A 63,182-nucleotide genomic window follows, 5' to 3' on the forward strand; every position below is an offset into this window, starting at 1 on the left:
CCCAATCGTGGATTTCGTGTCGAACGAGAACGCCACGTAAGAACACGACGAACCATTCTCGCGGAATTTATCTATGGAAGTCACCGTCGGTAATCGGTGATTACAAATTTGCATCCACACTGGCGCGAGCTGCCTCGCGGTGGGCTGCAGCGAGCGAAATTTATGTGGCAAAAAAAGCGAACCTTTCCCGGCCATGATCGCGATCAGGCGATTGAGACTATCAGCACTCAGCTCCCTTCACTCTGTATGATAAGCGGACGCGCATGGCGACGCGAAAGGAGCCCACTGTCGGGGCCAGATGTGGGAGCGTCCGCTTGTTGGTGGGGCAGATGAACTGCCAGATGCGAGCGGTCGATCAATTGAAGGATTCCCGAACGGCAGATATCACATTTCGGTGTGCTGTCGCCTTGTTTTGGGCATCACGGGTCAACGCATAGGGCGAGGTACTTTCGGGTGCTAAAAATACACTCCAACATGTAAACCGAAAGGGTAAACCACCCTCAATCCCAGGGCCAAGAACCCGGGCTCGGGTGGGCGATGAAGCAATTAATGAGAGGCCAGCCCGGTGAAGGCGACTGGTGTGAAGATGCGCACGACCTGGTGTCCGAATTTTGCACGGCGACAATCAGGCCACATGCTGGCCCGATGGGGGATCCGCGAAAGGCAGATTTAATCGGGGCTTGCGAGTGAGCGATTGCCTGATTAACTGAAAGGCGATAGTACCGGTCGAGGCACGGTGCGTTGCATAATGCGCACCGAAATTGAATTAATGCTGCGGTGCATCTGAAATGGCGTTGCATCGACGGGAAAACCTGAGTGGGGAACAAACGGGGGCTTGAGTTTTAGACGAATAGACAATTCCTATCACCTCATTTGAATAGTTAGCGGTAGTGGAAAAGGCTAATTCAATGTAGATTGCGATTTTTGGCACCAAGGTTTGTTCTAATTAGCACCGGAATTTGCTATTTTCCAAATGAGAATTGTCGTTTTATAGAGACACTGATCGTCACCCTGAACAGAAGATGCATTTTTAACTGATTTGATATTGTAGATTATTTCGTAGAATGTTTTGAATGCTTAGATGCAGGGACATAGAATGAATTATAAAGGTCGCTAGTTTTGTTGTCAGCAATGGTTTTTATAAAACGGTATGGATGATGTTTAAGCTCAAACAATAAATTGAAAATTTTAATAAATAAAATAAATCTAACTTATAATGAAAAAAAATACTTTGAGATTTAATAGTTCAGGTTTCTATTAAGACAAAACAAAGTCGACATATGTCGACGCATCCCTCTCTAGCACAACACGCAGCTGTCTCTTGTCTTAAGCAGCTTGTATCTAAATGAGACCAAAATTAAACAACTACCATGGCGAAAAAAAAACAATAGACGCACGCTTTTATGAAATTGAATTTAAAATCATCCATTGGATCCCCCACCAGGCCAACGATTTTCCTCGCAAATTCGTACCATGACCGCGCGGCTGTTGAATTCACGTTCCCAAAAGCCAACCCCGTGCAATTCGTGCACGGCGAGAAATGTTCTCCCTTCGCTCGTGCACCGCGTCGTGGGTGCATGCCAAATGCGGATCAATCAAATGTCGACCTTTTTTCCAACCGCCCGTTCGCTGACAGCCGAAAACGGCATCAAAGCAGGCCCAGATCTCCCCTCCAAATGTCACATCATCCGTTTTGATGACGATGCGCACGGGGCCACCGAGATTTGGCGCAATTTGCTAAAATTAGCTCTACCCGCACCGTCTCTGGTTTCAGTTCCGGCTGGGAAGCGGGAACACGGTGGGAAAAACAACGGTGGCGTCTCCGTTTCTTTCGCTCCATTTGCATCTCGACAGAGCTGCGTGAAACATCGGCACCGCACTCCGAAGAAGCTCTGGCGCACTGGCAGGGCTCGCAAACCCTATAATCTCGCCAACCTTTGGTCTTTCCTTTTTGTTTTCAGAGCCAAGGTCATGCCACAACGAGTGACAGTAGTGCACCTGGAGATGCGGTCTCCTCGCGTAATAATACCCACCGCACACACATGCCAAAGCGGGTGCGCGCGCGCGCGCCTCCATCGTACGCCATCGCCAAGGTGATCTTATTAAAGCTCATCGGAGGGGACTTGAACGCGCAGCAAGCGACGAACGCGCACCATCGGGTGCACTTTGAAGACGCGTCCGTGTACCGATGCGAACTGCTAGCGTTCTCTGGTTCACCGACGGAAGACGCATCACAACCCGCCAAGGGTACGATCGTGGCCTGCCGTCACCTGTTGCACGCATGCCCATGCTTATGGTGCTCGAAATTTCCGTTCTAATACCGATTTGTGCGCGGTTCGCGCGATCGTGTTTAATTTATCGCTCAAAAGGGGACTCCTTCCCGGCTCAAGGTTCGGGTTGCTTCTTCGCCATGCTGGACTCGTTGTGCCTGATGGCGGTGAGAGGCGTCCGGCGTATCATACCCGTCACCGATCGATCGGTCCTTTCTCCACGCGTGCATCCTTGGTGGAAACATCCCGTTCGCTCGCCAACCCAGCCGAACACACGTGATACTGCACCGGAGATGCACCGAGCTGATCGTGATTAAGCACGAGCTAAACGACACCGGTCATCATCTCCGGCTGGGATCGTGTATAGTCGAATCTCGACAACCGTCATGCTTGTCGACGTCATGTTCTCGAAGCGATCGAGCTGCGGAGGCATCAATGCCACCGATGGACATGCAGCCCGCGGAATGTGCCTCTAATGGGACGTGGCCAATTGTTGCGGGCAGTTTCGGGTGGGCTTTAATTAGCAAATGAGTTTGATGAGTTGATGAAAGGATTGATTTGCTGGTGCACTGCGGTACTGGAGCTTTCTAAACTGCCACCGTGTGGACGCGGGGTTTTGGTCTTTCTTTCGCCAAGGTGCAGCTGGTTTCGATCCACCGACACCCGGATGTTGAACGGAGTCTGGTTTGGTTGCGGACGAAATATAGGGTCCGTGTGGTCGTCTTGGGTGCCCATTACCGAGTCGTGCCATCAATTTGGAACCCATACCGTCCTTGACCTAGTGTTTGAATTTTGTTCCGATGTTAACACCGTTAAATATTTGAGCCGCGTTTCCTACCGGCGGCGTGAGTGGTTTCGCATTTTCGACCGATGTTCGCTAAGTGGGGGTTTCAAGGGTGGTTAGGTACGTTTTTGGCGTTATTAGAAGGTGATTGTTTGATTACAACGCGCGTAATGTACGAATAATGCTTGCGGAGAGCAGGCAGAATGTTAAGTGAACAAATTATTGCATACATTCAGGCGTAAATGGATAATTAAATAATTACTAAATAGTATCATGTCGTGTTTTATAAATAAATGAGAAATAAAGAGAGCACAAACGTCTCAACCATTTTTGCACTACAGCTTGATGTACTTACTGGGCAAATGTAAGACAATATTAACAGTAATATCCGCATCAACTGCACTAACGACCCTACTCTGGTATGTCCTTGAGTCCTTCAATAAATCAAGTAATAATCTGACTTGTCGTTTCGTGCCAATTTAGATCAGCTTGCGTGCCCGAGTGCCTGCTCACACGCGATTCTCATACCCAATCACTTGTCCATCCTCCCACCCCGAGGGCTCATCCAGCAAGGATAATCGAACCGGATCGACCACTCGGGAAGTGACTTTTTTGTTTCACGAAACGCACCAACCTGTCGGAAGCAACCCTGGCGCGCTGCCACTCAACCCCTCGCCTCCAGGCACCGAACGCTCGATGAGCCCTTCGATGAGCCGCCAATTAAATCATTATCCCATCGCAATCCACCGCAACCACCAGAAGGTAATTATTGCATCAATCGGCAACCTTTCGCATCGTCGCGGGCGCGCGCGCTCTCGCACGCCGGGTGCAAATGTCAGAAACTCAGCAATGGGTCGCGATCGGTTCTTAATTCGCGCCCGCATAGCACCCCATACGAATGGGGCTTTGGAATGCCGCCAAAAATCTAGGTCATCATCGACACATATTCTCGTGCGCCAATCGATGATCACGTGCACGAATCGAAAATAGGGGGTGGCTCGATGACAATCGGCCGCATGATAACGATCGCTCGTTGCTGCCGGTGGCACCTGATACCGAGGACTCGGGCGATAAATCGATGCCCTCAGATGTTGGCGCAATCGCGTAGGGCTAAAGCACGGGCATCACGCTCGATCGAGCGCACTCTCCCTGCTCGATGCTCCATTTCACACTCAATTTGCTTCAACGTTGGCGGCATTGCAACAAGCTTGCTTGGCTCCTCAGAACCGATCTCGAGTGTGTTGCCGATTGGGCAATTGGGGGTGGTTTTTGCATGCATCGCACCCGCTCTAGATGACGCAAAAGTGTGCCGGCAGATGCACTTGCTCGATGGCCCATTCGGGTCGATATCTGACTGTGCAACATCGCATATCGACAGGAAATCGACCGTTTTGGTTGAGGTGGGCGATTGTTCGATGCTCTTGCTTCGAATCGGCGCCACAGATCGTTCTGATTTCGAGTTAGGAAAGCTTTCGTGGATTTTTTGGGGGATAAATTTCATCCCTAGTAAGCCATCGATCATGCACAAATACAATTAGTACAGCTCTAGTGGTGGCTTCCGTTCGATTCCCAGGCCGTTTACCGGATGCCTTTCCCTTTCGGCGAGCGTACCCTTTCCGTGCACTCGCAGACTGCAGTCTTATCGCCGGCGAAGGATCGAAATGTCCCCGAGAGTGAATTGTTGCCCGGGTAAGCCGATGCGCGATAGTGTGCCCACCACAATGCTTGCTCGGTTGGCTCATTTCCATAGAAAACCGATTCGGATCCGCGCGCATCCCTGCCCTTTTGGTGGCGGGTCCCCGAAAAGGGAATTATGATTAGATCCCTGACTTCTCGAGAGGGGAGGGCAAAATTCTTGAACTTCAATTGATGCTGCCACACGCAACCTTGCCGGCCGGGCTTCATCAATCCGGTAGAACTGATGGCTTTTCGGAGATTGGAGCGGCATTGAGCGGCGGGAAGGAACACGGGCGAGTCGTAAATTTGTAAACGTTTGTCTTGTTAATGGGACTCGCTTTTAGATCGATCGAAACGCGCGAAATCAGCCAACTCGTGGCGGTACATTGTGTGCTGAGATTCGTTGTCCTGGCTCGTGGCGCGCGTCGCGATGTTGGACGTAACAGATCGTTAACGGAAAAGCAATTTGCAGTTTACCTGTTGCAGCGCTATTTTGCTCTGATTGATGCTTGTTGTCGTTGGCGCCTGCTGTGGGTGGGTTCTTATCGCAGTACTAATTTGTGCTAGAATTATAGGACACAAAATGGAGACCTGAATGATAACAAATAAATGCTTGTTATTTGTGGATTGATTACTAGAACCAGTTTCTGTTTATAAAAAACATTGCTATTTTGTGTTTGTGCAAAAAATTGTAGTAATAAACGATTTTTATAAAAAAAACATATTTTTATCGAAATCCAAATCATACAACATTTCATATTTCGCTACATCTGACCTATCAACGCTCGATCAAAACGACGAATCTCAAATAGATCAAATTTCCCTGCTGCAGGATGTCGAATGTACCCTTACGCTCTGTCCCGTCACCCTCGATGGCGATCACCTCTTTCCACCCCGCTGATCCCTTCTTCGCCCTTTCTGATCATCGCTCTATTTCCATTTTTGCGCCAGAGAAGCGAACAAACGATGCCACTCGCCTCGGTATCATGTCGGTCTTTTTGGGCAAAGCGAGACACGCGGCATTCTCCCCGGTGGCCCACCATCTCCACTGGCATCTTCGGTCTCATCGCCAGAATCCGCAATGCTAGAGATGTGCGCTAGAGCAAGAGCACCCCTTGCGAACGCCTTGGCGCGCATGCTCTCGGGTGCGAGGCGCGGAAACAATCGCCCGCCAAGTCGAGCGGCTGTTGCAGTCGAAGAGGATCATATATAAAGCAGAGCCTGTCGCTCGAACAACACATTCGGTATTGTGCCCTCTTCCCAAGCTGCGGAGTGTCATCCCAACGCAAGGAGCGTGTTAGTGTACTGCGAGTGTTTCGCGTCCAGTTCGCGCGTTTCGGTGTTTCGAGGGTTAAGTTCGATCGGTGGTGCATAGGCGAGCCAAGTGCGCACGTTGCAACTGCATCTGTGATACGGTCCGGAGTGATTTAGCCCATTTTCTCATCATGAAAGCTGTAAGTGCGAAGGGTTTCTTTAGAGGCTGGTGTGATTTGAGCTGTTGGTGCGGGTTTTTAACCTTTTTTTTGAGTGCTAGTCATTGCTGACGTGTTTCCAATTTACTTTTATGATTTTGAAATGCGTTATAAAGCGTTTTCCATTTTGCGAATTTTGAAAGTCCTTTTCAATTTTAATTCCTTTTTTTATGTCAATTACTTCGATTTTTTACTAGATATAAGAAGAAAGATTTAACAGCACAACACTTCTTCAGTCGTTTTAAAATCATTTCAATATTTTTATAAAATTCTTTTTAAATCCTTTAAACTTGTTTTATTTCTTGACTGTGATACATTCATTTGTTTGTGCAAAAATTTGTTTGTTCCTTTGAACATAATTACAATAGCTCAAAAATGCTTCAAAAATAGTCGTTGATGAAATATCTTGTACGTAATTATTGAATTACATTCATATGAACTTTTCTTTAATAAATTTTCCACAAAATTTTTAAATGCCTCTGAAAAATCTATGCAAGAATGAACTAGGAAGTTGAAGATGTATTACGGCTGATGTTTTTTCCCCACTGTCAAATGTTCACTCCTTGACATTTCTATGTGAATTAACATACTGATTAACAAGCAGCATATTGCTGTTATTTTCCCATAAAATAATGATTCATTTTCACACCCAGAACACACCGGAACGGTGGCCTGGAATCGCGGCGTCATCATTACTCTAATATTCTCTCGGCAAACACCCGACGCGAGGATTCGCCCCGAGGGCTCGCACGATAAAATTAACAAATTATGTTCCACCGATCCGATCCGTCGGTAAACAACGGTGATCGTGAAGCCAAGCTCCCGGTGTCGCCTTGACAGTTTGGCAAGCAGATTCCTAGTTCCTTCGCCACCACCAGCACGGTGCCAATTATGCGCGGCGGCACCTACTCATCATGTCATTTTCCGCTAATCGAACCCCATTCGAAGGCGTTGATTACCGTAATCCAACGAAAGAGAAAGACAGAGAGAGAGAGACTGAGAACGGTTCTCACCTGGCGTGGATCGATCGATTGGGCAACGGCTCGTGTGCCGTATCCGCGGGTCCTTCTTATTATCCCTTTCCACGCCATCGTTGCGATCACGTTCGAGGTCCACGTCCCCGAAAACGAGCGCGATAAAACCTGCGATGCAGTTAAATTTAATTGATGCTAATGATAGCGATGCGCTGCCCATTCCATCCCAACCACCCCTCAAGACAGGGCTAAAGGTCACCGATGAGGATGGGTCGGTTAGTTTTTTGGGGTCGATTCCTTGAAGCAGCTCGGTGCGAGCGAATGCGCGTTTATCCCTTTCCGAGCGAACCGAATGGGTCTGACGAAACGGTGCAATTTTTATGAAGATATCTGCCGGGCAGTTTCGATTAAACACACTGATTAGGTGCCGTCTTGGGTCCATTCCCTCGGGCGGGGGAGGTTAAAACTGCACGCGATCGATCGAACTGTGTGCATCAAAGGCACGCGTTCCACGCGCTGGAAGGTGCTGATAAAATGGAGAAGCAACAAAAAAATCCAACTCCAACGCCAACGGTTTTGCATCAACAGGGTGAAAGGCATGGACACACAATTCGATTGTCTTGGGGCGGCGTAATCGGGCGTTATTAAATTTGCCGCAGCAACCCACAAATGTCCTACCGATCGAGTGTTGAGCAACGCGGTGTATTGAGTTGTAGTTGAGTATTTTTGATTGGAAGCGGTTGGTTGAGGCGGGTTCTTGCCCGCCCGGAATTAACCGACAACATCGCGCTTTCAGCAAAAGGTCATCTTTCTATGCACGATCTGCGCGATGCACATGCGCGTTGCTGGGAGAATATGCTCTCTCTTTCTCATGCCAAGATCATGCACCAGCTGTGGGGTCATGAGACAACAGGGTTCGTCGTTTTGCTGGCATCTGAATCACTCGATCACGGGATGCGGTTCTGTCGCTACCGCAGTTTTTCCTTAGCTAGGTGTGGCTGGGATGGTTGGGTGCACGTACAAGTAAGCTGAATTTCATTGAATTGCATTCTTTGAGCCCCAGTTGACGATGTACGTACATCCCCAATTGGTGGTAGAAAGCTTTAAGCACACGAGCTTTCATGTTACTGATGTTTTTTTTACATCTTTCCACGTGACTTTTATATCCCAAACCCACGCTCCCTTTCTCGTTAATTCAATCGGTCATCTCAAAAGACGATCCCTTTCTCAAGTAAGGCCAACTTCAACGCGAAATAGGCTGCAAAGCGGCTGCTTTGAGCTCATACTTTAAGCCCCAAACACAAAGCTGTTCCGTTCGGATTGCAGATGCAAATGTACCGCCGCGCGCCATTACGGTTTGCCATTGAACGCGAGCGCAACAATCACACACAATGAGTCGATTTTTTCGCTCTTCTTGCCGGCTGCCGCTTCTTCTTGGCACGGAAAACCGAAACAGAAAATTGCCCCATAAAGACGTATTTACAACGCAGCGCGCTCGAGAAACCGTCCGAACGCAGCGCAACGCAAATAGGTTGAATTTGAATCGAGCGTTATCCTATCTTTGAAGCTCTTCCCCCCACCTTTTTCTGTGCCGAGCGATTGGACACGAGAACTAGGTCACGGAAGGGGATTTTCCATTAGCACGCGTTCGCAAATGCCTCCCCGATACGGAAAACCAAGCGGTCCACCGAAAAACGGGCGAAAAACATCTGCCTCTAGTACGTTCTGCCTAACGGCCATTAAAGCTTCCGATGGTGCGAGAGCGAGACGATTTGTCCGTTTTTTTTTTCTCTTTCTTTTCACCAGCTCCCACATTCGAGCAAGTGCTTTGGTTGTGTCAATGAGCGGGTGAAAAATCGACGCAAAGGAAAAACAAATGCCTGAAAGGTTTATCAGTTAAGCCTGGGCCTGGGAGATGAGCGCGCTGGCGGCGTAATTATGTTGCAGCCGTTGTTTGCTCGCTGGGTTGCCCGATTTCGTCACCAAACGTGACTCCCGGCACGGTGACCTGAAGAATCCTGCTCAACCCCCCCCCCCCCAACCCCACGCAAAACTCCCCTGCTTTTCCTCTCCCCCGCGACTCGTCTTCGTTTCTGAATTCAATCGTTCTGCGATTTTTTTTGTTGCTTCGCGCGGTTTGTTTCGCGACCGATGCCATTCGTTTTCCCGAGCTGGATGTGTGTTCGAGTTTCGCAGCCTCAGCACAATGCCATCCTATTCGTGGCGTGCTGCTCGTCTCGCACCTCTCGACTGGCGTCGGTATTGGGCAATTGCGATCCGATTCCGAGCCCCCGACCTGGGCGCCGATAAGCTCCCATTCGCGCCATTCGCGCCGTCCGAGTTCGGTTTGTGCGCTTCAACAATGTCCGCATTCAATGTTGCGCGTGTTTCTTCACTCACTCGAAAGCTTTTATGATAATTTCGTGACCGCTCAAGCATTTCCGCGCGTGAGCAGGCGCATCACAAGCGGCTAAGGTTACACTCATTGTTGGTTTTCTCGGTTTTTCACGCCGATTTCAGATCCTGCTAGTGGCGTCGCTGGTGGCGGTGTGTTCGTGTGCGCGGCTTGACAACAACTACCTGCCGCCGCCGGGAGCGGCCTCTGCTGGAGGTGGTCCAGGACTGACGGCACCCGCGGCTGGTGGTCCTCGGCCTGGTGGTGGTGCTCCGGGTGGTTTTGGAGGTCCTGGAACGGCCCCGGGAGGCGGTGGTTTCGGTGGAGGTGCTGGTGGAGCGCCCTCTGGTGGTGGATTTGGTGGTGCAGGACCCAGCGCCGGTGGATTCGGTGGTCAAGCTCCACGACCGGGTGGTGCTGGTGAGTTTTTTCTTGAATTCTACAAGGAAGAGCTTTTTTTTGCTTACATCGGTGAGCTTTTTTCCCAGGAGGTGCTCCAGCAGGTGGACGTCCTGGAACGCCTGCTCCGGCTTATGGCCCACCGTCGAGCGGATTCGGTGGAGGTGCCCCGTCGTCCTTTGGTGGCGGTGCTCCAGCTCCTTCGGGTGGATTCTCTTCGGGCGGTGCAGGAGGATTCGGTGGTGGAGCTCCAGCACCTGCTCCGGCTGGTCCCAGCCAACCTCCGATTGAGATTATTTCGTACGAAAACATGAACAACGGCGATGGAACGTACAAGTACAGGTGAGTTAGAGTAAGCGTGATCATCTAGGAATGTCCTTTTTCATGATGTCCTTCCACGGGTCTTTTTACCTAGCTACGAAACGGCCAACGGCATTAAGGTACAGGAACAGGGAGATATCAAGAACAAGGGCTCCGACAACCCAATCCCGAGTGTGCAAGGATCTTACTCGTACACGGCCCCAGACGGACAGCTCATCACCGTGACGTACATCGCCGACGAAAACGGCTTCCAGCCACAGGGTGATCATTTGCCAACGCCACCTCCGATCCCAGAGGAGATCCGCAAGGGCCTTGAGGCGATCGCGGCCGCTCAGGCTGCAGGAGGTGCCGGAGCGGGAGGTCCCAGTGGAGCCGGAGGATACCCGGGAGGTGCCGGAAAGCCATCTCAAGGCTACCCAGGCTCAGTGACCGGTTCGGGAGGATATCCTTCGGGTGGTGGAGCGGCCGGATCCGCACCAGGAGCTCGTCCTGGTCAGCAGGGTGGCTATCCGAGTGGGCCGGCTGGTGGTGGTGCGGCCGGATATCCGGCTGCCGGTGGACCAGGAGCAGCTCCCGGAGGTCCTGCAGGATACCCATCGGGTGGTCCGAGCTCGCCGGGCGCCTCTCGTCCCAGCGCGCCTGGAAGACCGTCCGGAAATGGATCGTTCAGTCCGCAGTCCGGTTACCAGTATTAAACAGAACGCCACACGCTTTTACCACGTTAAGCATGCATTCATACATTAAAACACACACACATACACATCCCGACACACACATACACGCTCACACAAACCATGAAAATTCCAAGCGAACGGGCCTGCGAGTAGCGACAAATGGAGAAAATGGAGAAACGAAATGGGTTCACTCGCTGTAAATAAGGTGAAATGGAACGGTTGTAATAAAACGAAAAAGTGAAAACAAACCTGATCAGGTGTGGGTGGTCTGAACTTGATCTTGACCGATCGTGAGATGAAGGTCACGATCGAGAGTACGAAAGAAAGCTCCCCGTTGGGGTGTTCGAAACCGAAAAGCTCTCATGATCTTCACGTGAAGCTTTCATCATGTTCATGTTTCATCTTCGAAAAAAGCTCCTCTGCAGCAGAGATGCTGCGGTAGCTCTTTGCGCTGGATTTAGTACATTAACAAGGCACAACGAAACATACAGTGGGTTACATTTTAGAGCACCGCATCGATCCGGTATAAGATCGAGAGCTTTCGAGGATACAAGCTCAAATGAAGGGAGGAAATGCCCTTCTGCAGAGACTCGGAGCTCAGTTTCCGTTCCGTTTTTCAGTGGCACACTCCGCTCACCTAACACGATCAAAAGCGGCCATAAATTACCTGGCACGGCCGTTTAATGTCATCCCATCGCTCATAATTGCTGCCGACAGTGCGCGCTTATATTACCGACACGCCGGTTTGATTTATGCACGTCGCTACTAGAAGCATAATGCAAAGCGCGATCGGAAGGCATCGAGTGCAACACCACAGTGAGCATAATTTGTACAAGTCAATTTAACGCCCGGCGCACCGTCCCACGACTGGGAACCGATAATCCGTTCGATCAGCCAAAAAGTCGTGACAGCACAGGCCAAACTCGATCGCAACCAAGATCGACCCAAACTCGAGCGCATCTTTCGTCGTGCCGTTGTTCGAGCAGTTCTCTGCGGGCACTTTGGAACCGTGCCCAGAACGGGGCTCTTCCGATTGGGGCTGATTCCGAAATGTCATGTCCTCATGTGGCGCGATCGAACCCAATTGGTCTGCGGAGTCGTGACGTGCCTCGTGAGGTGGGTCGTCCTATATGGCCCATCCGTGGAACCTCCGGGCGGAAGCTGACGGCTAGTCAGCGCGTTGAGCGATATTTATTAGGCATTAATTATCGGTCGCTTTAAACGACGCTTTCGATAGTGGCTCGAGTCGCGCGCTGAAGAGCGGACCTTATTTAGCGGTGTCGATTGATTTCAGGTGGCTTACGGGCTAATTCACGACGTGCTTGCTGTCCAAAAATGGCCACGCCAACACGCCAGCTTATCGTTAACGGGTGGACATGCGAGATGGTGAGTTTAATCGAGTTTATTCATTGCTGTTCTTGATGATTAACACTTATTCGACTCAGGAGGGGCAAAATATGGAAGTAGAGGACGAACCTTTTGTAAAGGGCTGTAAGATAGTTATTGTCACGTTTTAAGTTGATTTTTATATATTTGGTACATACATCATATTATAAATGTCTTATGGAACGTATTAAAAGGAGATTTATTCATTAGTTTTTTTATGATCAATTTTCATTTCTTTCCTTGCAATTTCCAGGCGGTTTCTTTGCAAATTTCCCTTTAACAAAAATCAAAGGTTTTCATCCTCACATGATAATCTAATCGTATATTTATCAAGTAACCTTATCGAATGGCACATTTCCGTCGCGATAAAGCTTGTAATTCACCACATCATCCCCACGCTACACAAACATCTCCATTAAAAGCAAGAGTGCCTGCAATAAATGCCTGACATTGTGCCATTTCTTCTCTCGTGCCACTTGGTCACTGCCCGTGGTCCTTTAAATTTCCATTTCGTAACCATAAGCGCCCGTTTCGTTTCTCACCCGGATCGTGTGCAACATAGGCGTTTCACGCGGACTCATGCCAAAGACCCCTACCGTGAGGATTCATCGCTGTGCCAACGCCAACTCGATACCGTCTCGGACGACTCCATTTACAGCCCCCGACGTACGTGAACTTCACGACGGGTAACATTCACCCCATTTCGCATAATTACCCTCCCTTATCGTATCCTAATGTCACCGTGCGACTCCATGCGCCTGTACCGCAGCTCGCGTCAGTTTCCTTCCTCGCACGATCCAGTTGCCGAAACTTTTGACATTTCTTTCGAGCTCTTGTTTGTGGCTCTTTACTTTTTTTTAAAAAAATGGCTCAAGCACTCTACACTTAGGTCGTACACCGATAACTAGACGCCGGTACCATCATGTATTGCTGGCGGTTAGCGCATCCGTACGAGAGAAGCCACCGACGAGGGCAGATAAGGAACGTCGCACTTTTTCGCTTTATCAGCCAAAACGCCTTTGAAGGTGTCAATTGTGATCGGGGAGGACAGTAAATCAAATCTTCATTGTCACCGGCCATGCCTGTCAGGCCTAGAGGAAGCAAGAGCCAGCTCGTGGAGGCTCCCACCAGGACCGGCACTGGCCAACAATGGCGATCATTTTAGGCTGACCATGGACGTGCCGTCAGAACCGTACGGAGTTGAGTGAGATGACATCCTTTTGCTTCTGCGGCTTAATGGCACGGGTTTTGTGCCGGCGTTCTCGCTCTCTGTCGTTCCCAAACCCCAAAGACAACGCCAAGACCATAAGGTCACACGCTGGTGGTTGGAACCGATCGGAACGGGTTCGAAGTTCGCCACCGATGGGGCCACCGAGGCGCTTGACTCACTTCTCGTACTCTCAGTTTCACCTCAAACTGGTTTCAGCTCATACTGCAGCTCGCAGGGCGCTGAGGTCTTCTTCCCGGGTGGCCCGTAGGGTGGGACGACCCCGTAACGCCTGTAACGTGTCGGACAAGTGATAACTTGATTTCCTGCCATTCGTCCCAGCCGCACAGTCGTTTCGTTTCGGTCCACGAACGCTACTGTGGGGTGATTTTTCGCCGCCATTAGAACCCAACGGTTCGGAAGGCGAATGATTTGTCATACGGTGATGGTTGCTGCCAGCCCTCTCCCATGAATGGGTACGACCCCTACGGAGGGGGCTGATTGGGTTCATTCGTCGGTGCTCGCTTCTGCAACGAGGAAGGACGAATAAGGTCTCATTTGGGCAGGAGGCGAGATACACACAAAAAAAAGAAAGAAAAACAACAGAACACCGATTAGGAATCGCTTTTATTAAGATACAGCTGGCGCAGGCAGAAGGTGGTGGGTTTCCTTAGATGGCTTAATCAAGTTGCTATTTAAAGAACCGTTCAACAACACAAATAATGATATTGAGCCAAATCGAATGGTATTATTAATGTCGAATTCATACGGCAGGTTATGTACGTTAATTTATGCATACTAAATTGAAATAATTGAAAAAATTAGCTCACAAGTAAAAACGCACCTCTAGCCTAATTTTTATGCCTTATTTTATTGCTCCCCTCACGAGCCAAGCTGAAAAGGTTATTGTAATAATGTAATCACAATAAAAGCAGCAAAACGATATCGGCCAATTTTCCCATTACACCCCACCCGGTGACGGGGGTTATCATGGCGGGATCATCCTGCGAGCGCAAAAGCACAACTCGGGGCTAGTCTTGAAGAGGGCCGCCCCATTCGGAGCACCCTTGACCAAAGCGCCACCCTACCGATGCAATGGCGGTCGCGATGTCGTCGTGCCGAAATGCCACCCGATGCGGTCCCACCATCCATCACGTCAGGCGGTGGGGGGGGGGGGGGGTGGAAGCGGAGGAGGGGGGGGGGGGGTGCACAGACAACGGGAAAGATCATCTTCAGCTTCGGCAAGCTGCGGCGACTTGTGGCAGTAATAACAATAATCAAGTACCTCCCTACCGGCTGAGTGAGATGGAGAGAGAGAGAAAGAGACAACAGAGAAGGTGCGTGTGAAGAGGTTGGGGTCGTCCGTCGGGTGGTCACTGAAGAGTGTCTGCAAGCTTGCCCCGCGAAGGAGCCCACTCGTGGCGAAGAAGGGATCGCTTGATGGTTCGCGCGAATTCATGGGAAGGGATACAGGATCCTGCGCGCGAGGCGGGGGCCAAATATAAATATCTCCCACGAGGCAGCGGGCCGTCGACAGAACGCCGAGGGGTGCGCACAGTGTTGCAGGTCGTGACCAGAAGGTACCGCCAGAAGAAAGCTCATCAACCCGGTCTGTTGTGATAGTTTGCGGTCAAACGAAAGCCAGCAAAGCGTGTCTCAGAATGCGAGTGATCGTAAGTGGTGTAGGCGTGTGTGAAGTTTAGCGCGGGCTAGTTTAGTAACTGCAGGTTGTACCCCTTTTTTCGCACAGATCGTCCTCAGTGTTGTCGTGGTGTTGGGGGGAGGAGGAGTGCAGGGTGCCCCACAAGGTCCGGTGACGGAGCCGATTCCCATCATCCGACAGGAGCAGCAACTTAATCCTGATGGCAGCTATAGCTGGAGTTACGAGACGGGCAATGGGATTGCGGCTGAGGAGCAAGGATTCCTTAAGAATCCTGGAACGGAGCAGGAGGCTCAGGTGAGTGAGGGAGGGATCGTAAAGGTGTGTTCTTGAGGAAGTGAAACTGGCACGAGCAATTTAAGTTTATATGCCTGTGAAACCTGCTCTAAGGACCTTATGGCCGATCATTTTATTTGAAGTACTTTTTCGTCAAACAAAATCCATGTAAGCGCACACGAGGCACTTGAGAGTCTTAAGAGGGCTTGAAAAGTTGTTGAAAAACTCCTCTTCAAAAGTTGAAACCTCTGTGAGAATTGAACCGTTGTCATAACGCCGCGGCATTGAGCTCTCTAATCAGCGCGTAAGCTGTGCGACTCGTTGCCATTTAATTCGTCTTTTGGCGTTATAAAGCGTTTATAAACCTAATTAGCCCGATCATTGCTAACGACCTTGCAAATGGCTTTATTAATTAACCTACCAAACCTAAATTGATCCCCATCAAAACGCCAAACAGCACGGCCTCCTAATTCCGCACGATTTTTAGCACACCGAAACAATCGCAGCCACCCATTGATGGATGCCGTCCCACGGTAAAACCACCAACGCGATTGCTCTTTTGTGCAGAATGTTCTCTTTCCGAGGACTTCTCCTTCCCAAAAGCGCCGATTACGCCAGCCAAACTAGAACGCGCACTTCATTTGCTGGAAAATGAGAAATGAGTTTGAAATCAAAACGGGCTCCATTTTTCATCACCCACCCATCGAAACGCCGATTTTCGTTTATGTAAGCTCCACTTGGAAACTTGAAACGCGCCCTCTCTAAGCTTCGATCGCATCAGTGACCTGCGGTTGTCCACCGCGATGCGCAATCCACCCTCAATTGGCGTCATCCATTAATCAAATCACGCCTCAACGAGGCCGAAGATTTGTGGGCCACGACGCTTGCCCTGTGACCCGCTAAAGAGTGGCATTTCTTCTTTCGCGGGCACCGGCGGGAATGAGGCGGCCAGCGAGCACAGACAAGGGCACGAACGGGGGAATTTCCATCCCTGGGTCACGCGTGTCATCGCGCACCATCACGTGGAATGTGAGGTGGCGCTTTCGAGTGACACGATCCAGCGCCCAACCATTTGACGGGCGTTTGACACAAGCGTTTGGGACTCCCTTTCGGATCATGCTTGCGCAATGGCGCCTGTTTGCGTTGGTGGTGGTGACGTGTAAAGGGTGCGCTTGGTTGCACGGGTCCACGGGATTTCGATGGGCTACGGGAAAATAAAACGCGACATAAACCGGCGGCACCACGCGGGGAAAAGGTTAATTGGCTTCCTTTCGGTAAGCCGCACCGGGGCGGTGGCTGCAGTTTGCCAAAAGCGAGTGTTTTGATGGGGGTGAGTTTTATTTTCTCGAGTTCAGCCAACTCGAAGCCATCGAAAAGGCGACCAAAATCACACCCCCAGGGCCAAAACACCAATCGATACCGTTTCGCCGCGTTATGACTTTTGCAAAAGCGCTCGTACGCGATCGCCTAAAACTCGATCACCTAAAAGGCTTGGGAGCTCCCAAGGAGCGCGATGTTTACAGCAAATATTAAGCTGGCTGATATTTTTTCTTCCTCTGATGTTTTGGCTGTTGCGAGTTGCCCTGGTGTCGTTGGAAGTTTAGTTTATTACCGAGCCAGCGTTCCATTTCTCTCTAGGCTTCCACTTTTTGCATTCGATCCACTCCGATACTCCACCAGAAGTGGATAAACGTTCGGTAAGCTCCTCGAAGCCGGTCGCATCCGCACACGGGACGCTATCCAATTACACAATCGCCGGCTGTTTGGTGGTTGCAAATGAAACAGTTACCAACGGCGGGCAAGCGTTTATCGATACGCGAGGTGCGATTGCCAAACCCACCCTGGAGTCACTTATTTATGCTTCTCTCTCACTCTCTCTCTCTCTCATTGGCTCGCTCGGTGCCGTGTCTCTCGGTTTGACACTTCACGCCGGTTTTGGGGCGTGCGTGCGCTTCGACCCCCATGGGGACAGAGGGTGGGCAATTAATCGATACTTTGTGTGGCGGTCCGCGAGTCGCCAGAAGGTCAAATGGTGAGGTTCGTCGTCTAGTCTCGCTGAGCAGCTTCTTCGTTTGTGTCTTTTTTGTTGTTGTTCGCAGGTTGCTCAGGGCGAGTATTCGTACACGGCACCGGACGGGCAGCTCATACGGGTGCAGTACATTGCGGACGAGAACGGCTTCCAGCCGCTTGGGGACCACCTTCCCACGCCACCGCCGATCCCACCCGCCATCCAGCGAGCGCTCGAGTACCTCGCCAGCCTACCGCCGAGTGATGATGCCTCGCGAAGGTACTGAGCCAGGTGTTCATCCCTGTCGAGGAGCAGCCAGCAGCCGGCAGAACCCAACGCTGCCACAACGAGTAGGCTTTAGAGGTGTTGCATATGACGAAAAAAAATCATCAAAGTTCGCCCATACGATTGCGTGCGCATGAGTTTCCACATCCCAATAAATTATAGTTTATTCTTTTATAGAAAAAAAAATACACACACCACAAAAAAAACACAAACCGATGGTATCATTTTATTCTCACAAACAATACGCGAAACAACGAATTACGTCGATATCATCGTTGTGCGAAAACACGGCTTCATCATTATCGCAACATTTCATATCGCCTCAGCGCGATCGAAGAGCACAAGCATACACACACACACGCAGTCCCTGAGCGGTATCCTTCGGCCGTTAGGCTTTTAGCTAATCCCCGGTGCCCCCACAAGATAGGCTTTTTGCCACCCATCAAACCTAATCACGCGCATCCTTTATGTTGGCTCGTGCCCGCGCTCGCGTTCGTTCTCGCCCGTAATCGATCCACCGTGAGACGAGCTATGGGTGGTGTTGTGGAGGGGTGCTCGTAAAACACCCCGAACCACGGCCCCATAAAGCCACCGCTAAATCTCAAGGCGAGTAGCATCATCGCCGTGGCAAGGCGACGACGCAGGCGGATGAATGAACTATGGTAAGATTGTATTTTATGTTTATTTCGCTTGTTCTACGGGCTGGTATATCATTTTTCGTACGCCTCGGGGGTGTTTTTCTATCGGCGTTTCTTTTTCTTTTCTCCGCCCTTGGGTGTGTGTTTTTTTTTGCTTCTTCTTCTTCTGTGCCTTTGCGGAGGATGTGTGGAATTCTGCGCCGTGGCGCCTGCTTCGCGTGGTCGTGGCCGAATTGCCACCTCGAAAATCGCACTATAGTCGAAACGGGCGTTGAAACGGGGTTTTTTTTTGTTTGGAATTGGGTGTACATTTTGCGAAACAAAAGCAAAATAAATTCATTAAAAAATGGCAATGCCAAATGACCCACCCGAGCTGGATATTTACAAACTCAAGGACGTGTTTAAGACGGAGTAATAAAAAAGGAACCCCGAAACCAGCCGAATGTCGATGGCAATAAAGGCTATTAATTACCGCTTCCTGCTGTAAACGCTCGATCACTTCCTATAAACCAAGATTTCGATGGCACTCCGTACGGTGCACATTGGCGCATCGTGGAAATAGAATAGTTCTCAGACAGACGTTTGTTTCATCTAAATAAGCTCTGAAAAGGCTCAAACCTTGCCGTCACCTTTCTGTCGCAGGGCGGTTGAATTTCTTGGAAACGCGTGATGGATTTAGCACGCCGCTCTCGCATCCTCGCCGGTACCCCCGGAGGATCGGGCACGAGATCGATGCGGTGTTTATTAATTGTTTTGATTGTGCTCCTCCCCCTCCTTGGATGCGGAAGGGAGCGGGGCGTGCGGGATGATGGCTTCCTCGTCTGGCCGCCCGAGGGCTCATGAATATGCATGAGCCCTAAAGAATATTTACGGCCTGGGCGTTGCCAGGGATTTCCGCTCCGAAAAATCCTGCGACCCCGGGGGCGAACGGTGGTTCCATGTGTTGTCTTTTTTTCTCACTCTCGCTCTCTCTCTTTAGCACCCTTCCATCTTTACGACCCCCGGGGGGTTATGGGCATCCAGGATGTGCTCGGATTTTGCGTGCGTGCGTGTGTCTGTGCACGATTTGTTGTATCTCATTCCCTTATCAGGCGATCGTATCTTACATATCGTTTAACTTAATTGACTTCAACATAACCGCTCATCGGCGAGTGCGCTATTTTAATTTGGAACAGGAGGGGCTCTAGGATGAGCATGGAAGGAACCACAGCAGCATTATCAACACACACACAAAATGGCAATGGATAATCGAGCACGCGTGAATACCCTTGAAAGGATGCATTCCGACGTTGAAGCTCCAGCTCAGGGACTCCAGCGAGGCCTCGGAGAAATGCATTCCGATGCGGAGCACATTATCATACGATCGGCTTTCGAAGCGCAGAAGCCACCCGACCCTGTCTAAATCAATGTCCTTCCCTGGCGGCCTCCACCTGGGCAGCCTGCCCGCGATCCAGTTTGCCCGGGCCAGATGATGACGAAGCTCCCTGAGCCATCGGACCGTGTGTGATCTCCTTCGATCGCGGGCCGCCGACGTCGTCGCGATCGTTATTGCTACTACTGCTTGTCAGTGATGCAATAGCCCCCACGGTGATGGGTCCATCTCTGCCATTGATCCGGTGGTAATCAAATCTTCCGACTGTTGCGGGTGTCGTTGAAATTTATGCAAATTTCGTCTAACGAAGAACTCGTTTCTAGTCTTGGCTCTGCTTTTTTTTTTGGGGGTGGCTGCTCTTGGCTTGCTTTTCTTCTCGCTCGTGTTGCGCTTCTTGCGCTATAGCTCTATCTCTCTCTCCTTTGCTTCTGATCGTGGGTTTTTTCTTCTCTTCTACGAATCTATCGCGCTGCGGATGCGCCGTATGGTGATTTGCTAGGACGCTCCAAACCGGACGCTCGTTCGGTTCGGGGTTCGAGCCCGAAGCCGAACGTGAGGGTCCAGGGAGGTGATCATGCCGCGTGGGATCGATATAAATAGCCAACGCCTTGCTGGGGCCGCCGTCAGATTTCGGACCTCAGCGTAGCAGCCAACAGTGAGTGCGTTTTACTTCTTGTGGTGTGACGAAAGTACCAACGTGGAAAGTGTCTCGCATTGCTTGGTGAAATTGTAGCAAAAAGAAAACGCCTAGAATCATGAATAAGGTGCGTTATGGTGGTGCTGAGCCACGCTCAAGCCTTGTAGAAAGGTGCTGTGACGAAAAATCATCGCTAATTTTTGTGTCCGTTTTCTTTCTCACTCGATGAGGGAATTACAGATCGTTTGTGTGCTGGTGATCGCGCTGATGGCGTTTGTAGCGGCCGATAAGGATGCTACCGTGCTGCGGCAGGATTCGGAGGTCAACCCGGACGGTTCGTACCAGTATGCGTACGAAACGTCGAACGGCATTGTGGCTGAGGAGCAAGGAACACTGAAGAACCTCGGAGACGAACAGGCACAGGTAAGTGGGTCGACTAGATCCGGGAATTTCCAACAGCTCACACCTTTTATTCATCTTCACTTTCATGAAAAAATAGGTCGCACAAGGACAGTACTCGTACACGGACCCAGAGGGTAACCGCATCTCGGTGCAGTACATCGCGGATGAGAACGGTTTCCAGCCTCAGGGTGATCACCTGCCAACGCCTCCACCCATCCCAGAGGCGATCGAGCGAGCCCTTCGGCTGTTGGCGAACCTGAGCCGGAACAAGTGATTCGAAACCGCGCCTCTAGCCGAACGAGTTTGGCGTGCCGTATAGCCGTTAAGTTAGTGATACAGGTCCCGGGCACTTGGCAGCAACTAGTCATGTTTCCGAAGCGTAAAGTGACAAGGAAATAAAAACCACCATTCGCTACTAATGATCCGCCAAGCACGCTCAAAATTACACTCGAAAACTGAGACCCATCTCGAAATAGAGGTGATAAATGTCACATTTTCTTCTGAGATGGGGTTCGTCGCTTAAAATCCGTTCGTTGAAGTCTTTCGTACTGGAGTGAGTTTTGGGAACGGAAACGACTGTTTTTGAAGAATAAAGTGGGATTTCGGTGAGTTTTAAGAGTAGTTTCTTCACAAAAACACTCTTTAGCTTGCAATTACCTTTGAAACAAATCGATATTATTCGATTTAGGGGTTAAAAATCTCCCATAATTCAGCTTCATCGCTCGTTGAACTTGACATTGCGAACAGCGACATCATCCCGCGGCGTCACGTATGCAAACATCTGCCGTTGTTATTGATGGTTTGCGGGGGATTTTCATTCTGGTTTTTCTGCTATCGGAGCACACAAATCCGATCCATCCCGAATGCCTCCCGCCGCGTACGGTGCATTCTGCGGGGACCTTGTGCGCGTGGTTTTTAATTTTATGCTGGCGCGCGCGATGCTGACCCACAAAAATGCGCCGTGCAGGCCACCACGAGACGTGTCCAACATCCGATCCGGGGGCCTCTTAATAACAATAATGATGACGAAACGGGTGACCTTCGATTGCTGTGCTCGCTCTCTCTCTCTCTCTGTTGTTCCTTCGAACTGCCGCAATCTTTCCAGCTCATTCGTGGCCTGATCTCGCGTATCACACGTATGCTAAACACCCGGCCCGAACCGGAGACCACGGGCGAGACCGTGAAATCTTGCCCAACCTTGAAGTCCACTCCGAACATGGTCGTGGCAGATGCGGCAGACGACACTGCTCCGGTGACAGCTTTGGCCGCATATCGCAATCACCGGATTTGTTTGGTTTCGCCGTGTTTTCGTGGGCGTCCAGTCAAGGAGTTGATTTTTTTTGTGTATATGCGCGGGTTCCGTTTCAGTTTTTCCACTCGATAAAAATAGCCGGCGTGGGGCATTCTTACGCTAGCGCCGTGTGTAGATTATTTTTAAATTCTGACTGGTTTTGGGGTTTGCGAAACGATCGCGCATCGGTGCCGTTGAATTATGAGGTCATTTTTGATGTTGCGACACACCTGAAGGATGTTCTAGCGAATGGGGTGGCATTTTGGGAATTTCGATGAATGGTTTGAACATTATTTCTTGAGTTCGATCGTTGATTTCAAAGCAGAAACTAAAACATGTTACCTTTTTTATTAACTAAAATGAAACACAATAAATATTTTACACTCGCGTTTCTTTGTAATGCCGTGAATAGTTGGTCATCCCCATGCTACATCACTGTCTTTATTCACTCACGCCCACGTCTCCCGATCGACTGACGCCAAAGGGATGTTCGAACCAGCGTTCACTTGCCACGAGCCTGACTGGTTCTCATCCCACCCAGATGGCACTAATTCTGCACACTTTACGAGACGATCTGTCCGTCAACCGGACCAGCATCCCGCAACAGGTCCGTCTGGTTTGTCAATTGACATTCGGCAGCAGGATCATAAGTCTCGCGAGCGAAAGGGTGAAAAATATCGGGCATTTTTGTAATAAATTTAACGTTCCCGTTCTCGTGGAACGTGCGAATGATGGTTTAGAAAAATCGCCACACTTGCACATCTCCCAATGAGAAGCATTTCCCAGTTACGCAAATTTGCATCTGGTACAAATCAAATAAATTCATCATCCCGATATTATGACACGGTGGCGATGGTACGTTCTCAAGCCCTGGGAGTATATAAGTGGCCAATCGGTGGTTAAACGGGACTCTAAACGCACTCGGCTGACACCGAGAGACATTGTGCACTTTTTTGCGAACTATTTGAAGGCTTGGAACACAATGCGCCTCCATCTGGTAGGTTCCGGGATCACGCGTCCGGGTTCTTAAGATCAAAGGGTTCAACTAAACTGCTTCTTTTTCTCCAGTGCTTCATCGTGCTGGGTGGTGTGTTTGCTTTCAGTTGGGCACAGGACGATGGAAAATACCGGCCTGGTCCTAGTGAGGTGACCACGCAACGGCCTCGCTATCGACCCTATAACGACGGTCGGCTCCTGCAATACCCGTACAACCCATACCGCTACTCGGCCGATGGACGCTACTACAACCGGAACGATGGTCGGTACAACGCGGGCAGCGATGGTAGGTACGTGGCGAGGAACGATGGCCGCTACGTGCACGTGGACAATCGGTACAAGCACGTGACGGGACCGAGTGGAAGTGGAGCCGGACAGCAGGGATCGGCCTTTGGTGCTGGCGCAGGTGGCGATCGTGCAGCTGAGAGTAAGCCCTCCACCACAACGCCAAAACCACCACCACCAACACCCGTGCCAACGCTGGCCAGAATTGCCCAAACAAGGATCGCTGCCAAGCCAGCCTATGCTCCGGATGGGTGGAAAATTATTCGACTGGAAAATCAGGTCGAAAAGGACGGTTATCACTACGTGTGAGTGTTTTGCAAGTGAAGGAACGGCTCAAAAAACGTTCATGAAAAAACCATTCCATTTCCGGTCTGCAGGTTTGAAACCGAAAACGGTATCCTAGCGGAAGAGGCGGGACGCATCGAGGACAAGGGTACGGCCGGGGAGGGACTGCGGTCGCAAGGTTTTTACCAGTACGTTGGGGACGATGGTGTCGTCTACCGCGTCGATTACGTCGCCGATGGCAATGGCTTCCTGCCGCAGGTACGATGAGTTAATCTTCCACGTCGGCTGGACGGCACGCCAATAGCGCTTTGATTGATGGTTTTTCTTTTTCTTGTACTCGGGTGGCTACTCGCTGGCACAGGGTGATCATATTCCGAAGGTACCGCCGGCGATCGAGAAGCTGCTGAAGTATTTAGCCTCTCAGCCGAAGTAAGATCCTGCTAAAGAGTGCAAGCTGATTCGACGGAACCGTATAATTTGTGGTGTTAATAAAAAAAAGTTAAAAAAAGCACAAATATGTAGCTGTTTAAATTTAAATCGTTTTTTGCGACATGCTGTCCGAATAATTTCGAAGATAAAGCGCTATACTAAGCGATTATATGACGATCGTACGCATTATGGCAAGCTGGTATACGCCTGAATTGCTGCAATTTGTTTGTGGCACAGCGACCGATCGCGATATCAGATTGCATAACTTGTTATGCTGAAGTGAAAGGATCGCTAGGATAAATAAAATACACATGAGTCAATAAAAAAATCAACGGAATTTTGAGCTGCATTTGATGTTTTACAATAACTGTTAAAATAATCTAATGACCATCTGAAATAGAACAAATGGGTTCTTCGTTGGCGCAACACTATTTTTTTTACAAGACAAAAGCTACGGGGAGACCTTGAATTTAGTAAAAAAAATTAACTTTCTTATTATGTATAGCTATTTTCCACAAGAATACTCCTACCCGATTATAGAAATTCGATCGTATGGCAGAAACAAGTGACCCACACACGTGCCTGCTATCAAATTGCATCTCCTTGCAAGGACACGCGACGCCATTCAATTGATGAAGTACACCTTCGTCCTTCGCCGATGTCAGTAAAATATCTTACAGCCGGGTCCATCACCATATCGCTAAGTGCTCCGTATTGTACCTGGAGAGGAATACGACTTTCGAAACCAAAAATCGATGCGAGTGTATCGCACCCGGCTCAAGGATCACTATCCGGGTGAAGCTCAGCTGGTTCCATCTGCCACCCGGTCCCAATCACCTTCTGCTTCATCGCACAAAGAAGGGGCGTGCGCGAAAAAAAAGCCACCCCAAATTCCACCCGTCAGCCGGAAGGACCCGAAACCACACGCACAACCGATCCGATTCAGCACGGTTGCTCCATTGATGATTGCCCATCTAATCGCCCCACCAGTGGAGTGGAGAGCGCATTTGTTCGACAACGATTTTACAACCCATAAACCGGCCGCATCGCACTTCGCCACCACTCATTTGCCTTATATGTAAATAAAGCCATAAAAAATGCCTGCTAAATCTACAACCGTGCGCCGCCGCGGGGATGCATTGTTCGCGGCGACAGGGCACCACTTTCTATTCGGTTGAGAGATGGCGTTGCGATCGCCTTGACCGCCGGCCGATCAGCGCACATCGGCGGCCTTGAACGGCCTTGCAAGCCGTTTATCGTAAGTCGCCACTACCGGTGGGTTGACACCACGAACCGCAGAGAGTCCAAAATTCGCAGACTCGCAGCTCACCAGCTCGAAGTGCGATCACTAACCACGATCGGAAGGAAGCGGCGCCCGGCCGCTTTTGGACAGAAACGATCGAGCGTAATTATCCTTCCCGTCCTGCTTGGTGTTCCCTCTATAGGTGTGATGCGTCAGCACACGTCGAACGGAGCAGTAGGCAGATGGAAACCACGATGGTTCGATGGAGGGCCCCGGACAAGCGCCGGACGATCGATGGGCCACGATGGCAATAAACATAAACTTTTTACTGTCATATTTTTTCGCAGCTTCACGCGCGGGCCCATCGCGTAAGGAAGGACGCGCTGCCTTTTCGCTCGGTGGCCACCTTTCTGTGGGGTGGGCGCATTCTCACGCCACTGAGCCGAGGATGGGAAAGGGCATGCAGTGGGTTTTTTTCGCAGTATTTAATAGGGACTTTGCCGCGGCTTCAGTTTAGTTTGATTTAATCAATTACGGACGGCGCAAGTACGGTGCAGTAGCAGAGTACCCGTCAGTGAGCGAATCCCGAGTGCGACGCCTTTTCCTGCGGATTCCTGTTGCAGTTACACACCACGATGCATCCCACGGTGCAGTCCGTCTTAGTGAGTCACGCGTTGAGCGATAATACAGCGCGATAGTTTACGATCTATTGGTGGAGCCGTAGAATGTCAAGCAGGGATTGGGATCGGGCACTAGCCGGAAATCCACTGCTGGCTGTGGATTGATTTACGCAATGTGATGTGGCTGGGTTGGCCTGTTCGAAGAAGTGATAGTGCGAATGAACGTGAAAAATGGCGCCTTTGCGTTCGCGCGACAGAATGTGCTTGGAATGTGTGGAATTTATTCACGGAATCGGAAAGTGATTAGTTCTTTTTTTCCTACAATTCGATTTGCAGCTCATTGCCTCGTTGGTGTGTCACAGCGTTCGAGCAGCACCGAATGATGGAAAGTATAACCCGAGAAAGTACAGCGGGAGTGGAAAATACGTGCACAAAGGAGATGGTGAGTATCCGGGAAGGAGCAAAAAAAGTGATCAATGGATATGTTAGACCCTTAACCAAACATCAGTCCAGAAAGGACTTGATCGCACTACAAAGAGTGGGGAAAATAAGTCTAGAGTAAATGATCGATTAAAAGTGAATGCTTAGCGAAGATCTCTAAAGAAAATAGAGTTGTTTAGATATCATTTCATTATAGAAAATGTAAATCTAATTAAATATAAAACGAACAGAAAGAAGTATTTAAAGATAGTCTAGAACTGTAAAAGAGTAAAACAGAACAAAAAAAAGTATAATAAATTTAAAGAATCTATGTCGTTCGTTCAAGCGATGCTTTGTTAAAAGGTCAAAGCGCTTAACTCGAACCTTCCGCATGGTTCGGTCATAATTTTCGCTTTTAAAGCTTCCGTTTTTCTCATCCGCATAATGCTCTTCTCTGGCTTGAAACGTGATCCTGTTGATCACCGTTTTCAGCATGCATCTATCTGATTGGGACCCGATTGTTTACTACCCGCTAACGAGCATAATTTTCCAAACCCAACCCAAACTGTACCTTCACCTGCACAAAAGGGCGAAATGAATTCAATAACCATCCGTTTGGGTTACGCATTCGGGTGGCAGGAAATTAATATTAAGTGGCATACGTCCAACAACCCGATTAGACGATCGAGCCCCAACAAGAAAAGGTGACATTATTTATTATCGATTGGTAAACCAATTTTGTCGTTTTTTTTCTTCTCTCGTCTGTCCCACCGGAATCGACTAAAAGGGGCCCTGGCTCGATGGGTATCCAATTATTTACCATAACTTATCCCTAACCCCTACCACGTGCGCCATCAGCCGGATGGTTTCGAAAAACCAACATCGATTCACGATAAAAAAAGAGCTCGAATTTATTCGATGTGAAAAGCTCGACGTATCTCATCGACCGTATCAAATCAAGATAATATGAGCGACCCAACCCTTTTTGTGACGGGCGCTCTTCCACGTTGTCGTCCCTCGTCCGGTTCCTCTGCTCCCCTACGAGGCGAACCCACGGACTGGCCGAAATTTGCATAATTCGTTTCTGATTGGACGTCATAAACATTTATGTTTTACAGGATTGCTTTTCCGAGCCCGGACGCTGCAAGCAGCTCCTGGCGTTTGCTACACCGTTAATTGTATCGTTCGAAATTGAATGAAATCGGCCCGGCTAATGTCGGCGCAGGTGGTGAATAATTCATGCCTAACCGAGCGTTTTGGGGTGTGTTTTTCCGTGCAAGTGGATGTGATGTGTTTGTTCCTTTTTTTTGTTTCTTTCTCGATCATCCTCGCGGCGTAGGAGACTACGTAGATGACGTGCGCCGGTATAGGTACGTGCATTACGATGATGGCGATCGAGGCCGGTACTTCCACGTGCATATCCCGTACGATGGTGGCTATGGAAACTACGAGGGTGGTCACGAACCCTATCGTTTTCCACCCTACGATCCTGCAGGCGAGTACGCGTAAGTTTGCGTGGGAAGCTTCTCAAAAGCTCAGCTTTAAGCTAAACGATTTTTCTTCGCATTTCCCGCAGTGAGATCGTGAACAAATACTCATCGGATCCGTACAGAGGGAACGCTTACGACATCTCGAAGCCATCGATCTATCTCGAATCGGGAGTACCCTCAGTATCTGAGTCCCACACCGCCTCGAGTGTCGTCGACGTCAGGCAATCACTCCTGCCAGGACCAGGGACGGCTTATTTGCCCGTTCGCTCCCCAGACGAGCTTCCAGACGTCCGGCAATCGCTTCTTCCCGGTCCTGGCACGGCTTATCTGCCCGTTTTGACCCCCCAAGAAGAGAAGCAGTTGGCGAGTGGATTCTCAAACAGACAGCCCGGGATCCTACCTCATCCAAACAGCGTCGACAGACCAGATCACTTCACGGCGACGACACCGAAACCAACGACGACGACGTCGACGACGACGCAACCGCCACCAGTGACGACGGCCGCTAATATACCCACCCTGGCCGGTGATCAGAAGGTGGACCACCTCCAGCAACCCTGCCTGGCCACCAGCGGCCCACTGCGGCTCACATCGAGCGGTGCGAGATGATCCACTTTGCGTGCCGATAAGCAAACAGCGCTGTGTGTCGAAAGCCAGTCTCTCACGCCGTGCTCATAAACCCATCAACCGGCGGACCGGTTGATGAAAGATTGATCTGGCCTTGCGTTTAGTGGAGCGAAGCGGAAAGAAAGAGCAAACTCCGCGCCAGAAAATATCACCACACTGATGGGACCGACATTTGAGGGTCGTCAAGAAGACCACCACCGGGGTTGGATCGGGTGACAAATGGGGTGCTTCCGGTTTGGCGCTGGCTACCGTCCAATTCGTCGGCACCGGTCACGCGCGCGCTAATGAGTTGAGTAACACTGGACAGGCGATTTTTCGTATGCAAATTCCCACCGAGGTCCATCTGCCTTTCACGCATGCCGCCATCTGTCACAAACAGTACGCCTACGTCGACGTCGTGGGATTTGCCGCGTGCCTTGCGGACTGATTTGCATTGGGGGGTTTTTTTTCTGCACACCCTGCCGAAGGGGGTTGATGTGTGCCGATTAAATGGATTAATCCGTCGATTTCGGAGCGTAAATGTCAAGATCGAGCCTTGCGAGCCACGCGCCGTGGGGGTAGTTTTTCCGCGAGCCACCAGCTCGTGTTTCGATGGAGGGCACTTCCTGGGAGCTGGTGTATTTTTTTTTTGCTGCTCCCTCGTGAGTGCTCTCTCTCTCTCTCTCTCGTTTTGTGGCATCATCGAAAATTGTCCCATCATTAGTGATGCCTATTTTTAAGGATGCCACACGCAAGCGTCTTTCAGAAGCTGCCTTCCTCCCGCACACTCACACACACACACCACGTGACACTTGACCTTTCGCTTTCCCAGAACAAAACTGGGCAGAGGATCGGCCCCGATCGTCGCCACGAAAGGTCGAAAAACAAGATCGCGGTCGTTAGAATTCCGCGGAGGATCCTGTTTCGGCGCATCGTTCACCTTTCTGTGAGGGCGTGGGAGCGGGATTGGTGCAAGACGGGCGAGGGGAGTGAGGGATATCGGTGGCTTTATTTGCATTTTCGAACCAAATCGAGCGAAGCTTGCGATGCTCTATTTTTATAACCTTTGACGCGCATCGATAATGGGTGCCCCGAAGCTTGAAAGAAGGGTGGGGGACGGCCTAATGGTTTCGGGAATGGGCTGTGGTTTTCCAGAACAGGAAATTTTGACCTTCAGGACCGCGCCGATTGAACGAAAGAAAAACAACATAAATTGGTCCGCCTTTTGGCCCGTCAGCCGTTAAAGCCCCGTCGGCTGTTTTATCCGAAAATATGTTAATTAAACAGGATCGGTTTTTACGACGTCGCCCATCGCCCGATATAGCTGATCAGTCGGTGGGTTCATCTCCGCGAGTCGGCGCGAGGTCAATTGATCACTCCGAACGCCGAACCGTCGCCCTTCCGTCGATCGCGCCAAACCCCGGCGGGTGCAATAAATCATTTCTGCTAAATATTTATTAGGATCAATTTGCCGCAAACGCATGTTTTCGTTTGCTAATAAACAATCCTTAACACGATCGCTTCGCGTTGCGATGCTGCTTAGCATAATCGCTAAAGCCACCTGAGCTGGGGCTTCCATTCGGGCGTAATCTGACCGCGTGACCTTGAGCCCAAGTTTGCCCTCGTTTAGGGAGAAGGTGAACGAAACGAAACCAGCCCCCAACAAATCACCACACGTTATCACCGCCCCGAGACGCTTCAGGACGATGCGCACGGATTAATCAAGCGATGAGAAATGAATTGACGATGTAACGGCTCACCCCGTATCAGATTCGGTGAGGCTGTAATCCATTACAGGGTGGCTAAACTGGCGAAGCAATGATGGATGAGCTCGCAGGCTAATTTGCTCTTCTGCTCCTTGAACGATGCTCGAAAGGGAAACCCTTTTTTGGGGCACCTAATGCCGTCTCGCTCTGTTACTGGTTTTTTCCGGAACTTTAATCGCTCCCACAAGACGCACTGACGCTAAGAAGACCGGAGAAGATGGCACGAGCAAACTAGACACCATAAATAAAGCCCCTCCTCGGGTTAAGTGATGTGCCGCCAGTGTGGGCCACACCATAAATATCGGCTCAATGTCAGCCTCACGCCGACGAGGTTTAGGCCGGTTAATACCATGCATGAGCCAGACTATCGGAGCTCGCAACCCCACTAACATGCCTCCGGACACGACCACGAACGGACGGCTACTAGGGCTACCGCAGCCCCGGGGAAACCTGATGCCATCTGGCCCTTTTTTTTTGCTTTTTTTTTCATGCAAAAAGGGCCCTTACAACGTGCAACACCGGATGTTCGAAAATCGAACGAAAAGATGCTCCAATAAAATACGCCTGTCCCATTATCATATCGCCACGCCGCACCCGGTCTCGATATTGTTTCTTGTTTCATCTCGGTCCCATAAATAACGCAACCCAGCCCGACACCCCCGGGGAGGAGTTGCCCAAACCCCAAAAAGCCGACAGATCGCCAGGGTTCTGCCGGGTGGGCTGCCGGAATTTTGCCCCGCTCGCGGGGAAGCTCCAGTTGTCGAGTTTTAATAATTTCCTCATTCGAAAAAAAAATGCGGAGCGAAAAATGTCACCATTCTGCGCCTCATTAGACCAGTTCTAGTTTTGTTCGCTTTGTAACCGGCTGGGTTTGGGGGGAGTGGATTTTCGGTAGGGCGGCCGGTTTGGCGGGGTTACCGATGGGACCGATTCAAACCGGATCGGCCTTGAAAGTGGCAGGTTGAGGGGGCATATTTTCGTCCACTCGCTAACGAACGCGTGGTTTGAGAGTGGAATTTTTATTTTTGATCGTGGCCGAACGCTTATCGTGCGCATCCTGCGTGGTGCAACTGGGTTTTGTGCATCGCGACGAATGCACGAAAGAAAGGGCTCCGAAAAGGAAGCTAAAGGGGGTGCGAAAATTCACCCCCGTGGTCGACATTTGTATGGGCAAACGCGTCACCCGCTAATTATGATATCGGTTTCGAACATAGCGCCCTCCCCCCCAGGCGCTCCAAGGTCACCCGGTGTGTCTTCGCGGTGGCGAAGAAGAAAGAAGATAAAGGCAACAAAAAAAGGAAACCAAAAGAAAGAAGACACGAGCCCATCGCGATCGGCGCATAAATTGATTATCGTACCGATCGCGATGGAACGCTCGCGGGTTGAGTGCTTTTAGATCGATCCTCATCGGCCGGAGTCCATCAAAACCGATAAAACCGACACCGGTCGGAAATAAATATCGCCGATTTTAATCACCCCCCCCCCCCCCCACAGAACGCGTCGTGGGCGAATCGCGCCACCAATGCGGAAAACATCGATCGATTAATGCAAATCGGATCGTCTCGTTTATTTATTTGCTTTTTGCTGATTCAGCCGCTGTTCGTGTCCATCCCAGCCGGGAGCGTCTTTCCCGTCTGTTGTGCGAATTTTGCACCCAAATTACCATTTAGATGCGTGTTTCTAATTTCCCCCCCCCTTTCGTCAACCCCTCCCCCCCCTTTTCCACAAAAAAAAACAGCCTCCGTCAACCCCCCGTGGACAAGATTGTAGCGTGTTGTTGTGTTGTTTCACTTAACGGTCGTTTATTCGATGGCGAAAAACTAATAATTTACATTAGAACACAGTTCGTTTGTTGGGAGGATCGGCTCGCGCGCGATCGTCGGAAATTGTTGCATCCCTGCCTGGCCCCCTCACGCTATTCCTCCCACGGGAAAAGAAGAGGGAGAACGCGGGAAGGCTGATCCTGTGCGTGGCGTGGGGTTGACATCCCTCGCATCGCTTACTTCCGCTGCTGGCTCGCGATGTAGTCGAGAGCGCGCTGGATCGGCTCAGGCGTCGGTGGTGGCGTGGGCAGATGGTCACCCTGTGGCTGGAATCCGTTCTCATCAGCAACATAGTCGACGCGGTATTTCTGGCCATCATCACCGACGTACTCGTAGTAGCCCTTAGCGCGCAGCGTCTCATTTTCGGTGTTGCGATCATCGATCTTGCCCGATTCGGCGGCCTCAATGTTGTTATCGTTGGCGTACTTGTAGTAGTATCCATCATCGTTGAACTGCTTCACCTGCTCCTTGATCTTTTCCTGTCCCGCACCGCTGCCGCTGCCGCTTCCACCGAAGCGCGAAGCCGTACCCGATCCTGAGCCTGATCCGGAACCGAATCGCGATCCCGATCCACTGCCCGATCCGCTTCCTGAGCCGCTTCCAGCACCGAATCGCGATCCACCAGCACCGCCAGCACCGAATCCGGCCGCACCTCCAGCACCACCAGCTCCGAAGCCACCAGCACCGCCAGCACCGAATCCTGCCGAGGCTGAGGCACCTCCAGCACCGCCATCATTGAACGCACCAGTCGAGAACGAGCTGCCACTATCGCTGGCGAAACCCGAGGCACCGAATCCTGCCGAGCCGGCCGAGCCACTGCCCGATCCTGAGCCGCTTCCGAAGCGTGATCCTCCGGCACCACCGGCACCGCCGGCACCACCGAAACCTCCCGCACCACCGAAACCACCCGCACCGGCACCACCGAAGCCACCCGAGCCGCCAAAGCCGCCCGAACCGCCAACCTTACCGGCACCATCCGGGCGGTACTTGCCATCGTTCCACTTGCCACGACCGTCCGGACGCCAGCGGCCATCATCCCACTTGGTTTCGTAGTACTCCGGATAGTACCGACCGTCGTTCGGGATCACGTTCTGCGCCAGAGCGCACCCGAACATGGCCAGAGCCAGCTGCAAAAACGGCCGAGCGGGAGAAAGAGATGAAGAGATGAGTCCTGTTAGTGAACGCGAGCCCTTTTAATCCTTTTTGGCTTCCCCGGGGGGGGGGACACTTACCAATGCGACACACTTCATCGTGATCTTGATAGGCGTTTTTTTTTTTTTTTAGAAAAGGACTTGCACTTTCACTTGGGCTCGCTCGTTCGATCGAACTGAACCAAAGGCAGAAGAACTAATGTTGTAGCATCTTCGCGCACGCGCAGCTTTTATAGTACGATTTAGTCGAATAGCGCGAGTCCGAGTTCTCGCCGTAAGGCCTCACGGGTGCGCCGAAATCCTCCGAAAAAACCAGCTCGCACACACGCACGCGCGCACACGCACGAGAAATGGCTGGCTGGCGCACAAAATGGCGCGCGGGTGGGGAGTCATCCCCAGCGCCAGCGGACCGAAAGATAAACGGAGGGTGGGAATGAAACAAGAGAAACAAAAAAAGGGGAAACAAAAAGAGCACAGTAGTAGCCGGCTGGAGTTGGAGCGCTCAACGGCCCAATCTACACACACTTTTTGGAGCGCTTTTTTTGCTTTTTTTTCCTTTTTATTTGCTGGTTGGCTTTTTTGAGGACTTAGCAGCACTATCGCGCGATCGTACGCGTGCGCCTCTGCCGCATCTGTCCCCTACAAGTGGGTAGCCAATGCGATCGTTCGCTCTCGCTTCCACCCCAACTCGTTCTTTTTCGTTCTGATCGTATGAGCGAGATAGCCAATCCCCCCCCACCCACTCGGGACAGGATCGTACGCGAAGAAGCCACCTGATCTACATATTATATCAATTATAATATATTATATCTCATCCACTCGCCCGCGATCGGTCTCCGCGCGTCCGGAGCAACGAAAGCGAGAGTGTGGGACAGGGAATGGCGCTCCGAGCGCGAAAAATGCTAGGATTCTGGGCTCTCACGGTCAAGTCCTTGAACCAGGGCCGGCGCTGGATGCGATCGGGCGTCCCCATTGGTGGGCGTTCGTTCCCGTTGAACTTTCGCAGCCGCGCTGAGGACTTTTTTTGAGCCGGCCCCGGAGTTTCATTCATCTCATCGTTTTGGACATCGTTTTGGGTGAGTTTTTGGGGTTGAAAAATAGAGGAACCTGATCGTCTTCGATGGCATGGCGTGTAAGGGGCACTAAATGTCAAGTGAATGCCATGTTGACATGAGTGCTTGTCAGCGCCGTATTCTAACAGGAACTCCGCAAAGGTTAACTAATGAGCGCGAGGCGTTGAGTTTCTATTCAGACATGATTCCCGAATTTTCCCCTCGTTCTTTATCGAGTGGGCGAAAAGTCTAAAGCGTGCGGTTAAAGACCTCGGCTGGTTCCTAATGAACTTTTGAGATGGGGTTTCTCTCCCGAATCGCCCCAGAGTAGTTCTTCCCAACCTTTATCGGGGATGCGATGAGTCTTCAAGGGGTAAAGACCACAGTTAGCACTTAACGAACCCGTAAGATCATACCTGCGTGCGATTCAATCCGGCGTAGCAGCACAATCAGAACTCGCGAAAATGTCGCGAAATTTGCATCCGATAAGTGACATTCGGTGCTCGCCTTGACTCGAGCCGGTGACCGACCGACAGTCGGTGGCGTCGCTAATTTTCAACCACCAAACTGATGCTTCGCGAGCACGTGCAAAAATTTGCCCAAGCGTCACCCCTCGTCAACGGCAGTTCCGGGCCGGCGTGGGCTAGACGTCGAGGCATGTCCGTTACCGATTCTCGCCCGATTTCCGTGACCTCTGACCGTTTTCGTTCCGGGGCTGGGGTGGCGTTGTAAAATGCCCCCAAAAACAACCCCGCAGCTCTTTTGGGTGCCATCGTTAAATCCGGTTCATCGGTATGTGTGTGGGCCTGGATTGGAACAGACGCGGGCAATAAATGAGCAATATTGGTATGATGAAATACCACCCCAAAAAGAGATACGACAGTTTTAAGGCGCTTGTCGATCGGCAGTCAATTTACATCAATTGGATCGGTGGAGTTAGCGAGCTTTTGGGGCTTTTGCTAGCGATAGATGAGTGTCTGGGTGTGTTTTTCTAACCACGTAATACTGTGGAAACGTAAAACGTTTGGGGACATCCACACGTCGGCAAGTGGGCTTATCTGATCTGGGCGTGATAAGAAGCTAATCCCTGGACCGGGCGGTTGTTGCGGTTGAATGTCACAAATGATGATGAAATTAGATCGCGCTTTTGGTTTCCAGCCCGCACTAGTGATGTCATTTTTGGTATGCTGTTTTGGAGCAAAGCTTAGTGCAGTAGTGTACACATTTATATATCAAACGTCATTACGCTTAGTAGGCGTAAGGACTTCTGAGAAATGTCAGGATATGCATAATGCATGCATTGTTGCATAGATTAAGGCGTCAATACCTATTCGGTGCATGTGGGAACGTAAATATAGAAGTTGATTCAGACAAATTATTAAGAAAAAACCTAATTTAAGCACAAATCGTAATACATTACATTATGTTTTATTCAATATTATTTTTTATTTTTTTTTAAATTCATAATCTATATGTTAAAAAAAATCTATAATAAGAATAATCCTTGCTGTTATTTCAAAGTACCTTACGACGCATGCGGATACAAAATGTTCTAGCACACGATTAAAAATAGCTAAAATTATCAAAAAATTCCATCACCTTCCTTGCACCGTTGGAATGTTTGAAAATCCTTCCCAGAGCGCTTTATGACGGATGAAGCGCCCGGCATGGCCCAACATCTTGTCACCCGAGTGTCGCTCTTAATTTATGCAATTTATGCAACAAGCCACATGCCATACGCTTCCGTCAAAACAATATAAATTACGGCACTCGCCCGAGGCCCACCGGTTGCCGGCAAAATCTAATCAGCAAGTTACAATTAATTTTCCACATCCTGCCCGGGGTGGCCATCGCGCGCTTCTAGCCGAAACTGCGCCCAGGCCATAACCCCAATCAAACGCCAGCGGGGCATAATTTGCGCTGGGAAAGCGTTTTCGCCTTTAGTTCGCTGGTCGTAGAAGAAGCAAAAAAAACCCTCCCCCGAATCGTTGGCATTCGTCATCGGCCCGTTAATTACCCACACTTCTCGCATCACTCTCGTAAGGTCCCGTGCCCGCGGGCGAAGGCTGTCCAAAGCCAGGCAGAGGAGTAGAAAATTTAAAAAAAAAAAAGATGACCACGACCACGCCGACGGACGGACGGTTGGAACTGGAAAAACTGGCCACACGGCATGGTGCGCGATCGCCATGAACCGATCAAAATAAAATCGAAATCAACCTCAAGAAACTACGGCATAGGTCGCCCGGTTCCCCGGGGTCGCCTGGGAGTGCAGAGCGAAGAGCGTCGCGAATTTGTGCAGTTCCGTATGCAAATTGGGCGATCCAAAGCGTTCTAAGCTCGAACCAGCTAGCCCGAAGGGCAGGTGAGTGGGAGGGGGGGAGGGTTTGGACAGGAGGGCCGCGGGGGAAGACGAAACATTATTATCTTCACTTTCGACACTCCGGCACCGGCGGCTAGGAATTCCGCCGAAAGGCAAGTATGCAAATCTCACGCGCCTCGTACGCCATAAACGCCTCCCCCTTTTGTGTGTGTGCGTGAGTGTGTGTGTATGTGTGCTCTGAACTCGTTTCTGGCCGTGTTATTTTTCCGAGTCGTCTTCCTTCTTCGTCCCTGCCATGATCTGCTTTGTTTTATCAGGCGGATTGTTGGGGAGCATTTTTTTTTTCGTTCGCTCGTACGTTTCTTTCTTTCTGTCCGTGAATCGTGGGCGACACCGGGCCGAGTGATCACGACCAAGTGATGAGGAGAGGTGGGACAAGAGGAGAGGGGAAGGACAGTCCGAAGGAGTCAAGAAGTCCGCGAGCGGGCAGTGAAAGAGCCGATGGCGCAACGTTCGCTTGAGGGTTGAACCAATTCTTGTCACCGATACGCGATAATCCCACAGTTTCGCCGGGCTTTTTTTTCGGTGGAGTGTTCGTTGAGGGACACTAGCACCCCTAAGCCCACCCACCCCCCTGCTACCACACCCCCTCGGATGACCTACACCGGATTGGTATTCAAATCGAAACGGCGATAAAAGCCCCAAGATGAGAGACCGCCGCGCGAGGTCGCAAAAGGTGGGATTCTTGCGGTGAATGCGCGAACCCTCGCACGTCAAGGCTTCGGGGCCGCCGTTGGTTATGGCGAATCGGGCGCTTCCGGAACCAGTTCCCGTGGGGGAAGCAGCCTAATCCGAGTCTGAGCCGGTTCGATCGGGACGAAAATAGATCGATCTGGCCACGCAGGCTCCGTCAGGATATAAAACCTCGCACCAGATCCACGTGAGGACGAACGTCGTCTGAAAGCATTCTGCACGAGAGCTTTTGGAGGCTTTTCGTGAGCCTCGACAAATGCCACTCTACCTGTGTGTTTAATGACGACCCAAGACACCCGAAACCGGCCTCAAAATCCGGCGCTCATTGTGGAATGGTCGGAATTTTATGGGTTTGTCAAATGCGAAATCGTTCGTCAACGGCTCGGTGCATCGACACGGGCAGAACGAGTCGCAAAATGTCATCGCAGACGGTTCAGCCGGCAGATGAGGTAATAGGTGCTTCTTCACGCCACTCGCCGGTGGTTGGCCCCCACCCGATCGCAGAATTGCGATAGTTTTGGACGCGCGGAAAGCCTAGCAACACCGAAAAAGCCATCGGGCAACAGCATTTGCATACGCGCGCACAGTCAGAACATTCCCGAAGCGAACATCCTGCGCCCATCGGTGGCATATGAGTCAGCGTGGGGCTGTTGGAGCGATCGGGCTGTTGGAGCGACCCGGCAACGAATCCTAGCTCTAATGGATTTGTCAGTGGGTTCCATTTAAGCGTATTGTAATTGGCCATTCGGTTCGATTTGTTCGCGCCGCCCAGAATGATTTGCGGCGATGGAGCTTATGATGCCGAAATTGTTATTGGTGTCCGCGCTGGTCTAACCCACCCTCTCCGTGGACCTTGGGCGTGGGTTAGGGCTAGGGCTCTGTCTTCTTTGCCGGGTGGAACTTCATAATGCATGCTAATGCGATTATATACGATCCAATAACATTTGCATAAGACATCGCGAGCGAATGGAGCGCTCGTTCAGGCTCGAAGGCTCGTTAGGCGATGAAAGCTTACAGTTTGGATGCGAGTGAAGCTTTTTAAATTGCGTGCAAGAGCGCTAAGTGCAACGATTGCGTGCAAGTTTAAATTTTCCAAGCTTTCCTAGTGGATATGCTGGAATAGTACTCTTATTTGTTTGAGTAAATTGTGGTACATAGGTATAGTTAAAAAAAAATAAATGTGGATAATGGAAACATGTAAAATAATTACAACAACTGACAAACAAGTCAAAAAGTTCAATCATATTGCTCTTCCTTCAAATCCTTTGGCACTAATAGATCCTTTTGAGACCAGTAGGTCACAAATTTTGATTACTTTACGTTAACTTAAATTCTTTGTGCATCTCAACAAACGGAAAAAGTGCAATTGTGCATCAACGTACACGCTTGAACCCCTGTCGTCTGCGAAAACCATCTCCTATTCACATTCAGCCTCCCATCTTCTTAGCCTTCAGCAGCCTGAGCAGCAGATGTTATTTCTACGCTAACGGAGTGGTCACATTCCACGGCGCTTTCATGCGCGTCAACTTTGACAGACTTTTCGAACTGCATTCTCTGCCCCGCTCGTCCCCCCCCGGTTACATCCCGTTCCCACCCACCAACTGCTTAAATGTCAACTGCAAGACGATCGGGTACAAGTCCTCGACAAATTGTCACCGCCGTTGCGTCAGTTGCAGAATTAATCATGCGATTCCCACCCCCAACACCTTCGGTCGGGGCATCATTAGCAAACCGCTGGATCCCGCAGACGATCACCTCTCTTGTCGCTTCTACCTTTGGGGGGCATGAGCTGTCACGTGATCGAAGAATGGAACAAGAGCCTAGGAGTTGCTCACAACGATGGTGCGTTTTGCAGCCTGCTCGAGTGAACGGGAGGTGTAAATTTACTCCCGATAATTGCACGACGAATTCCTCTTTACATGCGGTGTTGCCTTGCGTTTGCATATCAATAAAGCGCTAGTGGATTGGATTTGAACTTGATTATTCACATGCCAGCCATCCCTTCAGGTTATCCTGATGTAATGATCTAGATACAACAAAACGCCAAATGAAGCCACTCACACCTGCTATTACATGAGAAAGTGCACCTCTAAATGACGAAAATGCCATAAAACGTTTGTCACGGCTCCCACTTCAAGCGTTGATGGATTGTTTTTTCACTTTCGCTTGCCTCCCTCGAGCAAGGTGCTAAATCATGCAGCTAACGCGTCCCTCTCCACTTTTCGCTGAAGATTCTTTTCCTCCCACGAGCCTCCCACAAAGGGGAGGGTGGCGTGAGCTGCATCAACCCGACGTGCATTTGTGCATTATATTGTGCGCATCGTGCATCGCGGTGCATCGCTGCAGTACGATGGTTGCCTTCGGAAAATGAGAAATCAACAATAAAAATACGCATAACTCCCCCGCGCACACACAGGGGAGAAAGGGGGAAGGGAGCATGCATACACACACACACACACGCTCACATATGAGAGGGTGGTAAATCTATCGCACCTAGAATGCGCGTGGAATCAGTCGCCACGCCGTGGGCGCGTCTATAAATACGGCACACCGTGGTTCTATTCTTTCATTAGCAACCACTATCAGCTACCGTTTGGCCCGACCGAGTGCCCAAGCCCCGTGGACAGTGCCAAAGCTGCAGTCTGGGAAATTACCGCCCCATCATGAAGTGTGTAAGTATACCTCGTCAAACGAAAAAAGGTCAAACGGCTCGTGGAAAGTGAAATTACTTTCCGCTGGCGAGCATATCCCGCTTTGCTTTTAGCAGCAATTTGAGTTCCTTTTTTCGCAACCCCTCTGGGCATCCGTGGGAGTGTGTAAAAGTGAGTGTGTGTGTGCGATTACATCAAGCAAATTTGGGCAAATCGATCGAGCAGGGAAATTACGAAACCGCCACCGGAAGGAAGTGCAGCGCAGAAAGTAAATGGCCAATATTGGCAAACGGTGACGGTGATGTGCGCTGTAGAGAGCTGGTAGTTGATGTGGTGATTAATTTTCATTGTTATATGGTGGGGTGTTATGAAAGCAGGGGGAAGCCTCCATCGGAGAGTGAGAAGGAATGGGGAGAAAAACATAACAACCCCAGCTACGAGCTCATACATCATCGGAGGGGTACTGCAAATTTTTAAATAATATTTCTTTTACTAAGTGAAACAAAGCTATAAATAATAAACTCTTACAAATAAAGTATCTTATAATAGAAAGCTTTAATTTAAGCTACGAAACCTTCGGTAGCTTACATTAAAGTTCTGTTTGGAAAGTTCTTAGAGAAAATGAATCCTTTTTCAGTAACAACCAACATACATGTGCTATTTTGTATGATCTCAAAATTGAATTTATACAACCAAACTACACTCCTTAAACATTCCAACCTCCATCGAACCATCAAAAACGGCTGTCTCATCTCATGTAATTATTTGATGTAACGCACCAGTAACAAATAATGTTTTTTCCCCCCACTCCATCTCACACTCACAGGAAATCGTCCTTCTGCTCGCGTGCGCCACCGCCACCCTGGCCGCCCCCCAACGATCAGACGCCGAGGCCGAAATCATCGCGCAAGACAACAACATCGAACCGGACGGAACCTACCAGTACAGGTACGGGCGCAGGCGGGCGCATTTGCATACACCCAAAACCCGCGAGCCCGCCGGGGCTGCCACGCGCGTAATTGCGCTATTCTTCGGGTGGGCTCCCATCCGCGGGGCAATTAGCGGCGGAAGGTGGCAGATTTGATTACGATAATCGGCGATCGCACGCCGTCCGAGCGCTTCCGCTGGCGCTGGGGTTTTTATGGGGTGGGAGACACCTGGTGGGTGGGAGGGAGGCGAGAAAAGCCACCCCATCACCCACCGCGCACGGCTATTAGCACGTTTCAATGGCGCGAAGTTCGACCAGCGAAGGGGTGGAATCATCCTCTCCCACCATGCGGCCGACAAATGCAACATTGTACCGCACGATCGCAGCAGATCACTCTCGCTTTTTCTTCACTAAAACCCCGTCTAACACGCGGCTTCTTCTCACCGCGCTGCGCTTTCATTGCAGTTACGAAACGGCGAACGGTATCCGAGGTCAGGAAACGGGAACGCTCAAGCGAGCCAACACTCCCGACACGAGTGACGTAATCGTAGCGGCTGGTTCTATCAGCTACACCGCACCCGATGGCAGTTTGGTCGAGTTGAGCTACACCGCGGACGATGAGAATGGATTCCAGCCGTCTGGTGCGCACCTTCCCACACCGCCCCCGATTCCACCCCAGATCCAGAAGGCGCTTGACTACTTGGCCAGTCTGCCACCGTCGAATCAGCGGCGCTAGTGTGCTTTGCTCCTGCGATCATCGGAAAAACCGCCGGCCAAATACTCAGCGCCAGCCGTCAGCCGTTGGGCGGGTTCGGTTGCGCGAGAGATACATGAAACACACCCACCGACACACGCACACGTACACGAGGGTAATGGGGGTCGTCCTGCTCGGGGGTTTTGGGAGGACGATGAGTTTCAAACGCGTAATAAAGCACGCACCCTGAAAAAAAAGAAGCACCTGGGTTGTGTTTTTTGTTGACGAGATTGACGAGGGCCGAATCGTACTTTCATTCCAGCAGTGAAATGCAACAATGTGCGCTAGAGTACATTAAAGAACTGAAAGGACTATAGACCTTTAGCGATCCTGGGGGCTCAAAGCAATTGATTTAAGCATTTGAGAGAAAGAACAACTGCTGTCTGATGAATGGAGGCTTGGTTAATCATTTAAGATCTTTTTAGGATATATGGCGTTACATTCAACTTATTGCATAGAAGCTGCTTCAAAAGCTGTTATTTTAACCTTTAAACCTTTTACGATCATTTCGGTAGCTCTTGGCAGGTTTTGGTCGAAACTTGTCGTTGTCACTTGTCGTTAATGTTTCAATTGGATCGTCGAATATGTCCCTTCGAAAATTCTGAATATTTTAACGCTGATGTTCTTTGAAATAAAAAGAGCAAACCAAAAAGAGAACGTTTAATAAAAAAAAATAGCTAAAACATGTCGCCTTTATTTCGCCAAATAATCACACTACAACTCTCACGCGTCCGCTCGAACTGACAGGCTCACACTCCACTTCAGAACTTTCGTCCTTGCGGACCTTCCTTGCTGGCTGGTGGAAGCGTAGCCAAGTGAGCGAGAGCTCGTGCAATCGGCGCAGGAACCGGAGGAGGCGTCGGCAGATGATCACCAACCGCACGATATCCGTTTTCATCTGCGATGTACGTGATCGAGTACGTCTTGCCGTCGTCACCCTGTGGAGTAGTGAAAAAGGCACGTCAGTGTGTATTTTGGGTGCATCAGATGAGTTTAAAGACTCAACCGATCCTACCTGATAGGTGTACTGGCCCTGCGAAGCCGTTCCAACCTGATTGTTCACCACAATCTGCTGACCATCCTGAGCCGCACGAGTTCCATCACCACCTTCGTAGCTATACCGGAACTTCCCATCTACCTCGAGTACGTTCTCAAGGTTCACGATCGGGATCTCCTTGTACCGGGGCAAGGACTGCTGATGTTGCTGTTGCTGCTGCTGCTGCTGCTTTTGAGCCACAATCACACTGCACACCGTCAAGAGCACCACCAGCTTCAGCATGATGACAAAAGGGCTTCGATTTCGCGGCTTCGACTTCTCAACGTCTGGCAGCTGCGGAGACGTCCGGAGTTATGACGAACGATCGACAAAAAAGGAACCACTGGAACTGCACCCAAGAACGGGCGGGTGCACAAGCTTTTATAGGCCCTCTCCACCCGGGTTGGCCACGGGTGGCGCAATGCACCCCCAGTAGAATCCCATCGTGCCCACGATCCCACCCTGATGCGGGATACCCCGATCAACGCCCTCCCAAGAGCCTAAATGGCATCCCCGAACCGTCTGTGCGCGATGGAGCACTGGTTTCGTTGGTCTTCTTGTTCTCCTTCAGGCTCGTGTTCTCGTGGCCCTATGCGAACGTTGGCTTCTTCTTCTGGCCGCCAGCTTGAGCTGGGAAACTCGAAACCGGGCGGTACGCGAGCGTGATCCAACCGAACCCCAATTAATAGTGGCCCGCGTGTTCGGTACGGCACGAGATCTCCAGTTGGGGTTGGGGGTTGGTCTTTCTCTTCTCGTCATCCGTTGCCGTGCTCACTCACGGTTGCAGGACCGCGAAACTGCTCGACTTTCCAACAACCGAAAAACCGCAACCGACCTCACCTCAGTTGTAGAGATTCACTGTTGGCACGGGTGGCATTCTGGCCACGTGGGACGGGTCCCTTTACAGTTGGGGGCCGTGGGTTTCGCAACGCGGCGAGTAAATGGGGTATGAGATCACAATGGGAATCACGCCCGTGAAGGCAACCTCCTCACGAGAAGAGGGTTTGGCTGCTGTTGGAGCGATGCACTGACCGATCGGTAAGGTGGATGAGCCCGGTGTTCGTGCAGAGTGGCCGTTCGATTTGGAGAGGGTCTATTATGACCCATTTTCTGGAGTTAATGATTTGTATCCGCCAGAGTGCCGTTTAACGTGACTGAACGCTGGCTGGAAGAACCAACATTTTAGGCGATGGAACGTAGTAACTTGTCCGAATGAATTTAGCTCTACAAATTAATATCGTAATTGGGTGTAATAAGTCTTTTTTTATGTATATTTCATAAAGGACAAAATAGCGAAAACTCACAAATTCGTTCAAAAGCACTCCTTGCTGAGTGTAAACCTATGAAATTCTGGATCTTGAATATTGATTATGTAATTCACATGGAATTAGGGCATCTAGATCACTTTTCTATTATTACCATACTTACATCAAGAATTTACACATACGCTCCTAAAGGTATCAAGCGATTTTGGACATTGCTAAGCAGCCAGAACAAGTTTACCACTAAATGTAAAATAATGATGATCTCTTCGAAGCAAACCTTCACTCATCTAGCAGCTGGTAATTTTGGCAAAATGACACCTGGACCCGGAAAACGCGACAAAATTGTCAATATCAAACCCCTACCATTGCATGCCCTGAGCAGGACGGTGATGCTGCAGGCGACAACGACGCTAAACCTAACACCTTGGGCGCTCGTTCCTCTCTCTATCGCCAAGCAAACATCGCCTTGAGTGAGTGCGCTTCAAAATTGTCCTCAAATTTCGTGCATCCTGCCTTCACCGTCCGTGCGCCGGGAAGGTCGTTGCTGAAAAACGACAAAAAAGCTCTCCCGTTCACCTGCATGCAAAGTGCACAAAGACGCCATCAAGCCCGAGAAAAAAAAACGTACACACGCATTTTCACGATTTCTTGGCATGTGCGTGTGAGTGTGTACGATCGCGTCTTTTCCGCCACCCCAACCGATCAGCCGATCGGGGTCGCTACGAAACCGTAACGCCCAGAGTCAACACGCGCGCAGCTCTTGCCAAATATGTACTAAATGATGAAAATTAAACAACTGCCCCAGTGGCCTCCGAAGCTCGCATACACCAGCCACAACACGGCGAAGGAGATGGCCAGTGCAAACACGATGCAGATCACCTGGTACACCGTATAAAAAGCGCTATCGGGCACACTAATCGCCAGTGTCACCGCGCAATCTCAAACATTCGCTTCCCATCTGCTCCCAAATCGTCTAATAGTTGGGTTTTCACGCAGCTTCCAACACTCTGTGCAATCATGAATGTCCTGTTCACGCTGGTGGTTCTGACGGTGGCAATGGCGGCCGTATATTCTGCGCCCGCCGATAGTGACGCTCAGGCGGCGATCGTCAGCCAAACCTCGGACGTACAACCTGATGGATCCTTCAACTACGCGTAGGTGTTAGCAGGATATCGTGCCATCAAGACGCTCTAACACAGGCTGGTTTGATTTCACCTTCCCGCAGTTACGAATCGGCGAACGGAATCAAGGTCGAGGATCAGGGCACGATCAAGTCGATCAAGGTCCCGAAGCTGGATGAAACCGGCCGACAGGTTGGTGAGGAGGACGTGCAGGTGTCGGTTCAGACCGGCTCCTTCCAGTACACCGCCCCGGACGGTCAGGTTTACACTTTGAGGTGAGTTTCGCCAGCAGCAGGACTTGCAGTGCGATAGTGAAATGTTTCCCGTGCGCCCTACAGGTACGTGGCCGATGAGAATGGATTCCAGCCGCAAGCGGATCACCTCCCGGTTGCTCCCAGTGCCTAATTGTGCCCCCTCAAAAAGGACGACCCTAGTCAGGTGGTGAGAAAGCATTAAAGGTGAAATAAACAGCAAAGAAATACTCACGATAATCGCATGTACATAAGCAAAGCACTTGGAATAAACGTGACCAAAAAAAGTGACCATTTTCCCTCGAAAAAGGTTTTCACTCTCACTTTCTATCTCGCACTCTCGCTCTCTCTCTCTCACTCTTTGCGGAGCTTTTCCGTTTCATCTCATCTGCGTTCCGAAATCCACCACACGAGCACAATTCTATCGCGATCGTGATTATCTAACACAACCGCCATAAGTGCCGGGCAAATTGCCACCCCATCGCTTTGGCTCGACCATTGTGCCTCGAGTGGCCCGTCCGGGAGGAAGCGCTCGTCCGCAAATGATCTAACGCCATAATGATAACGTGCTCGCGGGCTCGCGTACACTACCTTTGGCTGCGTGGTTGCTGGCGACCTCGTCTTTAGCGCATCGGTTGCGCAATCGATCGAACCTGGCACTTCCGAGCCGAGGGTGCAACGATCGCTCGATCGCAAACGGTTGAACGAACGCGCCTTTTTATTCCCTCTCGTCGGGGTGGGACTGGGGAGCTTTCAAGTTCAATTTTCATGCACCCGAGCTGGGTCTGGTAGAAAGCACCGTGGGGCGGAGGCGGTCGAAAAGGCAACAAATCAAGCATCTCGGATTGTGACGAAGCTTAAGCCATGCGAGTGTCGTTAGGTGGAATGGAGAAAGTTTAAAGATTTTGTTCTCTATGAAATCATCATGTCGAGATTTAGAGAAAATACTGTCCATTTGTTGAATGTCCCCAAAAATCAGTAATTTTTTTGCTATTCAAAACTATAAGCTTTTTATAATTTATGAAGGTTTAAATGTTTTTTTTTAAATATAGACTACTGTACTTTTTCCTAGAAACTCCGTTCGACCTACTTGAGCTTGAATTACGAACAAATCTCTTATTAACACTTTTTAATGTAGAACGTAACAACTTTATCGTCATAAAACTGTCCCAAGAAACGTTGTTTATCCACAGTCACCCCCCCGCAGTCCTTCTGTGGATCGAGTGTTATTATTTAAAAGCTCATTTAGCGCACAAATATGTTGCCTTTCTCCTCCCGCGCTACCAACGGGCACAGACACGAGGAGGTTTCACTTTTCAATGCGGATCGCCACGCGCCAATCGAAACGGGAGAGCTCGATGCACGATCAAGCGACGAACCTCGTTTCCGCTACAGCACCGATGCTGTCGAGACCGTGCAGCGATCGCGGGAGAAGATGGAGATCGAGCGATCGGGGGTGAGGGTGGTTTTTTTCTTTCTTCGAATCACAAAACGCACAAGCCCTTTCGCCGACGCGACCCGTTTGCATTCATGATGGCCGCCGATGAACTTTACGCTGCGACCCCCGGGCCTTGGTTTGAACCATTTCCCGCATAACATCTCCACCCAAAAGGCGATCGATGGTTTCGACTTTCTTCTTCTGTGTGTTGGGGTTTTCATTCCCCAACCCTCTACTCTCTCTCTCTCTCTTTCTCTCGACAAACCAGCGACCCCGTACACGCGGTTGTGCAACAGACGAGCCGAAAGGAAACGCGGGTTGCATCACAGGCGGGTCGCATGGACTTCGGTTGATGCTTTCAGGTCGTGTCATATTCCGGTGGCCGGTTAGGTTATTAATTGTATTAGCCACGACCACGGCCGGGAGCCGAATGCCGCGCCCGATTTCGGGGGTGACATTTTGCATAATGCGCTCGGTGAGTGGGGATGAAAAGCGGTCAGCGGATGCACCTCGTCCCACCTCGCGTGCAACCTGCGCGAACCTGTGGCCTTTAGGCGATGCGCTTTTAGTAACAATCACGGCCGCTAGACACCGAATTCCTGCCATCCCATTCAAGCCGAACGTTGCACCACACGTGTGCAAATAAAGTTGGCCAACTCGGTCCCACCCTGGCTCTCCCAAAAACCCCCGCATGCAAACGTCTCAACCTACATTCCCACCAAGGGCACCCTGCGCCCGGTGTAACAAGGGCCCACAGTGGCTGCAGCATCACGCGAGTGCCAAGAACGGAAGGAGAACCGATGGCGTCAGCCTATTCTCTCGCGTTGGCCACGTCTGCGAAGCGATCGGTTCCGCGCCAACGGCGCATGACCCTGCTCTTTTTGCATGCCTCTTCTGGCCGCGATCCTTGCGGCACACACAGTCACACACACACGCATGCACGCAACCCTCGCAGCCCACCCACGGTGGAGTTGAGGAGGGAAAACAATTCATCCATCCCAAGCATCGTGGGGATGGCGAAGAGGAGTGAATCGAGGGCTGCGATCGTCTCTTCGTGCCACGGAATCGGTCCATCCGCCGTTGAAGGCGGAGAGGGAAAACCGACCCACCCCTGGGGCTGGAGTTTGGGTATATAAAGACCTATCCAATAGGGCAGATCGAACGCAGTGGATGGTTCACTTTCTTTCCCCAACAAACAAACGGTGTTCCGGTGTACGGTGTGCTTGGTTTTCGTGTTGCATTTGATTCGGGGCTTTTTGTTGGATTTTCGGTGCATCACTTGAGGTTCGAAGAAAGTGAGCAGTGGTGTTTCAGTTGATTGGAAATAGTATTTTGTGTCCAGCGTAATCGGTGTGTGCTATTGTGGTACTCGGGCAAATCGAAACCGTTCCAAAATGAAGCTTTTGGTGAGTGTTTCAAATTGGTGATATATTGGTTTGACTATTGTAGCTTAAAATGTTTGAGATGTGAAATGCAACTGGGTTATTTTATTGGAATGTCATAAATATTGTAACGTGAACAACATAGCCCAACAAAGTGTAAAAAAACGATTCCATATAAACGTTCAAATTTACAGCAACCGTAGAAATAAGTTCCTTCAATAGGACATTATGCAGCGAACGAAGATTTATGATCAAACTTTCTGGAACATGCGTCTACTCAAGTGGAACAGCATTAAATTTACATCTAAAACATTCTCTCGCCATTGTGTGTTGAAAAGATAGACCAACCAGCTTGATACATGCTCGATTTCTATTTCTCCATCGTTCCATCGATCGGTTTGAAACAATCGTTTGAGCTGCAACAAATGGCATTGTGTAACTGATGGATTTGCCTTCTACTCTTTCCAGATCGTACTTGCACTGATGGCATCCGCCTACGGTTTTCCGCAGCACGAACATCATGAGTCAACCACGTTTATTCCCATCCTGAAGTACGACAAACAGCAAGGCGAAGATGGCAGCTACAGGACGATGTAAGTCCGGTGCATCCGTTTCAGAAAGGGCAGCGAGAAACTCTTCTGATGGTTTTCGTTTATTTGCACTCACAGCTACCAAACGGGCAACAATATCGTCCACGAGGAGTCGGGCTATCTGAAGGATGCCTCTGAGGATCATCCGAATGGGATCCTGGTGCAACAGGGAGCCTATTCGTACGAGGCACCAAACGGAGAGATCATCCAGGTGCAGTACACCGCTGACGAGAACGGATTCCGTGTGCAAAGTGATAGCCTGCCCACCACACCACCCGTGCCGCCGGCGATCCAGGAAGGATTGAAGGAAATCTACGAGGGTATTAAGCGCCGAGAGCAGGAGGCTAAAAATAACCCCAAGTACGCCGAGGACGAAGCCAAGCGAGCTCAGCTGGACTATAACGGCCAGTACTACAACCAGTAGGGCGCTGGAAGGACTCGGAAGGGCAGAGCTCTTGATGACAGTGGTGGCTTCGTTCAATGAAGATCCTCCGCGTAGTACGTAGTGTTAATTGTTAGAAATCGGTTCAACCAGCGTTCGGTAGATTTTCCGTTCGTCGTATTTATAGAATTTAAGCCACTAGCGGCGGGGCCCGTTTAGAAAGCTGCCCCATGCAACGTCACGATATTCATGACTATCTTCATAGCTCCCCAGAATCCATGATTGCTAAAAAAGAGACCAACATAGACTGTGATTACGTAGCTACTTCAAACGGAAATGCTGTTGAGCTGATTGGTTTGTTTTAATAAAGAAATTGTAAAAACCGTATATCAGTTTTACATATCTATTTTATCAGTGTTATTCTGGTTGTCCAACTCTCTATTGTTTTGTTTGGCTTTGTTACAGCTTAGCTTCCTGTTTGTCTAATAATCTATGCTGTTGCTTTTGCCTAATAGAATTCTAAAATATTTGTACTTACATCCAATGTAACGTCTGCAAGTTTGACGGCATTTGACATTTGAAAACCATTTGACATACCATGCCTACTGATCTGACGTTAGCTATGACTATCCTGCAACCGAACAAGCGTATACACAAAACTGCGGCATTAGATGATTTTTATTTTACATTTTATCATGTTTAAGTTATGCCGTTAGTTGTGAACGTGTTTATTACAAAAGCATATTTTGTGTAAGACGTGTTTTGTACGGTGAATTTCGGTATTTTCTTTCAAGAAGCATTGTTTTTGCAAAGGCTACTCAATTCGGTGCATCTTTGTACGAGCATGTGACTGTCCACATGTAGTGTATTTATCTACGAGCGAAGTCAAAATCGTGCTACTTTCAAATAAAAAGTGAACGGTGTTGTTCAGTGAATTAGAATCTAATTTACCATACGGAACAGGAACAGCATGTTAGCAACGCTTTTCTAAATCACGTGGTGCACTCCAGCAAACAAGGCTGGCGTACTAGTTCGCATAGTGCAAAAAAGAAAAAGAAGTATCAATTCGTATTCCGCGCCACTAGCAACTATGTCTCATAGTAAAAGCGCGTAACGTTGACGTCTACCGTCACCTGCTCGCGCTAGTAGCTGCTGCTTTACCTTACATAATATGAGAGAACTTGACCCACATACCCGCCGTTCACTGTGTGCGCTATGTTCTTGACGAAAGCAACGGGCTCGCTGTGTTTGCTAAAGCGTAGCTCCTCGTGCTCTGTGATATGTGGCGTGCGGTTCTACGCGCCCAACGCCCCCGCCGCGGCCAGGACCGCCTCGGCTGTTGGCAAATCGCCCGTCGAGGTGCTGAAGGAAAAACTCGACCATGGTGAAATTCAGCCCGACCCGCACCAGCACCACATCACCGAAGCTCTCCAGGTAGTGTATGATAGCATTAAAACATACAGCCCACCTAAACCGAGCACTGGCATAGGAAAATGGTTCGGCTTCGGCAAGGACCAGAAGGTGGACGCACCCAAAGGACTCTACATCTACGGCAGCGTTGGTGGGGGCAAAACCATGCTCATGGACATGTTCTACGACTGCTGCACGGTGAGTGTGTGTGTGGCGGGTGCGATGGGAGTTATGTTGGAATTATCGAACGGGTTGAGCTTAGTAACCGTGGAGGTGTGTTTCTTCTAGATCGAACGAAAGCGGCGGGTGCACTTTAATTCGTTTATGACAGACGTGCACGCTAAAATCCACGATATCAAATCTAAGCATGTGAGAGACGCAAGTAACACCAAACCGCAACCATTCGATCCGATAAAGCCCGTTGCCGAGTTGATAACGGAGGGCTCGTGGATGATTTGCTTCGACGAATTTCAGGTATGCATTTCCCGGGTGTGACTAAACCCGCTGTCCCCCCGGGTCGGGTTCATTCGTCAATCGCTCAGCTGACCGTGAATAATCTGTACTTATCGCGGTGTTGCTTTCTTCCCGTACGCAATCTCGAACCCCTTCCGTCGCCAAGGTTACCGACATCGCGGATGCAATGATCTTGAAACGGCTGTTCACTTATCTCTTCAATAACGGCGTGATTGTGGTGGCCACCAGCAACCGTGCCCCCGACGATTTGTACAAAAATGGGCTGCAGCGTAGCAACTTCGTGCCGTTCATTGGGGTGCTCAAGAGTCACTGCAACGTCGTTACGCTAGATAGTGGCGTCGATTACCGAACGGCGGCGCTTAAGGGAGAAAGTAAACATTACTTCGAGTAAGCTAAAGCGCCGGAACGCCCCTGCTCAAAATCCCGGGGCTACGCTTGTTTAGATTATAATGCTAAATCGCCTTTGCAGCAAATCCCTAGGCGACGCTAACGCCTCAATGGACAAACTGTTCAAGGTGCTCTGCTCTCAGGAGAACGACATGATACGACCGAAAACTTTTACCCATTTTGGTAGGAATATAACGTTCGCCAAAACCTGTGGTCAGGTGTTGGATAGCACGTTCGAAGAACTCTGTGATAGGGTGAGTCCCCAAAGATGGTTTTTCCAAATTACGGCAATTCTTATAATCGAATGCAATGGTTCGGTTTCAGCCTCACGGTGCTAGCGATTTCTTGCAAATTTCACAATTCTTTCACACCGTGCTAATTCGGGATATACCCCAACTTAATTTAAAGCTAAAATCCCAAACGAGACGTTTCATCACACTAATCGACACACTGTACGATAATCGTGTGAGGGTGAGTTATTGGAAAGTGGCCATGCCAAGGTTGCGATGGCATTGGGTAGGAGTACTTAAACGTTTCATAACCGCTATGTGTTTATAGGTTGTGGTATCCGCCGACGTGCCGTACAAATATTTGTTCTCTAACGAAAAACTGGACGACATGCACACCTCTGACGAGCATCGGATGCTGATGGACGATCTGAAAATTACCAAGGATTCAACAGACGCTAGTTCGAATATTTTTACGGGTGAAGAAGAGGTGTTTGCCTTCGAGCGAACAGTTTCGCGTCTTGCCGAGATGCAATCGGCAGAATACTGGACGCTGTGGGAGAAACACCGCTAGATAGAAAAATTTCGTGGGAAGTGAAAATTCACCTTAACGGAAATGTGTACTTAAAATTTTACTAGCACAAAACGTGTGTACATACGAAACCATTGTTTGTAGGAATTTTAAATTCAATTCATAATAAATTATTGTATTTGTTATTGCTTCAGTCTTAGATAAAAAGTTTGTGACTTACTATTCCACAAAAAAAAACTACAACGCTAAACAGCTTTAAAATTACATTTAAACTATAATGAAATAAAAAAAAGTGCATATTTGGTACAAAACAAAATGAATAAATTTTAAAACGACTTCATCGAATAGTTCTACAATTTTAACTGTCATACGATAGCGTTGAATGCAGCCCTGAAATACATCGCTTCGCTGTTTTGACGTGGATTTTGTTTATGTGTTCCATTTTTGAATTTACTTTCTGACGATTTGGTCATTCGGAGCAAAAACTGGGCAATTGCTTGTGAGATTGCTAACGGATACGTTCTGGGCGCGAGAAAGCTACTCATCACATCATTCCGATATGGCTGGTGAGAAATATTCAATTCTCCTACCAACCTACAACGAACGGGAGAACCTGCCGATTATAATCTGGTTGATAGTGAAGTACCTGCAGGAGGCGTAAGTAAATATTTAGCTATTCTTTGTACATTTCACTTAGACTGCATGATTTCTGTCTCTCAACATTAAAGCAAAATTAACTTCGAAGTAATTGTCATCGATGACGGCAGTCCGGACGGGACACTGGAAGTCGCAAAACAGCTGCAAAAACTTTATGGCGAAAACCGTATCGTCCTACGACCGCGGGCTGCAAAATTGGGCCTGGGTACCGCTTACATTCATGGAATAGAGCATGCCACTGGCGATTACATCATTATCATGGATGCCGATCTAAGCCATCACGTAGGGTTGAGCATGCTGTGCATTGACGATCTCTGTGGGAGCATCTTCAAAAACCGGTTTTTTTGTTCTCCCTCCGCTTTTCGTTTGCAGCCCAAATTCATTCCCCAGTTCGTTGAGCTACAAAAGAAGGGTGACTACGACATAGTTTCAGGCACTCGGTACAAGGGATCCGGTGGAGTGTACGGTTGGGATTTCAAGCGGAAACTGATTTCACGGGGAGCCAATTTTCTCTCTCAGCTGCTGCTACGACCAAACGCCTCGGATCTGACAGGATCATTCCGATTGTACCGCAAGGAGGTCCTGAAAGAGTTAATATCGCGCTGCACTTCTAAGGGATATGTCTTCCAGATGGAGATGATAGTACGTGCGCGCCAGCTAAGCTACACCATCGGGGAAGTTCCAATATCATTCGTCGACCGTGTGTATGGCCAGTCCAAGCTTGGCGGCTCGGAAATTGTGCAATTCGCTAAAAATCTACTGTACCTCTTCGCGACCACGTAGAGGAGTAGAAGTCTGCATTACTGTATCAGGTATTGTACCTATTGTCATCTTTAATGAACCACACATAAACACGAAACTGAATAGTACCTTTCAACAACCGTGTTTTCACCGTTCGGTCTCTACACCATGACAAGCTAGCTCATTTGTACACCAACGATCGGTTCTCTATATCCGGCCACTCGTGCATGCTTAATGATGGGAGGAGGAATCGTTGGCAGAAGATTTTCCGTACTGCTTTTCCCACCAAACGACGTACTCTTCCTTGCGTTTTTCACGACGCGCGAAGTAATCCGGGAACTGAGCTTTCTCAAGCGGGTGCCAGTAGTCGAGGACCCAATCAGGGGGAATCACTTCACGTTCAAATGCCACACCTCCCGGGGACATGGGGACTGTAACGAAAGCGAATTCCTATGAGTAACAACTGGTTGGGAGCAAAGTTTAGCCAATCTTACACTTCTTAGGTTGGTAGTGTTGTTTCTCGAATAATTCCTTCTCCCCATCAGCTACGAGCTGGGCCACCTTTGCCGGGTCCTTTTCGTTTTTGTACTGATCGAAACGTGCTCGCATCAAAGTAGCCTGATAGCGGAAAATATATCTGCAAAGAGAAGAGCATGCAAAATTACACCGCTAAAGGCATTTGTTTTGATATTGAGCAGACAGCCGACAGCTCAATTACATAAGCCGCGATTCTATCACGGTATTAGCCACGGCCACGGACTTACCGTCTATCGTACCACGATTCCAAGTTGCGCAAGGACTTTTTGTACAACGAGCAAACCCGTCGCGTATGAGCAAGGGCCGCTGCAGTCGATGCGGACATTTTATATTTCCGTGTCAGCGACTTCGATGCGATCGAATTTGCTTACTATTGTTTTTCTCGTGTCGCTTTGAGAGAACTTAACGAGATAGGACTGTTATGACATCAGCTGTCAGCTTACAGGGCTGCTTTGAGCATTCGCTGAACGAAACATCCACTACAGGGTGGTCACTGGGTTGTGATCAGGTTGACAGAGGAGATATGCCTTTTAGTATCTCAGCTGAGCTGTCAGTCTAGTGACGCCAGAATTCGCGCGCCGGAAACGAGTGTAGTGTTGCATGGTCTTGAGTTCGTGAATTGTAAAAGCTGGTGTATAATGTGTAAAGCGCCGTAATACATAACAAGCTGTGTAGTATCGTTGTTGCGTAGCTATTTAGATTCATCAAGTTTTGGTTAGTGTGATCATTGATACGGACTTCCGGCCATATAGAGACGTCCGTCATAATGGCCAAAATAAGTGGTTGGCAGACGACGGTAATAGATCGCGAGTAGTCACTGCTTCTTTAGCGGCTTACGGCTTAGCAAGGCCGCTTGGTGGGTGTAGTGCCGTATATACACAGTAAGTAGAACCATCTCTTACTACAATACCATGCTTGTTTTCAAGCTGGTAAGACACTTGAACCATGAAAATTACTATATAGCCTTTATAGTATAGTGTTTATTTTGATCTTTTTTGCTTTTTTTTATGTAAATTCTTTAAGTTAAGCTTAACTTAAGAGCTGTTTCTCGATTTGATATGATCTGCAACTATACACTATTGATTAAACACTACAAACACAGGAAATACTACAAAATGTCAATAACGGGGAATTTTAACCACAGTACTTTTATTTTACAACTTTACAGTCATATCGTAGTAAATTTGGTGTAACTTATCATTATTATAGCCTCGATCGATTTCTTCTATATGGTCGTTGTCTCCTTCGCGTTACAAAAACTATCCTATCCTGACTGCGATATGGTCGAAAGAACTCGCTCTACTACAAATTTTAGCCCTTTTCCCCTGTCCGATTTTATGGTTGTTGTTTAATATATCACAATTTTACAAACGAGGTTCTGCATCAAGCCCAACAAATTGTTTTGCTAGATGATTTTCCGTGAATTAGCAATGACCTCTATTCGGGTCTGGTAACATGGGTCTTCGTAGAACAAGTTGCTTCACTCCGCTACTAGATGATATGATGATGCCTATCTATGCAAGCGATGCGAGCAAATTTGAGGTAAAATTTTTGACTTTCACGGCACTGAATATTCTACTTCTACTTCTGTCTTTATACACTTATATTGTGATCGATGATTGCATTTTTGTTTTGAGGTATATGGGAATAAATGTATAACAAATCACAACCATTAAATAATAGAAAAAAAAAACAAATATGATCTTTAGTAATGTAGTGAATGTAAAAAAATCATCGAATTTCAAAAGCGAGATTGGAATTGAGCAATTGTGGTAACATCAAGTTTTTTTTCGTAGGAGCTCTTCATATATCGTCGAAGATTATTGTTTAATTTAAGGATTTTTAAATTATGCTATTTTTTTTTCGTGCTTGTTGAAGTGAATAGTATGCATCATTGTCAAATTATAAAAGATAGTTGCATTGAATAACATTATTTGTCATTCATTTCAAAAGGTTACTTATTCCCTGTTCTTCTATGTAATGCGCCCTGTCCTTACTTGATAATGAATTTTACGAACTTATTGGACATGTTTCACCTACATTCTATTTAAATCTTATGTAAGAAGAGAAGAAAAGAAAATCGAAACGCACATTAGATTGTTGTACTAGTCGCATTATTCTTTCTTTTGGCTAATAATCTCACTTCAAACTCCGGTTGTTTCTATCTTTTGCTTCATCCACAAACTTTAAGATTCTTTGGATTTATCATACGATATTGCACGATTCCTTATCACCTCAGTAAAACCTTCTTCTTCTGGGCATTGTATGATCGTATGGTGTCAACCACGTGGTAACCAGAGCACGTGTTGACATATGAATTTACAAATCGCTTTTTTCTTTATACATTTCGATAAGGAGACTGGTTTGACTTGTATTTGACTACTTGTGTGACTACCAATAGAAGCAAATGAGCTCTTTGTATGTGAGCCATGAAACCACGCATCGCTTGTTAAAAGAATATTATTTAAGTTGCTTTCATAGTCAAGTGCTACCGTCCTTGTTTTGAATCTGTCGAGAAACATTCTAATGGCACCTGTGCAAAAATCCAGTCCCCCGCACAAAGATTTACGGTTCATAATATATCAAATTACATGCCTTTTAAAATTATATGAAATCACTTATTAAACAGACCGGTACGGGTTCGTAACTTCGCTCACAAGAAAGCGCACGTCAGCACGAGCAGCAGTACGCTAACCGGGAAGATAATATAGATGGCCATTCGTGGGTGGCACGTAGACACAAGCATCGTGATGTCGTCTTCCTCATGCTCAATTCCGTCACGGGTCGGTACCTCAACGATTACGCGCTCATTCGACCAAAAGCTTATCGGAAACGAGCAGTGCGTGCTGTTTATGCAGCCCTTTGAGTCGGATATGTTCGAGTACTGGAACGTGGGCTTGTAGATGTCGAACATTGCATGGATATCGTTCTGCACGTAATCGTTGTCGCTGTAGAAAATATAGTAATAGTACCCATCCGACACGACCTCGTGCTTCGTGACGGTATGCGAGGCGCCCTCGAGATACTTCACGCTCTGGCACGATTTACTTGGTGGAAAACTGTGAGCCAACAGGATGTCACCGTCGTAGCAGGAGAGCAGACTGTTTTCGAAGCTTGACACCGAATCAGACGTGTTGTTGGAGTAGTTCATCGCGGTACCACCGTGATGAATCCCACGATCGTACACCAGATCGCGTCTTCGTCGGCGCCGCTGCTTACCTGTGCCGGTTGAATCCGGCTTTTGCGGTTCCGACCGATCCACACTGTCCGGTTGTACGATTTCTTCCCGACCGTTCGTTGGAACCGCTTCCGGACGCTGCCGATGACCCGTTTTGTTGTGATTGTGGCGTTTCCTATGTATGCTGCCGTCATCAACGGACGCTTCCGCTGAGGGTCCTGCCTCAGTTGCCCGAAAATTTCGGTATTTCTTCGCCAGATTTTCCGTTGTGCTTGGCGGCGGCTCGGTGGTTGTTGTAGTTGTCGTCGATGTCGTCGTAATGGCAGACGGTTGGACTGTTCGCGTCGTAACTGACACTGGACGTCCGATACGTTTTGTGGTTGCATGTTTGCCCTTGTGTTCGGAGGTAACAACATGCGCCGTGGTCCGTTTGTTCTTGTCTAGTTCGTTGGTAGCACTACCGTCTTGATGGGCACGGGTTTCTTTTGCGGGTTGCAACCGATGCAGCAACGAACCCGATTCTTCCGGTGACGTACGTTCTTCCGTAAAGTCTTCTCCTCCTGAAAGGTACAGTACAGTGATCGAGAACACGTGAGCTCATTTGAGAGGCAACAAGACCAGACCTCCAAAACCTCCACCCAAACTAATACAACTGACTCACCGTGGTTTCCATCGTCGGGTAAATCTGCTATTTCCTTCCGTTCGCCTGAATACTCGATAAACTCTGCGGCGGATTCAAACGTAACCAGCACCTGGCCGTGATCCTTGTTAAGATAATTATCGATTTTGTTGTTGTTGTGCTCGAGTAGCCCGCAAGTTCGCAGGTTTCTCTCGCCTTTCACGACCAGTATCCGCGATCCGTCGTACCGGGAGCAAACCCTAAGCGCAACGGTAGCTCCCTTCAGCAGATAAAAGCCCCAGTACTCGAGCGTGTCATCCGGCAGGGACATAGATTTTTTCAGCCGAATATGCTTCCGATTTTTGGACACCTCCGGCTCGTGGTCGAGCTGAAAGGCGTTGAACGTGCTGTTCATCTGCAGCGTGTGCTTTTGGCAAAACACCGACGAGATTCCGTCCCGGATTTCGATAATGTCAGATTCGGCTATCGGGTACACGACATCCGCAAACACGGTGTGGCGCAGGTAGAGCGGCAGGATGATCAAGGACGCCGGCAGGACCGCGGTTAGAATGCAGAATGCGATCACGCGCTTGACGCCGTGCATACTTTTCGACTCTGAGAAAGTCACGAACAGAACATCGTTAGTATTGCAGAATCTACAGTACCTGCAGTGTTACAACAGTCAACTATTTCGCGTTACTAAACGTGGATAGTTCCTACAAATGCTTTTAGTTTTGTGCAAACAATTATTAGCTTCAACTATATCATACGTTAAAGACTCCAAATTTCTACTGAATTTATGGAAAAAAACATGTTATAAACTAGATCAGAACCGACCCCCGAATAGTCACACGTTTTAAGCACACACTGCGGCATAACACGACCCGCCTTGTTTGGCCACCGATCTACTAATGAGATCATTTTCGACCACGCTGTTATCACCACCGGTCACCGGAGATGAACAAACAACGCATCCTCCTTTTACCACGATTCGTGCACGACGGACGTGTCGCGTCTCAGTAAAACCTTTAATCTGTTTGTGCGCTTCAGCATCTGCAGGACTCCTTCCAGCGTGTATTTGAATGACGGCACGATGAGTATTCAAAAAGTAGCACACTCCGCCACGTGTTTGGGTACAGCGTGCTCGCGTGCCCGTGTACAAATGGGCTGCTCGTGATCGAAATTCGGACCCCTTCTGACAGGTGTTGACGGCTGGGTTAGGGGGATTAAACCGCGTCATGCCCTAGTAACCATCATAGTCTTTTTTCTTGGCCACTTGGGAAGCGACACCTTACTGAATGTTATCACCATCTCAAGCTGACAGCAAGAGATACGGCACGGGCGATCTACGTCGAGTGTAGATTATTTCATCCGTCGAAAGTACTTAAACGAGCCATCGACGAGTATGAGTTATTACGAAATGTTCTCCCCCAATGGTTCACAAGTAGCGGTAACATGTTCAAAAAACATGTTATAGATTTTTAAAGGTCACACTTTTGATATTGCACCTTCAAAGAAGATGGAAATCAACATTTGTATTGCACAATGTTTGAGTCCTTATACCGAGTCGCGAAGCGTATGTTTATCACGGGAAAAATGTTTATCGTTCAACTGCTCACGGTCGGAGCACTCTAGAGCCTCATGGATATTATGTCCAGTCGAAAGCCATATAAACAACACCCCCGTGTGCGCCATCATTGCAGGCCTTCAATGACGGGCAACAAAAATGGCGCAAAAACATGGACAAACATCCTTGGCCTTGCCAACAGACACGAACGAGGGAGAACGCTCTTAAGAAAGCCCAATATTTATAGCTTGGACGTGTGCCAAATTTATGTTGAGTGGTCCTGTTTGTTACATTGTGCAACAGCCAATCAAGCAGTCCGTGGGTGCATTCTGCGATTGTGTTTTCCGTTATGAAGATGGGGCCCCCATCGATTAAATTTGATGGCCCATTAAAACCATATCGTGTTGCTAACGGATGGTATTCCTTCAAGCGGGACGTGTTGGTTTCTGCTTCTCGGTAAGGTTTGCAAAATTTACCGGTAAACGCCACGTTCCATACGCTCCATTTATCTTTTCAAGGCTACCCAAGGGGGTCCATTTACAGATGGTCGCAAATCCACCGAAGGATAAACAAATCTTCTTGCAACGAGTTTATTTATAACGGTGATCACTTTTCGTAATCACGCTTCCGTGGACCTCAGACGCCGTTGACGTGAAAACAAACAATGTTGGCCACCCACCTCGCGGCACATTGATCGAATGAATCGATTCAATTCGATTAATTGTAAGATCAACCGAGCATAGGGCGCGTTGCATGGGGCTTTTCCGATGGACCCCCAACCGGTTTTGAGTCACTGGTGCGATCCGGTACAAATTTCAGTGGAACGTCCCATCCCAGTCCCATTGGTGGAGTGGGCGTTTATTTTGTAACAATATCCAACGAGCGCTCACAACACTCGCACGTCTAATCAAAAGCAAGAAGTCGGTTAAAGACGAGGGTGGTATGAGTTTTATTTTTATCGTCGAGCGCACCCTGTTAGTGTCTCGCAGTAGCGCATCATTGCCTCATAACTTAATCTCGTAACGGACAACGGATGGGGGGAAATGGCGTAGAAAGAATGTGGGAGGTTGTTGGCTGATAAAATTCGAATGAACCTAACCATTTGATAAGGACCGGGTCAGAGGGGGGAAGTTGCTCAATGAGCTGGCAAACGAACGATTTGTGTATCTTGTCGTAATGTTAATGTTATTAAACGGTCAAACTTGGTTAGTACACGTGAGCGAAAGTGCAACGTTCAGTTTAGTATCCTTATGGATAAATGACGCCACTAAGCGACGTGTTATACACTGTTGATCGTTACAGTCTGCATTTGCTCACCGAATTCATGCATTTTAGCTTCTAGGGTTTCTTTCACTAGCGCCTAGTCTGCATCGATTAGCTGTCTTACTGGACGTACAGCTTTCAACAATCACTGCACCCGGTTACAGGACTAGTACATAGGTTCAATCTACGAAGCGCAACCGAACAAACGCAACGCAATGCGGGACGCGTTGTAGCAAAGCAACACACCTGTGTATTTCCATTCTATGTCCACCGAATAATAGGGGTGTTGATAATACCCTCGGTTGAGATACGGGTCCTTATCTTCAACTATATCAGTCACACTTCTACGTAGTTCTTCGTTTAAAAAAAACGACACTCGCTGAGCGAGACAAACACTGAAGGAAGCTATAATGAAAGGCGTGGCTGTTGGTGCTGCCCCCTTTTTTTGTTGGCCAAATGAACACTATAAAAAGCAACGAAGAAGTATGTGATGGAAGACACATTCACTACCTGTAGAACGGCAGGCTCCAGTAGTAGTACACAAAAATTAACACGCGACGGATGCTGCCACGAACGCGGTCACACGCAAAGTATGCAATGAAGGATCAAATTCCCTTGCAAGCTGCTTGTCGCTCCTCTGCTATTGCGCGTCGCTGCGGTCGATTCTCGGGGGGCTTTTTCTCTAGCACCTATTCACTGCACTGGGCGCATCGCAAGCAAATAACGCACACGGTTCCATCTGTTTCTTTGTGCAGCTGCGTTCCGCGTGGCCCTGTGTCTCCGGTGACGAGGTTGCGAGAACCATTCTTTATCCACCCAGCCATGGATGTGTTCCACGCGCCTGAGAGAGCTTGCCATCTCGTATCTATGTGATCCTACATCACGGCCTTTACGGTGCGGGTCACTAAAACCAGAAGCACCACAGAAATTGTCACCTTTTCCGCGGCAATGAGCTTGACACGACACGGACGGAAGAACAAGCGCGACGGCTCAAGTGCGTTTGCTTAAGGGTGGAATTTATCACTATATATTTTCAAAACAAACCCTTTCTCCCACTTTCACACCCAGCCCCACGCAAGACCATCCGATCCACTTATTCCTTGCTTGGCGTAGCGCAGTTCCTGGTAAACACGTGGTTTACCCGTGAGTATGGTGAGTGAAACTTCTTCTGTACTAGCATGTAGCAATGCCAAAAGGTGATAACATACTAAGTTTCATTCATTTGTACATTCAATCAAAATATTTATTTTTACTTGGCACTTGATAAAAGTGCATTACAACACGTAAATTCGAACGGTAGCACACAAAAAAGATGTACCAGCGCAGTGCTTTTGTTCAATGGTGTCTTTGTTTATTGAATCTATATACGATCATCACATGTACTTTCTAGTTATATTACGTTTTTGGTTGAACAAGTATGAATTAATGTTTAAATCTTAATCAACAACCCATGCCAACGTAAAATCATCGCAATATATTTTTTGCGTACATCACTGTAGCGCGAGAAAGTCAAAACAAACGAAACGTCAAACTTTATGTCGTGGAAAATGTCAAAATAAGAGAGCCCAACCAATTATTCGTGATGTATACGCTTTATCCGTACAGAGTAGAAATGGATTTCATCTAGAATCTAGTTTTTTTTAAGTATAAGGAATCAGTTAATGATTGCTGTGACTTTATTTTTTTTCATGGAGTAAAAAATGCAACGGATTTGCTATCTCTTCGTTATATATAAAATTATAGTTCATACAACATATTTAAATTTAAAAATTTATCTATTTCATGCACGAAAAAAGTATCTAGGAGTACTAAGAAGTACAAAAATATGTAATTCAATTGAATGAGTGTTCAGTAGCTCGAATTTAATAGATTTGTTATTTTCATTTATTTTTCAATCATTTTTTATTAAATTAAATAACTGGCCCCGTTACCTTCTATATCTCACGTGATTATCTCTGCCTCTTTATCATGACGCGTCGAATTTCCTAAAGTTTCCTAAAGCATTGAAAAACCCCTCTCAAGGTAGTACACTCGTAATCGGGCACACCAGTATCAATTTGATCGAATGCATTTCGGTTCCTAATCCTTCCAGTTATACAATGGCCATTATCATGAACCGGCTGCGTGAGGCTTATCTCCGTTTCCGTTTTCAACCGGCATATGGTTACAAGCCAAATAGCAATGGATTTTAACATCATCAATTTATGCATTTAATTGACTTAAGTTAGATATGCAAATGCACCATAGAACAGGATTTTCAGCCTCCGTTCCTACTCGCTTGAGAATTATATTCGCAATCCATGCAAATCTGTTGCCGTGCGCCTTCAGCAAAGGGTAATATTACGAGACAATGGCTTTTGCGTCGGTAAGATGGAATAAATTGTAGGGTAAACAAAATCGCCGTCTAAATCACACTATACTGCAT

The 63,182-nt window shown here is 49.0% G+C and overlaps 14 protein-coding genes across 14 annotated transcripts in view; 10 read left to right on the plus strand and 4 right to left on the minus strand.

The window, feature by feature from the left end:
• The window catches only part of LOC128723754 (pupal cuticle protein 36-like), a 14,815-nt gene extending 3,828 nt beyond the window's left edge, over window positions 1–10,987 (plus strand). The window contains exons 5-7 of the mRNA XM_053817520.1: window positions 9,698–9,992; window positions 10,061–10,313; window positions 10,387–10,987. Of these exons, the coding sequence (XP_053673495.1) occupies window positions 9,698–9,992; window positions 10,061–10,313; window positions 10,387–10,987 (1,149 nt within the window). The remainder of the gene's footprint in view (window positions 1–9,697; window positions 9,993–10,060; window positions 10,314–10,386) is intronic.
• A 4,233-nt stretch (window positions 10,988–15,220) lies between these two features.
• LOC128723755 (endocuticle structural glycoprotein SgAbd-8-like) lies at window positions 15,221–17,861 on the plus strand. Its single transcript, XM_053817521.1, has 3 exons — window positions 15,221–15,232; window positions 15,310–15,516; window positions 17,595–17,861. The coding sequence occupies exons 1-3, from the start codon at window positions 15,221–15,223 to the stop codon at window positions 17,787–17,789; spliced, it is 414 nt and encodes a 137-aa protein (XP_053673496.1). The 3' UTR covers window positions 17,790–17,861.
• Window positions 17,862–20,660: 2,799 nt separating this feature from the next.
• Window positions 20,661–21,222, plus strand: LOC128723757 (endocuticle structural glycoprotein SgAbd-2-like). Its single transcript, XM_053817522.1, has 2 exons — window positions 20,661–20,858; window positions 20,935–21,222. Exons 1-2 carry the CDS (start codon window positions 20,661–20,663, stop codon window positions 21,109–21,111), a joined length of 375 nt encoding a protein of 124 aa, XP_053673497.1. The 3' UTR covers window positions 21,112–21,222.
• A 1,841-nt stretch (window positions 21,223–23,063) lies between these two features.
• Window positions 23,064–24,268, plus strand: LOC128723529 (larval cuticle protein LCP-30-like). Its single transcript, XM_053817283.1, has 4 exons — window positions 23,064–23,125; window positions 23,197–23,714; window positions 23,787–23,952; window positions 24,056–24,268. The coding sequence occupies exons 1-4, from the start codon at window positions 23,111–23,113 to the stop codon at window positions 24,125–24,127; spliced, it is 771 nt and encodes a 256-aa protein (XP_053673258.1). The 5' UTR covers window positions 23,064–23,110; the 3' UTR covers window positions 24,128–24,268.
• A 1,733-nt stretch (window positions 24,269–26,001) lies between these two features.
• Window positions 26,002–28,572, plus strand: LOC128723758 (uncharacterized). Its single transcript, XM_053817523.1, has 4 exons — window positions 26,002–26,028; window positions 26,323–26,428; window positions 27,746–27,911; window positions 27,983–28,572. Exons 1-4 carry the CDS (start codon window positions 26,002–26,004, stop codon window positions 28,503–28,505), a joined length of 822 nt encoding a protein of 273 aa, XP_053673498.1. The 3' UTR covers window positions 28,506–28,572.
• A 3,692-nt stretch (window positions 28,573–32,264) lies between these two features.
• LOC128723528 (pupal cuticle protein 36a-like) lies at window positions 32,265–33,408 on the minus strand. The gene is made up of 2 exons (XM_053817282.1): window positions 33,324–33,408; window positions 32,265–33,218 (listed from the first exon to the last, which is right to left on the minus strand). Exons 1-2 carry the CDS (start codon window positions 33,339–33,341, stop codon window positions 32,268–32,270), a joined length of 969 nt encoding a protein of 322 aa, XP_053673257.1. The 5' UTR covers window positions 33,342–33,408; the 3' UTR covers window positions 32,265–32,267.
• A 6,539-nt stretch (window positions 33,409–39,947) lies between these two features.
• On the plus strand, window positions 39,948–41,885 carry LOC128723531 (endocuticle structural glycoprotein ABD-4-like). Its single transcript, XM_053817285.1, has 3 exons — window positions 39,948–40,039; window positions 40,845–40,966; window positions 41,412–41,885. The coding sequence occupies exons 1-3, from the start codon at window positions 40,031–40,033 to the stop codon at window positions 41,680–41,682; spliced, it is 402 nt and encodes a 133-aa protein (XP_053673260.1). The 5' UTR covers window positions 39,948–40,030; the 3' UTR covers window positions 41,683–41,885.
• Window positions 41,886–42,461: 576 nt separating this feature from the next.
• LOC128723530 (endocuticle structural glycoprotein SgAbd-3-like) lies at window positions 42,462–42,979 on the minus strand. Its single transcript, XM_053817284.1, has 2 exons — window positions 42,716–42,979; window positions 42,462–42,638 (listed from the first exon to the last, which is right to left on the minus strand). Exons 1-2 carry the CDS (start codon window positions 42,977–42,979, stop codon window positions 42,462–42,464), a joined length of 441 nt encoding a protein of 146 aa, XP_053673259.1.
• A 2,039-nt stretch (window positions 42,980–45,018) lies between these two features.
• LOC128725334 (cuticle protein CP14.6-like) lies at window positions 45,019–45,625 on the plus strand. Its single transcript, XM_053819067.1, has 3 exons — window positions 45,019–45,155; window positions 45,227–45,397; window positions 45,461–45,625. Exons 1-3 carry the CDS (start codon window positions 45,019–45,021, stop codon window positions 45,525–45,527), a joined length of 375 nt encoding a protein of 124 aa, XP_053675042.1. The 3' UTR covers window positions 45,528–45,625.
• A 2,580-nt stretch (window positions 45,626–48,205) lies between these two features.
• LOC128723494 (endocuticle structural glycoprotein ABD-4) lies at window positions 48,206–49,207 on the plus strand. The gene is made up of 3 exons (XM_053817243.1): window positions 48,206–48,217; window positions 48,662–48,786; window positions 48,862–49,207. Exons 1-3 carry the CDS (start codon window positions 48,206–48,208, stop codon window positions 49,205–49,207), a joined length of 483 nt encoding a protein of 160 aa, XP_053673218.1.
• A 1,173-nt stretch (window positions 49,208–50,380) lies between these two features.
• On the plus strand, window positions 50,381–52,434 carry LOC128727523 (putative ATPase N2B). The gene is made up of 6 exons (XM_053821442.1): window positions 50,381–50,773; window positions 50,864–51,049; window positions 51,195–51,436; window positions 51,519–51,690; window positions 51,761–51,907; window positions 51,995–52,434. Exons 1-6 carry the CDS (start codon window positions 50,381–50,383, stop codon window positions 52,235–52,237), a joined length of 1,383 nt encoding a protein of 460 aa, XP_053677417.1. The 3' UTR covers window positions 52,238–52,434.
• On the plus strand, window positions 52,435–53,684 carry LOC128727524 (dolichol-phosphate mannosyltransferase subunit 1). Its single transcript, XM_053821443.1, has 3 exons — window positions 52,435–52,852; window positions 52,924–53,134; window positions 53,225–53,684. Exons 1-3 carry the CDS (start codon window positions 52,755–52,757, stop codon window positions 53,633–53,635), a joined length of 720 nt encoding a protein of 239 aa, XP_053677418.1. The 5' UTR covers window positions 52,435–52,754; the 3' UTR covers window positions 53,636–53,684.
• Window positions 53,685–53,718: 34 nt separating this feature from the next.
• On the minus strand, window positions 53,719–54,527 carry LOC128725246 (NADH dehydrogenase [ubiquinone] 1 beta subcomplex subunit 9). Its single transcript, XM_053818974.1, has 3 exons — window positions 54,358–54,527; window positions 54,088–54,230; window positions 53,719–54,024 (listed from the first exon to the last, which is right to left on the minus strand). Exons 1-3 carry the CDS (start codon window positions 54,453–54,455, stop codon window positions 53,825–53,827), a joined length of 441 nt encoding a protein of 146 aa, XP_053674949.1. The 5' UTR covers window positions 54,456–54,527; the 3' UTR covers window positions 53,719–53,824.
• Window positions 54,528–56,244: 1,717 nt separating this feature from the next.
• On the minus strand, window positions 56,245–58,542 carry LOC128725278 (uncharacterized). The gene is made up of 2 exons (XM_053819008.1): window positions 57,970–58,542; window positions 56,245–57,868 (listed from the first exon to the last, which is right to left on the minus strand). Exons 1-2 carry the CDS (start codon window positions 58,529–58,531, stop codon window positions 56,784–56,786), a joined length of 1,647 nt encoding a protein of 548 aa, XP_053674983.1. The 5' UTR covers window positions 58,532–58,542; the 3' UTR covers window positions 56,245–56,783.
• Between the last annotated feature and the right edge of the window lie 4,640 nt (window positions 58,543–63,182).

The sequence above is a fragment of the Anopheles nili genome, chromosome 3, assembly GCF_943737925.1.
Source record: "Anopheles nili chromosome 3, idAnoNiliSN_F5_01, whole genome shotgun sequence".
Taxonomy (NCBI): Eukaryota; Metazoa; Arthropoda; class Insecta; order Diptera; family Culicidae; genus Anopheles; species Anopheles nili.

Bases quoted from the DNA above. Each gene is read 5' to 3' on its own strand.
- LOC128723755 (XM_053817521.1), top strand. The intron at 15,517-17,594 runs GTGAGTGAGGGA...TGTTGTTCGCAG, and splicing joins GAACGGAGCAGGAGGCTCAG to GTTGCTCAGGGCGAGTATTC.
- LOC128723757 (XM_053817522.1), top strand. From the start codon at position 20,661: ATGAGGGAATTACAGATCGTTTGTGTGCTGGTGATCGCGCTGATGGCG. The intron at 20,859-20,934 runs GTAAGTGGGTCG...ATGAAAAAATAG, and splicing joins TCGGAGACGAACAGGCACAG to GTCGCACAAGGACAGTACTC.
- LOC128723529 (XM_053817283.1), top strand. The intron at 23,715-23,786 runs GTGAGTGTTTTG...TCCGGTCTGCAG, and splicing joins AAGGACGGTTATCACTACGT to GTTTGAAACCGAAAACGGTA. The intron at 23,953-24,055 runs GTACGATGAGTT...TCGCTGGCACAG, and splicing joins GCAATGGCTTCCTGCCGCAG to GGTGATCATATTCCGAAGGT.
- LOC128723758 (XM_053817523.1), top strand. From the start codon at position 26,002: ATGCATCCCACGGTGCAGTCCGTCTTA. The intron at 26,029-26,322 runs GTGAGTCACGCG...TTCGATTTGCAG, and splicing joins CCACGGTGCAGTCCGTCTTA to CTCATTGCCTCGTTGGTGTG. The intron at 27,912-27,982 runs GTAAGTTTGCGT...CATTTCCCGCAG, and splicing joins GATCCTGCAGGCGAGTACGC to TGAGATCGTGAACAAATACT.
- LOC128723531 (XM_053817285.1), top strand. The intron at 40,967-41,411 runs GTACGGGCGCAG...CTTTCATTGCAG, and splicing joins GACGGAACCTACCAGTACAG to TTACGAAACGGCGAACGGTA.
- LOC128723530 (XM_053817284.1), bottom strand. From the start codon at position 42,979: ATGCTGAAGCTGGTGGTGCTCTTGACGGTGTGCAGTGTGATTGTGGCT. The intron at 42,639-42,715 runs GTAGGATCGGTT...ACTACTCCACAG, and splicing joins AGGGCCAGTACACCTATCAG to GGTGACGACGGCAAGACGTA.
- LOC128725334 (XM_053819067.1), top strand. From the start codon at position 45,019: ATGAATGTCCTGTTCACGCTGGTGGTTCTGACGGTGGCAATGGCGGCC. The intron at 45,156-45,226 runs GTAGGTGTTAGC...ACCTTCCCGCAG, and splicing joins GATGGATCCTTCAACTACGC to TTACGAATCGGCGAACGGAA. The intron at 45,398-45,460 runs GTGAGTTTCGCC...TGCGCCCTACAG, and splicing joins GGTCAGGTTTACACTTTGAG to GTACGTGGCCGATGAGAATG.
- LOC128723494 (XM_053817243.1), top strand. The intron at 48,787-48,861 runs GTAAGTCCGGTG...TTGCACTCACAG, and splicing joins GATGGCAGCTACAGGACGAT to CTACCAAACGGGCAACAATA.
- LOC128727523 (XM_053821442.1), top strand. From the start codon at position 50,381: ATGTTCTTGACGAAAGCAACGGGCTCGCTGTGTTTGCTAAAGCGTAGC. The intron at 50,774-50,863 runs GTGAGTGTGTGT...TGTTTCTTCTAG, and splicing joins TGTTCTACGACTGCTGCACG to ATCGAACGAAAGCGGCGGGT. The intron at 51,908-51,994 runs GTGAGTTATTGG...ATGTGTTTATAG, and splicing joins TGTACGATAATCGTGTGAGG to GTTGTGGTATCCGCCGACGT.
- LOC128727524 (XM_053821443.1), top strand. From the start codon at position 52,755: ATGGCTGGTGAGAAATATTCAATTCTCCTACCAACCTACAACGAACGG. The intron at 52,853-52,923 runs GTAAGTAAATAT...TCAACATTAAAG, and splicing joins GTGAAGTACCTGCAGGAGGC to CAAAATTAACTTCGAAGTAA. The intron at 53,135-53,224 runs GTAGGGTTGAGC...TTTCGTTTGCAG, and splicing joins ATGCCGATCTAAGCCATCAC to CCCAAATTCATTCCCCAGTT.
- LOC128725246 (XM_053818974.1), bottom strand. From the start codon at position 54,455: ATGTCCGCATCGACTGCAGCGGCCCTTGCTCATACGCGACGGGTTTGC. The intron at 54,231-54,357 runs GTAAGTCCGTGG...TTCTCTTTGCAG, and splicing joins GAATCGTGGTACGATAGACG to ATATATTTTCCGCTATCAGG. The intron at 54,025-54,087 runs GTAAGATTGGCT...CTTTCGTTACAG, and splicing joins ACACTACCAACCTAAGAAGT to TCCCCATGTCCCCGGGAGGT.
- LOC128725278 (XM_053819008.1), bottom strand. From the start codon at position 58,531: ATGCACGGCGTCAAGCGCGTGATCGCATTCTGCATTCTAACCGCGGTC. The intron at 57,869-57,969 runs GTGAGTCAGTTG...TGTACCTTTCAG, and splicing joins ACCCGACGATGGAAACCACG to GAGGAGAAGACTTTACGGAA.